Raw genomic sequence first — 72,089 nt, forward strand, 5'->3', positions numbered from 1 at the left:
TCTTGGAAACACTGAGGGCCGAGAAGCTTTACGCCAAATTCTCTAAATGCGAATTCTGGATTAGAGAAGTGAATTTTCTTGGCCATGTGGTTAGCGAGAAGGGGATACATGTGGATCCCGCAAAGATCAAAGCTATTAAAAACTGGTCAGCGCCTACAACGCCGACGGAGATTCGACAATTTTTAGGGCTCGCCGGCTACTACCGAAGATTCATACAAAACTTCTCGAAGATCGCCAAACCACTCACCACCCTGACTCAAAAAGATGTGGTGTTTAAGTGGGGAGATAAACAAGAAACCGCCTTCCAGATGTTAAAACAAGCCCTGTGCAGCGCACCAGTTTTGTCTCTTCCCGAAGGAACTGATGACTTCGTGGTATACTGCGATGCTTCAAATCAAGGCCTCGGATGTGTGCTCATGCAGAGAGGAAAAGTCATCGCCTACGCATCGAGACAGCTTAAAACACACGAAGTTAATTACACCACCCATGACCTTGAATTGGGAGCAGTAGTGTTCGCTTTGAAGATTTGGAGGCACTACCTCTACGGCACAAATTGTACCATCTTCACCGACCACAAAAGTCTTCAGCATATCCTCAATCAGAAAGAGCTCAACATGCGACAACAGAGATGGGTGGAACTGCTAAATGACTACGAGTGCGAAATTCGCTACCACCCGGGCAAGGCCAATGTAGTGGCTGATGCCCTAAGCAGGAAGGAATATTCGGGCCGCCGAGTAAAATCCTTAACCATGACCATCCATTCCCACCTGGCCACACAAATTCGGGAAGCTCAATTAGAAGCCTTGAAACCAGAGAATGTGGCAGGTGAGGTATTAAGGGGAATGGATAAGAGCTTAGAAGTCAAGGACGACGGAACCTGTTATCTTAGTAACCGGATCTGGACACCGAAGTTCGGTGGGATCCGAGATGTGGTCATGAACGAAGCACACAAGACTCGATACTCTGTTCATCCTGGGTCAGATAAGATGTATCTAGACCTCAAGAAGTTATACTGGTGGCCGAATATGAAAGCCGAGATTGCTACATATGTGGGCAAGTGCCTGACTTGCACCAAGGTCAAGGTGGAATACCAGAAACCCTCAGGACTACTACAACAGCCTGATATACCAGAATGGAAGTGGGAACAGATAACCATGGACTTCATAACCAAGCTGCCTAAGACTGCGAGCGGGTTTGACACTATATGGGTGATTGTAGACAGATTGACCAAGTCTGCGCACTTCCTACCAATAAAGGAAACCGACAAGATGGAGAAATTAACCAGAATATACCTCAAGGAGATTGTGCGACTGCATGGTGTACCAATATCTATCATCTCAGACCGAGATAGTAGGTTCACTTCGAGATTTTGGCAGTCCCTGCAGAAATCCTTGGGTACTAGGCTAGACATGAGTACGGCCTACCACCCACAAACTGACGGGCAGAGCGAGCGCACTATACAGACATTAGAAGACATGTTGAGAGCATGTGTGATAGACTTTGGTAAAGCGTGGGATACCCACTTGCCGCTGATTGAATTCTCCTACAATAACAGCTATCACACCAGCATTAAAGTCGCTCCATTCGAAGCTCTTTACGGTCGCAAGTGCAGGTCACCCCTATGTTGGGCTGAAGTGGGGGATACTCAGTTGGCTATGGGGCAAATTCCGAATAGCACCCTCACTGGTCCTGAAATCATAAGGGAGACCACAGAAAAGATTGTTCAAATTCGAGAAAGGCTGAAGGCCTCCCGAGATCGACAAAAGAGTTACGCGGATAAGCGACGCAAACCTTTGGAATTTCAGGTTGGTGATCGTGTGTTACTAAAAGTTTCCCCTTGGAAAGGAATGATACGCTTCGGCAAACGTGGGAAACTAAACCCGAGGTACATTGGACCGTTCGAAATCCTCACCAGGATTGGTCCTGTGGCGTACAAACTTCGATTACCTCAAGAACTCGATAAGGTACATCCCACCTTTCACGTATCGAACCTGAAGAAATGTCTGTCCGACGAGACACTTGTAATACCTCTCGATGAGATCGAAGTTGACGAAAATCTCCACTTCGTAGAGGAGCCAGTAGAGATTATAGATCGGGAGGTCAAAAGAACGAAACAAAGTCGTATTCCCATCGTGAAGGTTCGATGGAACGCTAAACGAGGACCTGAGTTCACCTGGGAGCGCGAAGACCAAATGAAGCAAAAGCACCCGCACCTTTTCCTAAACCCTTAAAGCCCTGGTCAAAGCGTAAATTTCGGGACGAAATTCCCTCTAACGGGGGGATGATGTGACAATAGTCAAAATCGGGTCAAGTCTAAGCCGGTCAAGGTCAACGAGTCAAACTGGTCAACTCAATTAAAACCTTGTATGATAGGGATTATATTATGTGATTACTGTATAACTCACTATTTTGATGAGAAAACACCACTTGGAAAATTCATGTGTTTAAATTTCCTTAGCATTAGTGCTAAACAATGAACAAAAACAATAATACAATGTTGCATACTCATAGGGAGTGCGTAAGATCCTAAATCATGGCACAACGGGGTCTAAAGACCTTGCATTGCGAAGCCGAACACTCTCATTCATCACACACGAAAACACTCTCAATCGTTTTCACTCTATCTCCCTGTATGTGAAATCTCTCCCAAATCTCTCTAAGTATGTGAAATCTCTCCCAAATCTCTCTAAGTATGTGAAATCTCTCTCACATATCTCTTTGTATGAGAAATCTCTCCAAGTGTGTCAAATCTCTCCCAAATCTCTCTAAGTATGTGAAATCTCTCTCACATATCTCTTTGTATGTGAAATCTCTCCAAGTATGTCAAATCTCTCCCAAATCTCTCTAAGTATGTGAAATCTCTCTCACATATCTCTTTGTATGAGAAATCTCTCCAAGTATGTCAAATCTCTCCCAAATCTCTCTAAGTATGTGAAATCTCTCTCACATATCTCTTTGTATGTGAAATCTCTCCAAGTATGTCAAATCTCTCCCAAATCTCTCTAAGTATGTGAAATCTCTCTCACATATCTCTTTGGATGAGAAATCTCTCCAAGTATGTCAAATCTCTCCCAAATCTCTCTAAGTATGTGAAATCTCTCTCACATATCTCTTTGTATGTGAAATCTCTCCAAGTATGTCAAATCTCTCCCAAATCTCTCTAAGTATGTGAAATCTCTCTCACGTACCTCTTCGTATGCGAAATCTCTCCAAGTACGTCAAATCTCTCCCAAATCTCTCTGAGAACGAGGAATCTCTCTCAAATCTCTCTCGAAATCTCTCCCAACTTTCTATAATCACTCGGGGCATCCCGACCCTCGAATTTGGCGAAAATAGCCCAAGAACGGAAGTTTACGCGAAAAACGGACTTAAGGAAACGAACCCTCTGAACCGAAAGTACTATTCATGAACCGAACCGAAAGCACTATTCATGAGGGTCCGAACCGAAAGTACTGTTCATGAGCTGAACCGAAAGTACTGTTCATCCGAACCGAACCATGCAAGGAGGAAAGGTCCGAACCGAACCATGCAAGGAAGAAGGGTCCGAACCGAAAGTACTGTTCATTACTGTTCACAACGGTACCTTCGGTTCTAGCCTGCCTCGGACCGAACCTTGCCTTCGCGTCGGGCAACTTCCCTTCGGACCGGACCACCCGCCTTCGCTTTCCACTTCGCTTCGGACTGCATCGCCTCGGACCGAGCCACCCTTCGCGCCTTTCGCCTCCCCGCCTCAGCCACCCGCGTCCGAACCGAGCCCGGCTGACCGAGCCTCGGCCGAGATCCGAAGAAATACGCTGGGAATTGCATTTTTCGCCCCGGTTTTGCATATTTTTGCGTTTTAAACCCATTTTTAATTATTTTAACATGGGATTTTCACCCAAAACTTTATTTTTAATTATAAGACCCCTAAATTAATGATTTAATCACATTTTAAGGATAAAATCTTATTTAAAAAGGAGTTGGTAAAGTACAAAAGAAGAGTGTTGACCTTACTCTAGTTATGACGCAAGCAACCCCCATGTCCACTCCATGACAACCCACACTCCTCCCACCATACCTTGTACTTTTTACCTCCCTCACAAGCCATCTTCATGCTTTGAGAGCTGGATATTCATCCTCTCTCCTCATTTTTCTCTCATTTATTCTCATTTCACAAGAAGATCAAACTCCTTTCTCTCTCACTCTCTCTCTCTAGAAATCCGAGATTCAAGGGCTGATCTTGAGAGTTTCCTCCACCTTTGGTAAGCATAATCCATTTCCTTTATGATTATCTCAATTATTTCCACTCAAATCATGGATATCTTACACAAATTCCATTATATTTGTGTTAGAGCTTCGAATCTTCAAGTGATTCTTCTAGTGTTCTTGGGTTGAGCACTTCTCTTCTTCAACACCTATCCACTGAAATCACACAAGGTGAGTTCATACCCCTACATATTCATGTTTTCTCAAGTTTTTAGGGGGGGGGGATACAAGTCAAAAAATCAAGAACATATCTAAATTCTTCTAACAGCTTTCATCAGAAAAGTTAGACTCCATTCACGGACTGTTTTGGACACCTTAAACATTTTACTTTTCAAAACTGTTTTAGATGCATGTAGTTCCACTTCGTAGCTTTAAAATGACTACTTGCACATCTCCATACGATTTTTCTACAATTTATGGTGATTTTTACAAAACTGCCTATCATTTCAAACACCAATCCGGACCAGTCTGTGAATATGGACTTTTCCACCTAAGTTGCAGGTCATTAAAAATCATGATAAAAATTATGAGTAAACTAGACACATTTTGGGAACTCCCAGAATTTACGGATTTAGTTTTCGACTTCGTATGATTTTTCTATGAATTTTCAAAAACAGTGTAGAAAGGCTGAAAAATTGTTAACAGCTCGTAATTTTTACAACACTTTGTATTATGTTGAGCAAAGTGTATAATGTCAAGTTCTAAGTATTGAATGTGATATGTTGTAAATTTTATCATCTTAAACTGAAAATAAGTCATTCATGATAGGATTATTCATTCATTTAGAGCACGTATACATATAAAAACTTTAATGAACATAGTTTAATGGATTTTATAATCCTAACGCTTTTTCATAAAAGAATTCTTATATATTACAAACGTTTTGGATAAACTATAATAGGTATAGTTTATGTATCATTACCTCTTAAACTCATTTATCAAAGGTTTTCCGTTTAGTTCCCGTAAATTTGTTAATGAATAAATTTGTGAGTCATTCCCTTCGGGTTACTTCCAAAGTAACAAAACCAAAAAGTCCTGTAAATTGTAACCAGAGTCTCTTGTAAGGAGAACATGATAGTTGTGTATAGATCTATATTGGGTTTGACAAACCCACACCAGAGCTGCTCGCTACAGCTAGACCGGCAGGTCTGTGGTGACAAGTGTCATTTAACGGCGACACCTGAAGAACGTCGCATTACGAGGCCACCCAAGTCAAGTATGGTTATAATAGCTCACATGGGGTATTAACAATCATGAGATTTACGGGTTCTAACTTTAAATTAGCGAGTCATGTTCATTTAGCCTACTGAAATTACTTTGAGTATGGAAAAATACTTATACGCCTTCATATCAAAAAAGCGTTTTATGTCGATTCTAAAAACCACCTTTTACATCAACAATTACAAACTTTATTTGTATACCTTATGTCCTAGTATTTAGGACTACATAACTTTTATAAGGAAAATATTGGATTTTCTTGGTAGCATGCAACTCATTATAAAGATCGACTTTCTAACTCTTACTGTCAAAAACTTATGAACTCACCAACCCTTGTGTTGACACTTTTTCAAACTACTTGTATTCTCAGGAAATCGCTAAACAGGTATCAAAGTACTTTTGAGGATGGGACGTTGAGGCGTCAAACTTATCATATTTTGTCAACATATTGTAATTGATTTTGAAACATGTAATCCATACATTGATGTAACTCTTTCAATTATATATATGTTGATTGTGTTTACTTTCATCACTATTGCCATTGTTGTTATGATACTACACATGAAGTCCTCCACCCCCGGACGTTTCCGCCATCCTTGGTTCGGGGGTGTGACATCTTCTAAGTCTTATCCAATCAAATATTAAGGAGTACCACTAATATGTGCATATCTACATATATATATATATATATATATATATATATATATATATATATATATATATATATATATATATATATATATATATATTTTATATCATATCGTAATAGTTTATGCTATATATATGCTTATTATAAAACACAAGGTACTTATTATGGTTAATATGTGTTATGTAGCATAAAAGACATGCTCGGAAGCAATATGGAAGCTGGTAGTAGGAAAATGCGAGTTTAGGCAAGAAGAAGACACAAGAAGCATGTTGCTGGACAGATTGACCCCTCGTCAGTATTTTGACCATATCTCATGACTCCTAACTCCGATTAAGGCGAGTCAAAATGATCTGAAAACTAGACACAATTTCGGATGACTTTTGTGTGTTGAGAAAAGTCGGATTTCCAACCACCACGACGTGGTGAATGGAATCTTTGCGATTCTTGACGCTGGCTTGGGGAATACAGGATAAACACGAGGAACACAAGGTGGTGCCTTTACCACCTCGTGGTGGTCAGATTTTAGGCAAGTATATATATCCAAACATTATCACGAATTAAGAGACTTTAAGGTGACTTTCTGGAGAAGTATTGCGACAAAAACCCTTCAAAGAACCCTTTGGGGTCGATTTTGAAGCTAGGAAGTCGATTGGTGCGAGGATTCGCATCCACACATTCGGTTTGCTTAGTTTAATGATGTCTATCTTATTTCACCTTATGCTTATGTATTTATCAGCTGTGATTATAAGCTAAGAACCCTTGCTTTCGTTTAGTTAGATGAAACCTAAAACTATGAGTTAGTTTTTTACTTTATGGATTATATGAATTTGGTTTATACATATGTTTGATTATTATTACCTAACATGTTAAAGTTTGTAACTTTGTTGCTTAATTTCAAGTGTAGTGTAGCGTAGTGACCATTAAGTTACATGAACTTAATTACCTAGTAATTTAGTGACCATTAAATTGCTAGAGCTAGGATCGACCAAATCTTAGATAAGTAATAAAAGTAACAAATTTAGCTACGTTGGAGGACATAATTGTGACCATAGTTGTGTTTGCTTAGACAAATCTTACATAGCTCAATTATAATTAATAACTAATTTTGTGTTTGCTTGTGTATGACCTTACTAAGTAGTACATGAATTGGTGAAAATATTAGTAGATTTGACCAAATTTCTAATTACATATAAATTGGTAACCAACTTTATTAATCCATAAATAAGAAATAACCATAGGAAAAAGGTGGATTCGAAACTAAATAAAAGTGTTTTTAATATATTGATTACAATCGTTTTTAGTTTAGTGCTTAAGTTTTTTTGAACTTGTAAAATCAGATAAAAAAAACCCCCCATTTTAGTTGTGTTTCTTAGTTTAGCTTTTAGTAGTTATTTTTTTAAATAAATACCGTTCCCTGTAATCGACACCCGACTTACCTAAACTATTCTATAATTCGACTAGGTACACTGCCTAGGTGCATTCTAGCTAGTTAAGTTCATTAGGTTATAAATTTAAAACTAGATTGGTATATTTTTGCACACATCAACCACCCAAATACTTTGATTTGAAAGTGAAATCATAATTCTCAGAATATCCAAGTGCCTTTATTACCCCAAAATTCTAATAAAAATCAAAGTATTTTGCGATCATGGCAAGTGGTGAATATGTGAAGGACATGACAAGCAAGTTTGACAAACTGAACAAGTTTGAAGGGCAAGATTTTCGTAGATGGCAGAAGAAGATGCACTTTCTCCTCACTACTCTGAAAGTGGTGTACATTCTAAGTACACTTATGCTAGAATTTGTTGAAGTTGAAACTGTAGAGGCAACAAGGAGAAGATTAATGTGGGACAATGACGACTACATCTGTCGTGGTCATATTCTCAATGGTATGTCTGATTCGTTGTTTGATATCTATCAAAATGTTGAAATTGCAAAAGAATTATGGGATTCTCTTGAATCCAAGTACATGACTAAAGATACTTCAAGCAAGAAGTTTCTTGTAAGTAACTATGGGTTACAAGATGACTGACTCCAGGCCTGCTATGGAACAATTCCATGAAATGTTAAGGATCTTTGGACAGTTTTCACAACATAATCTGAAAATGGATGAAGCCATTTATGTGGTTGTGATCATTGACGAACTACCCCCTTCCTGGAAAGATTTTAGACATAAATGAAACATAACAAAGAGGAATTAACTTTGACTCAACTTGGAATCCATTTACGGATTGAAGAGTCCTTAAGGACTCAAGAACTCTATAACAATCCTAAAGGCAAGGACGAAGTTGGTTCCTCTTCTGTAAACATGGTAGAAGGAGAAATTTTAAAGAATCCTAAGAAGTCTAATGGTAAAAGGAAGTTTAAAGAAAAGGATGACAATTCTTCCAACAAGAAGGCCAAATTGGTTTGTTGGAATTGTAACAAACCGGATCACTTCAAGAAAGATTGCCGTCTTCGTAAAGTGAACGACGAAGATGCTAAAGTGAACAACGATGATGCTGGTCCAAGTGGATCCAAGGATCCAGAAAAGCAACAAGATCAGATTTATGTTTTCATGCAGAATTCTACATATGTTCAGAATTATGTTTCTGTGATTTCTGAAGCATTTTATGTGATGTTGCATGGTGGATTGATTCGGGAGCAACAAGCCATATATGTAAAGGTCTTCGTTGGCTCAAGGAATGTCAACTAATTAAAGATGGATTTGTGGTGAAAATGGGAAATGTTGCAACCACTACTACAAAATCTGTTCTATGCTCCGGTTAAATCAATTAAATAACCCGGTTTTCAACTGGGTCTTATATCCGACAAGTCCTATGTGAAAAATGAAATAAAACTTGGTTCTAAAACCGGTTCCTATCACCCTCAATAGAACACGATGGTTTATAAAACCAAGACATATAAGGGGATTATAACACACAACCCGGACCATACAAGGATATTAGGTTGCGGTTCTATCACAAAAAAATCGGGTCACATAAGGAGATAAGAGCCTAGTTCCATCCCCAAATCAGGTCATATAACAACTTAATATGCATCGGTTCCATTTCAAATAACCGGATCATATAGAGAATATTGATTTTTTTGTTAAAATAACTATTGAGGCTTACATAAAAAAATACACTATGTTATAGTTAATCTACACAAGTATATAAATTGCATCTAACACATTCAATACAAAAAGTATGCTATGATGAACAAATTATGTTAATGTAGACATGATAAATAACCACTCATTATAGTCATTGATGTAAACATGTTTCAGTGTCACAAAAAGTTTTTTATTTGATCATTTCCTACTATATACAACTTATATAAAAAAATATTGTTATCACATTGCAGAAAGATTGTCCCATAATCAAGTGTAGCAGCTTCCTCACTGACAAACAAACACAACAAAATAATTAGTTTTTTGTCTAACATTTCAAAACATTTATATTAAAAAATAATCTAAAAGTAGAATGTTATATTGATTAACAACTAACATTATATGCACTTTTAGACAATATCGTTCATATAATTATTCAGAAATACTCTAGCTCACGTAGCAACAGCCATAACCAATTCCTTTTCCTCTAAAGGAGTTTTTTCATTCCAAAGAGTATCAAACTCTATGAAATATAAAATTAAAACAAATGAATAACAATTTAGATAGTTTCTTCCTACATACGAAATGAGACAACGATCTATTTGTGAGCTATTTGGTAACCCGTTGTCTGGTCATCACAAAATCAAACATCCATTTCATTGCATAGTGACCACTAGTCATATAAGTGAACTTGGTTACACTAAATTTATGATAGAAAGTAAACATAAAAAAGATAAATTAAACTACAACATCTAATTGTTGAATAAGTTATAAGATAAATTACCTCAGCGAGCATCCATGCAATTGGAGTTGATGTGTTTTTTTTCATGCGTAGTAAAATCCCTAAAAATAAACAAGCAATTGAGTTGTGTTAAAGTTTATAAAAAGAATTTTATTTTCATGCCATATTAAAAAATTTCTTACATGTCCACAAGTTTGACCAGGTAGTTGGTGTCGACACGATTTTGTACAAGCTTCATCAAAGAATCCCAAATGTACACAACAAGATTTGAAGGGTAAATCACCAAGAGGACTTAATTCATACTAATAATTTTTAGAAATGCTAGTATAAATGAACATAAACAAATAACTATTTCTATAGATAGAAACTTATGGTACTTTTGTAGGCACGGTGTGACCAGAAACGATGTTCCATGATGAAGACACATCGCATCAACGAAATAACTAACAATATCAAAAGGAGTTTCCTTGTAGGCTTTTCGAAGAATCTTAAATGGATTTAGGAAAGCACATTTTCTCATAAATGGTCGAACCATTAAGTGTAGAATGCTACAAAAAAATTGAGTAATATCATATGAGAAACCTAAAAACAAAACATTATATCAACAAATAATAGTAAATTTAAATGTACCTACATCTATCAATTTGTTATGACGGACAAATTTGATGTTTTATTTTTCAACAAATGATAATATTCTTCATATGTAACCGAAAAATCATGTGTCATAGCTTCTAAATGCCTAGCATCAGCTACAACATAAACCACAAGGTTGGTCATCAAAAGGTCACGAAGTGATTTAATTGGCTTTGCTTTATTGGTCTTCTGGTTCGACATTTTTTTTTAATAACAAACTTTGTCTTTGTTGGCAACGCACTTGTGGTTGGAATTTGGTGTTGTGTTGGTTGTTCCTATATTAATAAACCATTTTAATGTTTGGAGAACTTTGTATATTGTCACACCCCAAAACCACGAACGGCGGAAACGTTCAGGGGTGGAGGACGTCATGTACAGTATCACAACAGTGTAATATAATAAACAAGCAACAACATCATCCATTGCATTATAAGTAAATTTTTATACATGTGTGTTCTTTCATTGTAATAAGACACCAAAAATATACAATCAAAATAAAAGACGAGACTTGTCTGCTCCGTCTTCTCAAAACCTGGCCTCCGTACCTGTCTACTGATGACCTGATAACACTTTATATAAGTGTTTTAAGTCGTAAGGACTTCATCTAAGCTATTGTGGGACAGGGTATTTGTGTTTAGGGTTTCCAAAGGACCCTATATGAGAGTTTACTCTCCATAAACCATCACACATGGAGTTTACGGTTGTAAACTCTTGAGTTTACGGCCGTAAACTCCCAAACATGTGTGTTTGGTGTGTTTTGAAGTCCCAAATGCTTTCTAGAATTATTCTAACTTAGTGGCTAATTCCTTGGAAGGGTTTAAGGTCTAGAAGTACTCCAAATAGGAGTTTACGGCCTCAAGGCCATTTCCCCTTGGAGTTTACGGCTGTAAACTCCCTTAGGGTGTTTCCTTTGTTGCTTTCAAGCCTCTTGCACTTGTGGGATATGTTCTAGACTTTTATTCCTAGCATATGAAGGCATTAGGCACACCTTAGTGCCCTTTTTAGGAGTTTACGGCCCAAGAACCATGCCTTGGCCGTAAACTCACTTGGTTAAGTGATTTTGGTGTGGTTTGGTCCTTCCATTAAGTGGGTACAATTTCTTGTAAAGGTCTAGGGCTTTAGGTGAAATGAAAAACACCCTTTATGTCCATTTACATGGAGTTTACGGCCTAAGCTTCACTTGGGCCGTAAACTCACTTTTATTTGTGTCATTTGATGTGTTTAAGACCTTAAACTACTTGGGAAAATAGCCTAGATGCAAGCCTTAAAGTCCTAGTGTCCTCAAAACACCTTTTAGTGTTAGGAAATGGAGTTTACGGCCTAAGAGAGTTCTGGGCCGTAAACTCCCAATCTTGGGTGGATTTGAGTGTGTTTTCTTGTCCCTAACATGCATACATAATGGTCTAAGGCTTTATCATAGTACAAGTGTCGGTTTTGGCTTCGTTTCGGGAGTTTACCGCCCAAGAACACCTTGGGGAGTAAACTCCTACATCTAATGATTTAGCCATCTAAATCATGTTATAAGCATCTAATATGTATTCTAACACTACTAGAAAGAGTTACTCACAATCTGGGTTAAAACCCCGAAGATCCGTCAGAGAGAAAATGGCTTTTCTCTAGTTGGAATTGTGAATAATGAATTATTTTAATTCAGAAAACTATTTATAGTCCTGAAATATTTTGACAGAAAATATTTTTATTCTCGAACTTGGACTGTAACATTATGAAACTTGAAATGTTCAAATTTCACAAACCCAGGAGCATCCACTCTCCTGATATCACCTAAAGTGTAAACCCTAATGTACACAAACTTGTTCGGAAAAGTCTGAAAATCACTGAAATTAGACTGACTTCTATTGAATAGATATTGTTTGTACAAATGGAAATTTCGGGTTGTCACATCATCCCCCCGTTAGAAGGAATTTCGTCCCGAAATTAGAATGTAAGCAAATAAGAAATTACAAATAACTAAGCAAAAAGGTGAGGGTATTTCAGTTTCATCTGATCCTCACGTTCCCAGGTGAATTCCGGTCCACGCTTTGCGTTCCAGCGCACCTTCACTATCGGGATACGGCTCTGCTTTGTTTGCTTGACCTCTCGGTCCATGACCTCTACTGGTTCCTCCACGAAGTTGAGGCTCTCGTTGATCTCAATCTCGTCAAGTGAAATAACAAGAGTCTCGTCAGATAGGCACTTTTTCAAGTTTGACACGTGGAAGGTAGGATGTACGTTACTGAGTTCTTTCGGTAGATTGAGCTTGTAAGCCACAGGGTCGATTCTTGCGAGAATCTCAAAAGTCCCTATGTATCTTGGATTGAGCTTCCCACGCTTTCCAAAGCGTATCAAGCCCTTCCAGGGTGAGACCTTCAGTAGGACTCGTTCGCCCACCTGGAACTCCAATGGGTTCCTACGCTTGTCGGCGTAGCTTTTCTGTCGGTCTCTAGAGGCTTTTAATCGTTCACGAATTTGAACGATCTTCTCAATCGTTTCCCGAATGATCTCCGGACCCGTGAGAGTGCTTTCGGAAACTCGTACCTTAGCTAACTGGGTATCACCCACTTCAGCCCAGCACAGAGGGGATCTGCACTTTCGGCCATAGAGGGCCTCGAATGGAGCTGCCTTTATGCTCGTGTGATAACTGTTGTTGTAGGAAAATTCAACAAGGGGTAAATGAGTATCCCAAGCTTTTCCAAAGTCTATCACACAGGCGCGCAACATATCTTCTAAGGTTTGGATAGTTCTCTCACTTTGCCCGTCGGTCTATGGATGGTAGGCTGTACTCATGTCCAGCCTAGTTCCTAGGGAATTTTGTAATGACTGCCAGAACCTCGAAGTGAATCTACTATCTCGGTCTGAGATGATAGATAAAGGAACACCGTGCAGCCTTACAATCTCCCTAATGTAAGTTCTGGTAAGTTTCTCCATCTTGTCTGTTTCCTTGATCGGTAGGAAGTGTGCAGACTTGGTCAGTCTATCGACGATGACCCATATGGAATCAAGTCCACCTGTCGTCTTGGGCAACTTGGTTATGAAGTCCATAGTGATCCGCTCCCACTTCCATTCTGGTATCTCCGGTTGTTGTAGAAGACCGGAGGGTTTCTGGTATTCGACCTTGACCTTTGCGCAAGTAAGGTATTTACTCACGAAGGTAGCAATATCTGCTTTCATGTTAGGCCACCAGTATAACTTTTTAAGATCCAGATACATCTTATCTGAACCCGGGTGGACGGAATAACGAGTGTTGTGAGCTTCGGTCATGACCAAGTCTCTGAAGCCATCGTGTTTCGGTGTCCAGATCCGATCCATGAGGTATAAGGCTCTGCCACCCTTGACTTCCAAGTTCTTATCCATCCCTCTTAAGGATTCACCAGCCACGTTTTCAGGTTTCAAAGCGTCGAGCTGAGCCTCCTTTATTTGCGTGGACAAGTGCGAATGGATAGTTAGAGTCAAAGATTTGACTCTACGACCAGTATATTCTTTCCAACTTAGGGCGTCGGCTACTACATTGGCTTTACCCGGATGATAACGAATTTCGCATTCGTAATAACTAAGTAGCTCGACCTACCGTCGTTGTCTCATGTTGAGCTCTTTCTGGTCGAAAATGTGTTGTAGACTCTTATGGTCTGTAAAGATCGTGCTTTTTGTACCGTATAGGTAATGGCACCAGATATTCAGAGCAAACACCACTGCTCCTAGCTCGAGATCGTGGGTTGTGTAGTTTACCTCATGTGTCTTCAGCTGTCTCCAGGCATATGCTATGACTTTACCTCGCTGCATCAGAACACATCTGAGTCCTTGATTGGATGCATCGCAATAGACAATGAAGTATTCTATTCCTTCAGGAAGGGATAGTATCGGGGCGGTGCACAAGGCTCGTTTGAGCGTTTGGAATGCTCTTTCCTGTTTCTTTTCCCAGTCGAAGGCCACGCCTTTCTGGGTCAGGGTTGTAAGAGGTTTCGCTATGCTGGAGAAGTTCTGAATGAACCTGCGATAGTAGCCAGCTAGACCAAGAAATTGACGAATTTCAGTAGGTGTCTTTGGTGCTGACCAGTTCTCGATGGCCTTAATTTTGGAAGGGTCCACGTGTATACCTTCTTCGCTAACTACATCGCCCAAGAATTTGACTCGCCGAATCCAAAATTCGCACTTCGAGAACTTCGCGTAGAGCTTCTCCGCTCGCAATGTTTCTAAGATTTTACGGAGATGTTGACTATGCTCCTCCTTACTTCGAGAGTAGATGAGTATGTCATCAATGAAGACGATGACGAACTGGTCTAAGTAAGGACGACACACCCTATTCATCAGATCCATGAATACTGTGGGCGCGTTAGTTAATCCGAATGGCATCACTACAAACTCGTAGTGCCCATAACGAGTTCGGAAGGCTGTCTTGGGAACATCCTCCTCTAACACACGTAGTTGGTGGTATCCGGATCGCAGATCTATCTTCGAGAAGTAGTTGGCTCCTTGAAGTTGATCAAATAAATCGTCAATGCGGGGCAAGGGATAACGATTTTTAATGGTAAGTTTGTTGAGTTCTCTATAGTCGATGCACATGTGAAACGATCCATCTTTCTTCTTAACGAACAAGACCGGTGCTCCCCATGGTGAGAAGCTTGGTCGAATGAATCCCTTCTTGAGAAGTTCATTAAGTTGACTGGAAAGTTCCTGCATTTCAGCCGGTGCCAGACGATAAGGAGATTTGGCTACGGGGGTAGCCCCTGGCACTAAGTCGATTCTGAACTTGGCTTGGCGTTGTGGTGGTAACCCGACAAGTTCTTCTGGGAATATGTCGGGAAAGTCGCGTACTTCTGGGATTTTCTGGATGTCTTTCTGTTCTTTGCTGGTATCGACGACGTGTGCGAGAAATGCATGGCACTCCTTCCACAAGCACTTCTGTGCTTGAATGCACGAAATGATGCGAAGGCTCGTACTAGGTTTGTCGCCGTAGATAATTAAAGTTTCGTTGTTAGGAAGGTTAAGACGAACTGCTTTTTCGAAACACATAATGTCGGCATGCAGAAGACTCAACCAATCCATACCAATGATGACGTCGAAACATTTAGTGGTAACTGGCATGAGATCTATCTTGAAAGTATGACTATCTAAAGTTAAGGTACAACCTATGTATATGCAGTTTGTACTCTCTGTTTTCCCGATAGCCATTTCTACCGTGAATGAATTATCTAATGCACATGGTTTTTGTTTAAGCAGGTGTGCAAATTTTTGACTTACAAAACTTTTCTCGGCTCCACTATCGAAAAGTATGCAAGCATATGAGTTATCGAGGAGGAACGTACCAGTAACTATCGTTGGATCAGCTACTGCTTTGTGACAACCCGATATTTCAACTCTTTGTAATGACCAAAAAGGGTCAAGTATTGTAACCACTTTTGTGTAATAAAATTTACTTTCATAATAAAATGTACAAATAGTTCTATTTAATTTCCTTCTATGTTTAAATGTCTTTGAACCATGATCGTACGTGAAAAGAACGCCCAAATCCGACTTCATATAGCGAAGTTACTATTTTTCCAAGTTCGGCTTAGCCACAGACATCTAAAAACTCGAATCGGAGATCGAGCGACTTTTGGCCGGAATGACCTAAACGAGAATCTAAGGTCTCGACAATGGTATTCCAGTGGTAAAAAGTCTGGCAAAAACCGACATCAGATAAAGAAGTTATGAATTTTCAAAGAAATTCCTTAAACACGATGAGTTTAAAATATATAATAAAAAAATAAATTCGGAATTTGCCGACGGAGTCTAAACGAAAATTGTAGAGCGTAGTCTCACCTACGCGTGGATATAAAGACCATCGAAAACGGAGTTCGTATGAAGAAGATATGAAGTTTTGAAGTTTATTAAATAAATTATATATTTATTTAATTCAAAAATCGGACCTTATCCGAAGAGGGGTCAGCGTCCTCATCCGAGGTACGTGCTGCGTACCCCTGTACGCCCTGCGTACCCGAGAGACTTGGCCTCTGATCGTCCATGTCGCCCTATCCGTGGCGTCCGACCCGTCCGAAGCGTCCGACCCGTCCGACCCGCCGTCCCGCCTCCCCAGCAACCCATCCCATCCGAAGCCGAGGCAGTCGAGGCTTCGGTCATGCATGACGTACGCGTATGCGCTGCGTACGAGCGTACGCCCCGCGTACCGAGGCAGTTCAGCCTTCCTATAAATAGGATGCGAGGGCTTCCGAGAAAAGGGCTCATTTCTCTCCTCTCTCTCCCAATCTTGCCTCGTTTTCCGTGCCCGTTCAAACCCGAAGCTCTGGTCTTTTTGCTCAAGTCCCGAGGGTCGATTTTACTCCCGAGATTCCCGAGAATCCCGAGGAAAATCCGTTTCCCGAGACGAAACTCTGCCCGGTTTTCCATCTCGCTATCTTCAAACTTTCAAGTGAGTTCATACCCCTTAATTTACCTTTTAAATATTTTATAAATTCTTTTATATGCTTTCAAGGGGGGATTACAAGTAAAACATACGAGTATTATCGTGTGTTACATAAAGAAACTCTTTTATATGCTATTATATATCCAAATCACATGCGATTTATAAACCTTTAAGGAACTTTCATATATATATAACATATGTTAAAATAGCATTCTATCTTTTGAAATATAAATTTGTTGTAATGCATGTATAAACTAAACTTTTCTTAGATTATTCTTGTCTATCTTAGACTCTACACCAAAAATCTATGCTTTCATAAACAAGTGATTCCTTTTCTAGGTATTTCTAAACAAACAAGACACACTTTTAGAAAACTATAATAGGTATAGTTTTACGAACAAATTTCTAACTCTTAGGTACTAGAAACCTGAATTTCAAGAAGTTTACTTTCGTATACAAGAACAAACGTAACATTTTAACAAGTAGATCTGTTTTTATGCCACGGTTTTGTGAGACACTAACTTCACGTACGTTCGAGTACGCATTTCAAGTCCTATATTATATACCAGAATCCCTTGGAGGGGGAGCATGGTGTTTGTGTATAGATCTATACGGGCTTGACAACCCGCGCCCTGACTGTTAGCTACAGTCCACCATTTGGGGTGACAAACGTCATAACATTCCAACGCCTGAAGAACGTTGTGTATAGGCATTTCGAGTCAATAGCATGGTTATAAAACTCACAAGGGGTATTAAAAATGCATTGATTTACAAGGTTTTCAAACTCATTGGTTATTTTACACTTACATACATTTTAGAAACAAACATTGGTCTTGAGTGAAGGCTACTTTTATACTAGTAGAAAATACAGGATTTTCTAAACACAAACAAACAAGGACAAAACATTTCATTTCATTCAAACATTGTCATTTGAATACTTATGAAACTCACCAGCTTAAATGTTGATCTACTCTTTCAAAATTACTTGTATGTCCCAGGAAATAAGTAAATTTCAGGTATTCATTTTGCTTTTGATGAAGGGATGCTGCGGCGCCAGTTTAATCTCGTATTTTGACATCATATTGTAATTGGTTTTGAACATGTAACTTTTGTCAAATGTAAACTTTCAATTATATATATTATGGTTGTATTGCTTTCTTTACTATGTATTCATTTGTTACGTTACCACATGAAGTCATCCGCCCCCGAACGTTTCCGCCGTTCAGGTTTGGGGGTGTGACAGATTGGTATCAGAGCAATGTTTATAGTGAACTAAGTATATCGAACCACATAAGATATACAAACTATAAATGCTTAAGGGACTAATACTCTCTGGCGAAACAAATTTTCTTTTTACGCTCAAGCAGCTTTGCGTTCAACTTAAATTGATAGTTCATTTAAGTACAATTACATGCATACCACAAATTATTTTCATGTTATACAACTATACAAGTATATAGACAAGTTGACACTACGATTGAGACTCGATATATGTAATTAGATTTTGGACAAATATAGCGTGATCAACTATATTTGCCCGAGATTGGACCAACGTATATCGAGGAATGATCGTAGTAAGCAACAAGTCAAACCTTACCAAACCATTACTAGAATCAAACACAAGGATTTAAATACTATAGGAGTATTTGCTATCTAAACTAGTTTAACTTACATGTTTCGCACGTTTCAACTTTATTCCATTCTTATAACCCTATTTCCCGTATAGTCAAATGGCTGGATTTCACCACCCTGGCGACCCCTACTTTCCCAACCAAGGCAACGGAGGATGGATCGAAGATGATCACGAAGAGGACAAGGAACCCATAGAAGTGGGTGATGACTCCGGTACCGACTCAGAGCCGGAAGTTAGCGATCCACCACCCATTTAACCTCCCGTCTTCGTAAGGAACTTTCAAGGACCGACTCCCATCTGGGGAAGTCACCTCCACCATTGGAGCCAACAGCAAAACCTACGCCCTCCCTACGGCATGTGCCGGGACTTCTACGATGTCCGAGGCGGAGGTTCAGCTGATCGAGCACTCCCGGTAATGGTGGGTAAGTTAGCCAATCAGTCCTATCAGTCTGGAGTTCAAGCTAGTCGACTCCGGGATGTCAACGTGGAAGTGCAGGTTCACACTTCTGACATCCGTAGGCTGGACAAGATACAAGACAATGCTCAACTCCAAACCGAAGCATTTCAAGTGCAAATGATTGCAGCCCTCGCTGAACTGAGGGAACAACAAGCCGCTTTTGATAGGCGTCTAATGGAGTCGAAGCAATCAGATGCGGAGTCAAGCTCCAAGCGCAACCTACGACGCAAGTAGTGCTTGTCAAGGACTCAAATTTTGTTATAGTTAGGACCTCGGCTAAAAGTCTTTAAATTTCTCGAACTTTGTAACCGGAGACCCTTATAGGGGTCAAATTTTCATGATCGTTGTAACAACTTTTATATTAATATAAGTGACACTATTACTACTATGTTAAGTATTTCGTTCAAACCTTGAATGGTCTTTGGGAAGCCAGATACTTGTTTCATACCTTCAGTCTTACAAATAACTTTCATTCTTCTATTTTAAGACTCATACTATCATCTGTTGTTGAACTATAGCGATTTAGTTCATGAGACACATACATTTTCTATTCTATAAAATTCTTATCCTTGTCTTTTCAACCTATATTTGAAGGATGCCTCCACGTAGGAATCCAAGGTGAAACAACGGTGAGGAAGCACCTGTACCACCACCTCAATTTGATGCTGTTATGTTTCAAGCAGCCGTCACCGCAGCGGTGGCAGCTGCCATGTCACAGATCAATAACTCGAGTACTAATGGCTCGGGATCTGGCACACACCTACCCAACCATGGCGAGAGTCATGGACCACCTCGAGAATGCACCTATAAGGACTTCACTAATGCCAAGCCCCGGATGTTTTATGGAACTGGTGGTGTAATGGCCCTGACGCAGTGGATTGAAAGGACGGAGGCAGTCTTTGAAATCTGCTCCTGTCCCGAGCACAGCAAAGTCAAATTTGCAACTTTCACCCTTCTTGATAAAGCTTTAACTTGGTGGAATGGCCACGTTAAAGTACTTACCCTAATCGTGGCAAACTCCATAAGCTGGGAGAGCCTGAAAGCCATGATGATGAGAGAATACTGCCCACAGGGAGAGATTCAAAAGCTTGAACACGAGCTATGGACTCTCGGAATGGTTGGTACCGACATCGCTACTTATACCAACAGATTCTGTGAGCTGGCAATCCTTTGTCTAGATATGATTGCTCCCGAGAGCAAGAAAATAGAAAGGTACATCTGGGGACTAACGCCCCAAATGCGATCAAGCGTGTTAGCTTCTAAACCTGACACCTTTGAAAGTGCTAAGGAACTGGCACAATCTCTGATTGACTACGGAGGTCATCAGAACTCAACCACTTCTGCACCAGCACCACAGAAAGGAAACAACTACAACAACAACAACAACAACAACAATGGCAGAAAAAGAGTGTGGAATAAAGGGAAGGGTGGGTCTTCCCAAGAATCCGCAAAGAAACAACTGGTTTCAGTGAATGCTGCCACTGTACCTACTACAGCTCCTATAAATACCTACCCAACAAAGCCTTATGTAGGTAACCTCCCAAAGTGTACCAAATGCAATTACCACCACCATGGACCTTGTCGGGAAATGCAGTGCGCCAACTGCAACAGGAAGGGACACACAGCCCGTTTCTGCAAGGACCCTGCAAAACCTATCACTCAAGTTCCCGGTGCGGGTGTAGGGCAGACTTGCTACGGTTGTGGAGAGGTGGGCCACTACAAGAGGAACTGTCCTAAGGCAGCAGGCACCGGAGGTGTGGGACGAGTTTTGACAATAAGCCACGACGAAGCTGTAGCTAACCCAACTATAGTTGCTGGTACGTTCCTTCTCGATAATTCATACGCATGCATACTATTCGATAGTGGAGTGGAGAGAAGCTTCGTGAGTCAAAACTTTATTCATTTACTTAAACCTAAACCTAGCAAGTTAGAAAAATCATTCACTGTAGAGATGGCCAATGGAAAAACCGAAAACACTAATTGCATATACATGGGCTGTACGTTAACTTTAGACGGCCATTCTTTCCCAATCAATCTCATGCCGGTCCAAATTAAAAGTTTCGACGTCATAGTCGGCATGGATTGGTTGAGTCTTCTTCGCGCCGACATCATGTGCTTTGAGAAAGCAGTCCGTCTTAATCTCCCTAACAACGAAACCTTAGTTATCTACGGCGACAAATCTAGTACAAACCTTCGCATCATTTCGTGCATCCAAGCTCGAAAGTGCTTGCGTAGGGATTGTCGAGCATTCCTAGCACACATCGTTGATACAAGTCAAGAACTGAAGGACATCAAGAGCATCTCGGTAGTACGCGACTTTCCCGATATCTTTCCAGAAGAACTACCAGGATTACCACCGCAACGCCAAGTCGAGTTCAGAATCGACTTAGTTCCAGGAGCTACCCCAGTAGCGAAGTCGCCTTACCGTCTCGCACCAGCAGAGATGCAGGAACTTTCCAGTCAACTTAATGAACTCCTTCGAAAAGGATTCATAAGACCAAGTTTCTCACCTTGGGGAGCACCGGTCTTGTTTGTAAAGAAGAAAGACGGATCGTTCTGGTATGTGCATCGACTTCAGAGAGCTGAACAAACTTACTGTCAAGAACCGCTATCCTCTACCCCGCATTGACGACCTATTCGATCAACTTTAAGGAGCGAACTACTTCTCAAAAATAGACCTACGATCCGGATATCACCAATTACGAGTTCTAGAGGGGGACATTCCAAAGACAGCTTTCCGAACTCGTTATGGACACTACGAATTTGTAGTGATGCCGTTCGGATTAACCAATGCACCAACAGTATTTATGGACCTAATGAATAGGGTATGCCGCCCTTACTTGGATCAATTCGTCATCGTCATTATCGATGATATACTTATCTACTCTCGAAGTGAGGAAGAGCATAGTCAGCACCTACGAAAAGTCCTAGAAACACTGCGAACGGAGAAACTCTATGCGAAGTTCTCTAAATGCAAATTTTGGATTCGAAGAGTCGAATTTTTAGGCCACGTTGTTAGCGAGAAAGGTATACACGTGGACCCCTCCAAAATTAAGGCTATTGAGAACTGGTCGGCACCAAAGACACCTACAGAAATTCGTCAATTTTTAGGTCTAGCTGGCTACTATCGCAGATTCATAAAGAACTTTTCGAGCATTGCGAAACCTCTTACTACATTAACCCAGAAAGGTGTGGCCTTTGACTGGGAAGCGAAACAAGAGAAGGCATTCCAGACACTAAAGCAGGCCTTGTGCACCGCACCGATACTATCCCTCCCCGAAGGGATAGAAGACTTCGTAGTGTATTGCGATGCGTCAAATCAAGGACTTGGTTGTGTTCTTATGCAGAGGGGGAAGGTTATCGCTTATGCCTCCCGCCAGCTTAAGACACACGAAGTGAACTATACGACACACGATCTCGAGTTAGGAGCAGTGGTATTTGCTCTGAAGATCTGGAGGCACTACTTATACGGGACAAAGAGTACTATTTTCACCGATCACAACAGCCTTCAACACATTTTCGATCAAAAGGAACTCAACATGCGACAACGATGATGGGTTGAGTTACTGAATGACTACGAATGCGAAATTCGTTATCATCCTGGCAAGGCCAACGTAGTAGCTGACGCCCTCGGTTGAAAGGAATACACTGGTCGGAGGGTCAAATCTCTGACCATGACTATCCATTCCCACTTATCCACACAAATTAAGGAGGCACAAATGGAAGCTTTGCAACCTGAAAATGTGGCAAGTGAATCCCTGCGAGGAATGGAGAAGAATCTAGAAGTCAAGGGTGGCGGAGCCTACTATCTCATGGACCGAATCTGGACCCCGAAACATGGTGGTTTCAGAAACGTAGTCATGACCGAGGCTCACAACTCAGGATATTCCGTTCACCCGGGTTCAGATAAAATGTATCTGGATCTTAAGAAGCTGTACTGGTGGCCTAACATGAAAGCAGAAATTGCTACCTTCGTGAGTAAATGTCTTACTTGCGCTAAGGTTAAGGTCGAGTATCAGAAACCGTCAGGATTACTACAAAAACCAGAGATACCAGAATGGAAATGGGAGCGGATTACTATGGACTTCATAACCAAGTTACCTAAGACGAGAAGTGGACTCGATACCATATGGGTCATTGTCGACAGATTGACCAAATCCGCACATTTCCTACCCATCAAGGAGACCGACAAAATGGAGAAGCTTACAAGAAATTACTTAAGGGAAGTAGTGCGACTGCATGGTGTTCCGATATCCATTATCTCCGATCGAGATAGTAGATTCACTTCAAGATTCTGGCAGTCACTACAAAGTTCCCTGGGAACTAGGCTAGACATGAGTACAGCCTACCACCCACAAACAGACGGACAAAGTGAGAGAACAATACAAACTTTAGAAGATATGCTGAGAGCCTGTGTGATTGACTTTGGAAAGGCATGGGATATTCATTTACCCCTTGTCAAATATTCATACAACAATAGTTATCATTCAAGCATAAAGGCTGCTCCGTTTGAAGCCCTCTATGGTCGGAAGTGCAGATCCCCTCTGTGCTGGACTGAAGTTGGCGATACCCAGTTAGCTAGAGGAAGAGTTCCTGAAAGCACTCTCACCGGTCCGGAAATCATACGAGAAATGACAGAGAAGATCGTTCAGATTCGTGAACGATTGAAAGCCTCTAGAGACCGACAGAAAAGCTACGTTGACCAAAGGAGGAAACCTTTGGAATTCCAGGTAGGAGACCACGTCTTATTAAAGGTCTCACCGTGGAAGGGTTTAATACGATTTGGAAAGCGTGGGAAACTAAATCCAAGATACATAGGGCCTTTCGAAATCCTTGCCAGAATCGGCCCTGTGGCTTACAAGCTTAACCTACCGCGCGAACTTAGTAACATCCATCCAACCTTCCACGTCTCAAACTTGAAAAAGTGTCTGTCCGACGAGACTCTTGTTATTCCACTCGACGAGATCGAGATCAACGAGAGCCTCAACTTTGTGGAAGAACCAGTAGAAATCATGGACCGAGAGGTCAAGCAAACAAAACAAAGTCGCATACCCATCGTGAAGGTTCGCTGGAACGCCAAGCGGAGACCTGAATTCACTTGGGAACGCGAAGATCAGATGAAACAAAAGTACCCTCATCTCTTTCATGTTCACTAGTATCTTTACTACTTTAAATTTCAGGACGAAATTCTCTCTAACGAGGGGATGATGTGACAACCCGATATTTCAACTCTTTGTAATGACCAAAAAGGGTCAAGTATTGTAACCACTTTTGTGTAATAAAATTTACTTTCATAATAAAATGTACAAATAGTTCTATTTAATTTCCTTCTATGATTAAATGTCTTTGAACCATGATCGTACGTGAAAAGAACGCCCAAATCCGACTTCATATAGCGAAGTTATAATTTTTCCAAGTTCAGCTTAGCAACAGACATCTAAAAACTCGAATCGGAGATCGAGCGACTTTTGGCCGGAATGACCTAAACGAGAATCGAAGGTCTCGACAATGGTATTCCAATGGTAAAATGTCTGGCAAAAACCGACATCAGATAAAGAAGTTATGAATTTTCAAAGAAATTCCTTAAACACGATGAGTTTAAAATATATAATAAAAAAATAAATTCGGAATTTGCCGACGGAGTCTAAACGAAAATTGTAGAGCGTAGTCTCACCTACGCGTGGATATAAAGACCATCGAAAACGGAGTTCGTATGAAGAAGATATGAAGTTTTGAAGTTTATTAAATAAATTATATATTTATTTAATTCAAAAATCGGACCTTATCCGAAGAGGGGTCAGCGTCCTCATCCGAGGTACGCGCTGCATACCCCTGTACGCCCTGCGTACCCGAGAGACTTGGCCTCTGATCGTCCACGTCGCCCTATCCGTGGCGTCCGACCCGTCCGACCCGTCCGAAGCGTCCAACCCGTCCGACCCGCCGTCCCGCCTCCCCAGCAACCCGTCCCATCCGAAGCCGAGGCAGTCGAGGCTTCGGTCATGCATGACGTACGCGTATGCGCTGCGTACGAGCTTACGCCCCGCGTACCGAGGCAGTTCAGCCTTCCTATAAATAGGATGCGAGGGCTTCCGAGAAAAGGGCTCATTTCTCTCCTCTCTCTCCCAATCTTGCCTCGTTTTCTGTGCCCGTTCAAACCCGAAGCTCTGGTCTTTTTGCTCAAGTCCCGAGGGTCGATTTTACTCCCGAGATTCCAGAGAATCCCGAGGAAAATCCGTTTCCCGAGACGAAACTCTGCCCGGTTTTCCATCTCGCTATCTTCAAACTTTCAAGTGAGTTCATACCCCTTAATTTACCTTTTAAATATTTTATAAATTCTTTTATATGCTTTCAAGGGGGGATTACAAGTAAAACACACGAGTATTATCGTGTGTTACATAAAGAAACTCTTTGATATGCTGTTATATATCCAAATCACATGCGATTTATAAACCTTTAAGGAACTTTCATATATATATAACATATGTTAAAATAGCATTCTATCTTTTGAAATATAAATTTGTTGTAATGCATGTATAAACTAAACTTTTCTTAGATTATTCTTGTCTATCTTAGACTCTACACCAAAAATCTATGCTTTCATAAACAAGTGATTCCTTTTCTAGGTATTTCTAAACAAACAAGACACACTTTTAGAAAACTATAATAGGTATAGTTTTACGAACAAATTTCTAACTCTTAGGTACTAGAAACCTGAATTTCAAGAAGTTTACTTTCGTATACAAGAACAAATGTAACATTTTAACAAGTAGATCTGTTTTTATGCCACGGTTTTGTGAGACACTAACTTCACGTACGTTTGAGTACGCATTTCAAGTCCTATATTATATACCAGAATCCCTTGGAGGGGGAGCATGGTGTTTGTGTATAGATCTATACGGGCTTGACAACCCGCGCCCTGACTGTTAGCTACAATCCACCATTTGGGGTGACAAACGTCATAACATTCCAACGCCTGAAGAACGTTGTGTATAGGCATTTTGAGTCAATAGCATGGTTATAAAACTCACAAGGGGTATTAAAAATGCATTGATTTACAAGGTTTTCAAACTCATTGGTTATTTTACACTTACATACATTTTAGAAACAAACATTGGTCTTGAGTGAAGGCTACTTTTATACTAGTAGAAAATACAGGATTTTCTAAACACAAACAAACAAGGACAAAACATTTCATTTCATTCAAACATTGTCATTTAAATACTTATGAAACTCACCAGCTTAAATGCTGATCTACTCTTTCAAAATTACTTGTATGTCCCAGGAAATAAGTAAATTTCAGGTATTCATTTTGCTTTTGATGAAGGGATGCTGCGGCGCCAGTTTAATCTCGTATTTTGACATCATATTGTAATTGGTTTTGAACATGTAACTTTTGTCAAATGTAAACTTTCAATTATATATATGATGGTTGTATTGCTTTCTTTACTATGTATTCATTTGTTACGTTACCACATGAAGTCATCCGCCCCCGAACGTTTCCGCCGTTCAGGTTTGGGGGTGTGACATGCTTCCTCGTGGCCTAAAGCCATAACTCTTCCCACTCCTCCAGCCATCCCTGCTTTAGGGCAGTTCCTCTTGTAATGGCCCACCTCAGCACATCCATAGCAAGTTTGGCCCATCCCGGCGTTTGGGACCTGGGCGGCTTGAGCTGTTGGAGCCTTGCAGTAACGGGCGGTGTGCCCCTTCTTGTTGCAGTTAGTGCACTGCATCTCCCTGCAAGGTCCGTGGTGGTGGAAGTTGCACTTGGTGCACTTCGGGAGAGTTCCAGCATATGTTTTTGCTGGTAAGAGGTTCGCAGGTGCAACAGGAGTAATTGTGGAAGCATTGATCGCCACAAGTTGTTGTTTCTTGGAGGACCCTTGCGAAGCCCCCCTTTTCCTCTTATTCCACCCCTTCCTGTCATGGTCGGGGTTGGAGTTTTGTGGTACCGATGTAGGGATTGTTGCATTCTGAGGTTTCCGGTGATCGATAAGAGATTGTGCCAGTTCCTTGGCACTATCAAAAGTAATAGGCCTGGAAGCGATCATACTTGACTGAATCTGAGGCGACAGTCCCCAGATATACCTCTCGATCTTTTTGCTCTGGAGAGCAACCATATCCTGGCATAAGTTTGCCAAATCACAGAACCTATTTGTGTAGGTAGTGATGTCGGATCCAACCATTTGTAGACCCCAGAATTCTTGCTCGAGCTTTTGTATTTCACCTCGAGGACAGTATTCTTTCATCAGCATGTCTTTCAACTTTTCCCAGCCGATGGAATACGCCACCACCAAAGTTAGATAGTTAACATGGCTGTTCCACCATGTTAGTGCTCGGTTAGAGAAGGTACAAGCTGCGAACTTGACCTTGCTTCCTTCTTGGCATCCGCAGATCTCGAAGACAGATTCCATCTTCTCAATCCACTGTCTCAACACCATAACACCCCCAGTTCCATTGAAGCTGCGGGGTTTGGCGTTAGTGAAGTCTTTGTAAGTGCATTCCCGAGGGTGTCCATGGCTTTCGCCGTGGTTTGAGGGTGGTGCACCTGTTCCTGATCCACTAGGGGCAGGAGCGTTGATTGCTGACACAGCAGCTACAACTGCTGCTGTGAAAGTTGCCTGGAACATGTTGGCATCAAAAGGATTTGGTGGTTGAAGAGGTACAGGTGGTGGTGGAGGTGGTGGTATCGGTGCTTCGTTGTTTGGGTTACGTCTTGTACTTCTGCGTGGCGGCATCTTTAACTATACATTTAAAAGATGACGGCATGGATAAGAATAAATGATTTATGAATGTGTCTCATGGACTAAATCCCCATATTCCAACAACAGAAAGAATAGTATGATTAAATGCAGAAGATAGCATTTGGATAATAATTTCCAATAGATTTGATATTTGTCAATAATATTGGAATTACAGATGTAACAAGATCGGGAAAAATCGCCTAGAAGTAGGCCTTACATCAACCAAGATGGAAAATTTTGACAGAATTAAGACTAGATCAAGACCTAACAAGTCTAAAATTTATAAAGATAGGAAATTAGACCAAAGTTTTACATAAACTAGGTTAATCCAAAAGATGAGTCGACGAGATTCTATCGGCGACGAGAACTGCTAGCATGAGTACTCGATACCGACAGAAGACGTTCAATGTCCCTAATACGCCTGTCCGACCTTGCTTGCTGAGCTCAGAGTTCCCTAACCTCCACTTGGGTTTCAGCAAGTTCCCTTTGCAGATTTGCATTGCGGACCAGAGTCCTTTCATGAGCAGACTCTAGTTGGCGAATGTGGACAGTGTTAACACCAGAGTTGGCGTCAACTTCCAAAACATGATTGATAGTCGCCTGAGCTATTATCGAGTTCCGAGAAATCCTACGCACCATGATTGGTAGGACTCTATCAGCAGAACCTCCTTCAGTGAGGTTGTAGAAACTTCGGTCTCCATTGTAGGGAATGGGCTGACCCTGTTCATGACTCCATGTTATCAAGTTAGTGGCCCACAGAGGTGTGGGTCCTTGAAACACAGGGCGAGGGTTCAGGTTTGGGTTTTGAACAGCTGGGGGTAGGTTTTTGACTTCCGGCTCCGAGTCAGAGCTATCAGAAAAACCTTCGGCATGGTGATCATCCAAAGGAATTGGGTGACCATCTTCTGGTTCAGCCTCTAGCCAACCAGCATTGCCTTGGTTTGGGAAGTACGGATCGCCATGGTGAAATCCAGTCATTTTAATCTACGCGAGAAAAGGGATATAAGAAATAGCTAAAATAGACGAACTAATAAGATAATTACAGTAAGATCAAATACCCATATGGTATTCTTTTATGGTTGTGTTGGTAAGTTTTTTTTAGACTTGTTGCCATATCACAACCATTATTGGGCATATTCAAATCACTCCTCGGACCAGCATAGTTGATCAGGCTATGCCATTCCCAAGACTGACTATATATCCCCAGGCTTACTTGTGATATTCAACAATCGTAATACTTTTGTTCTTGTCGTTGTGACACTGATTTTAGTATGAATGCAGGCACGTCTACTTACTTAATTATTTTATTATTTAAAAGTATAACTCTGAGACAGAGTGTTTTAATCCCATGTATTTATAGTTAGTATATCTTTTATGGGTTGATATACTTAATTCACTATAAACAATGCTCTGATACCAATCTGTCACACCCCAAAACCACGAACGGCGGAAACGTTCAGGGGTGGAGGACGTCATGTACAGTATCACAACAGTGTAATATAATAAACAAGCAACAACATCATCCATTGCATTATAAGTAAAGTTTTATACATGTGTGTTCTTTCATTGTAATAAGACACCAAAAATATACAATCAAAATAAAAGACGAGACTTGTCTGCTCCGTCTTCTCAAAACCTGGCCTCCGTACCTGTCTACTAATGACCTGAGAATACAAGTTATTTTGAAAGCGAGTATCAGCTTTAAAGCTGGTGAATTCATAAGTATATAAGTGTCATTGCCTTGTTTGTGAAAATTTGTTATAAAAGCCATGTAAACCTTTAAATGAAAATGTTGTGTTAAGTATGAAATCCCTAGAAAAACCCTTATTTTCTATAAGTATGAAATGTAGTCTTCTACCAAGACCCGAATGTTCTGTACGTATGAAGTGTAGTCTTCTACCAAGACCCGAATGTTTTGTAAGTATGAAGTGTAGTCTTCTACCAAGACCCGAATGTTTTGTCATGACTATGTAAACTGATAATTTTTCCTTTCTATTGACTAGTACCAAAGTACTGAGTCTAACTCCTCGTTTATGTGAAAGATATCACAAAATAAAGTAAACAGGAAAAATATAATCATGTAAGTGTTAGCCGGAGGTACTGGTGCTAATAAGACAAATGTAAATGTTGACCCGAGGTACTAGGGCTAACATATTACATATAACCTAATGGACATCCGAAGATTGTCCAATTGTCCTCTGTAGCAGCAGTAGGTGGAAGGAAGGGTTAGTCCCTCTAAAGGTACTCCTAGTATAAGTAATAACCGTAGGCATCCGTAGATGTTCATTACCCACTGTTGCTAATAGATGGGTTCCGAAATGGTTAGTCCCGTACATATATCCCGAGGTACTGTGGGATAGAGGCCCATCTAGGTATCCCGAGGTAGTACGGGATAGGGTCCTGTCTTAGATATTCCGAGGTACTGTGGAATAGGCAGGAAGATTTACACAGAAGGTACTAATAAATCATCCTCGCAATTCAAGATACAAGTATTCCTATTAATGTACACAGATAAGTGTATCTACATAAAGGTACTCATGTAATGCGTTCATGTAAACGTGTTCATGTATCATGTAAGTATATGTAAACATATTCATGTATCAGGTAAACATCTATAAGTACTCATGTATCAGGTAATGTACTAGTATAGACTCATGAATGAACTGACTCTTGTGTGACTCCTTGTAATAGAAGTAATGTTTGATATCTTCAAATTATCCCTATGATAATCTACTGTAATATAACTAGTTGACCATGTAAGTTTACCCACTCGTACTACTCAAGGGTATGGGAAACTAAATGAAAGATGCAAACTATGACATCAATACATATATAAGAATATAAGTGTATATGCATAGTTTAGTTCAAGAATGAAAAATGGTTTTTGTAAGACATCTTATGGGTTTTGAACAATAATCAACAATGACTTGATGTCATTTTAATAAACATTTCAGAAGTAAAACATTTGGTAACAATGTGCTTTTAAGATGTAAAACCATTTCATGCATCACATTTTGTAGCATGTGAAATCTGTTAAATGACAAAACACAGTTATAAAATACATATCAATGATTTAATAACATGTTTCTTTCTACTTGTATTCCCCCTATAAAGCATTTAAAATCATTTAAAACATTGATTAGGGGTATGAACTCACCTGTAGTTGGTGATTGGAATGAACTGAACGGTATAGGATGACTAGGTGTCAAGCGAGGACTTGTGCACACACTACGATCCTAATGAACATATAATCACACATATATGCACTCAATTAGACTCAAAAGACTAATTGATAGTGTTTAAGACATCCTAGACATAGATAACACTTTATATAAGTGTTTTAAGTCGTAAGGACTTCATCTAAGCTATTGTGGGACAGGGTATTTGTGTTTAGGGTTTCCAAAGGACCCTATATGAGAGTTTACTCTCCATAAACCATCACACATGGAGTTTACGGTTGTAAACTCTTGAGTTTACGGCCGTAAACTCCCAAACATGTGTGTTTGGTGTGTTTTGAAGTCCCAAATGCTTTCTAGAATTATTCTAACTTAGTGGCTAATTCCTTGGAAGGGTTTAAGGTCTAGAAGTACTCCAAATAGGAGTTTACGGCCTCAAGGCCATTTCCCCTTGGAGTTTACGGCTGTAAACTCCCTTAGGGTGTTTCCTTTGTTGCTTTCAAGCCTCTTGCACTTGTGGGATATGTTCTAGACTTTTATTCCTAGCATATGAAGGCATTAGGCACACCTTAGTGCCCTTTTTAGGAGTTTACGGCCCAAGAACCATGCCTTGGCCGTAAACTCACTTGGTTAAGTGATTTTGGTGTGGTTTGGTCCTTCCATTAAGTGGGTACAATTTCTTGTAAAGGTCTAGGGCTTTAGGTGAAATGAAAAACACCCTTTATGTCCATTTACATGGAGTTTACGGCCTAAGCTTCACTTGGGCCGTAAACTCACTTTTATTTGTGTCATTTGATGTGTTTAAGACCTTAAACTACTTGGGAAAATAGCCTAGATGCAAGCCTTAAAGTCCTAGTGTCCTCAAAACACCTTTTAGTGTTAGGAAATGGAGTTTACGGCCTAAGAGAGTTCTGGGCCGTAAACTCCCAATCTTGGGTGAATTTGAGTGTGTTTTCTTGTCCCTAACATGCATACATAATGGTCTAAGGCTTTATCATAGTACAAGTGTCGGTTTTGGCTTCGTTTCGGGAGTTTACCGCCCAAGAACACCTTGGGGAGTAAACTCCTAGATCTAATGATTTAGCCATCTAAATCATGTTATAAGCATCTAATATGTATTCTAACACTACTAGAAAGAGTTACTCACAATCTGGGATAAAAACCCGAAGATCCATCAGAGAGAAAATGGTTTTTCTCTAGTTGGAATTGTGAATAATGAATTAATTTAATTTAGAAAACTATTTATAGCCCTGAAATATTTTGACAGAAAATATTTTTATTCTCAAACTTGGACTGTAACATTATGAAACTTGAAATGTTCAAATTTCACAAACCCAGGAGCATCCACTCTCCTGATATCTCCTAAAGTATAAACCCTAATGTACACAAACTTGTTCGGAAAAGTCTGAAAATCACTGAAATTGGACTGACTTCTATTGAATAGATATTGTTCGTACAAATGGAAATTTCGGGTTGTCACATATATGCCTTTCTCAAACATCAAAATATCTTATTTGTCGGCCTAAATATGATATTTTGATGTTTAATTAGGGCACATATAGATCTCTTCAATTTTAAGGTATAGTAGATAAAAAAAATTAAGGATAAGGAAGTTGTACCTGAAGAACAATTGATATTTATGGCCATTTGATTACAATGCCAACTGCATCCTACAGGATACCAACTTCATTTGTCATCACAAGATCACGAATACCTTTAAATCTTTCATATATGTAGTTTATCTTAACTTTCAGAAGATTTTCGTATAGAGGAAGTGAGTATATTAACCCATCATCATATGGAAAGACCATCCTTGTGACACATTTTTGGTTCATTTCGCCATAGGTTAACACCAAGTTACAAGGCATTATAGCCTACATCCATATATGATGTAGTGTATTTCATCTGTCAACATGTTAAAAAAAATTGACATATCAAATAATTTGACAGCAAAGATCAAAGTAATATCAAGACAATCACTAAACTTAAACCACATTAAACGTACAAATATGCTAATTTAAAACATATCTTGTAAATACAAAAGTCGGGTACTATTTTAAAAAAAATCTATTTCATATGGGCCATAACTGTACATTTGTATAACATAAGGACTAGTAACATTTATGTTGCATTTTCCAGCCAGATGGACCACATCTGTAATTATTTCTTAAAGGTACCATTTTTTGTAATTTTTTCTGCACAATGGCTTTGTAAATTCAGTGTATAATGGTATGATAGGAAAAAGTGCAAAAGGGTGCTATAATAGAGAATTACATTTATCGCATCTAAAGCATCCAATGTCGACGTTGAGCCATGAATAAGCAAGTTATAAAAAGCAATACCCATGATCTAAAATTTGTTGTTTTTTCTTTAAATATTTTTTTTCTAGAAATAAACATATGGATAGAATATCAATTCTTGTGGATACAATAGATTATATGAAAAAAAAATTCTACATTATATTCATCAGTTGAAAGAACAAAATATTAAATCATATTGGGATAAGTTGAAAACTTGAAATTGATGTATATTTTAAAAAAAATCAACATGAACATATCAAAGTAAGGAATCATACCTATTGTAGCTAAACAATACTCGCATATACAATGCTTGTAATGCAAAACACATATACGAAGAATATGAATGGAAGAGAGTTACCTAGAGAGAGCTAAAAGTTCAGCGGAGGTCATAAAATCACAAAAAAAAAATCCCAAACTTGGAGAATTTAATATCTCAAATAAACACTAAGTAGAGCTGAAACCAAAACAGTTCCACAACCTGAATTTTGTAACCTTAAATCTGAATTTTGTAACCTCAAATCTACATTATTAACATTCTACACAACCTTCTTTAGGAAGATAAAATGATCGCTAAAAATCGCAGTTCGTACACATTAATGAAGCTTCCTAATCACGCATTAAACCAGACAATAACCTCTTTAGAAAAAACTCCATCGTTCACCTAGAATCACCGACGCTGTTGAAACTACGAAATACACCACCAATTAGTTAGAAACTTAAGAAAATAGATCGAATTGTGAGATCATGGACATAAGTAGGTAGACGAAAATTAACTCTAGAGAGCAGAATGATTTGGTGACGTAGTAAGATGAGGTACCGAATAGGGAAAGTCGAGGAGAAAATAAGGGTTTACCAGTATGGTTGTCGGCACGATGAGTTGGGGTTCTTAGTGAAGGCAGACGAGAAGGGTTTGAGGCGGCGGTGTAGTAGTAAAGTCTCTGGTTGCTACACTGGAGAAGACGATGAAGGGTACGAGGTTTTGGGGTCTGATTGTACCTCAAAATTTGTGGCAGGATATAGAATTTTCAAGCAGGGTATTAAAAAATTTTACCTCAAAAAATTTCATCCAAAACCGCTTTAATTTTTACATATTTTTGGCATAAAGTAAACATATTTTCTCATAAAATTATGAAAAATGTTTAAGAAGGATCGACAGATACTTACAAATTTAGATTTAGGGCCATGCCTTTGTTTGTTTCTAATTATCTAATTATTAATATATTATTTTGATATGTATTAAACACTAGTTTTTAATATTAATATAATATGAATTTAAAATGAAACTCTATGTAACGTCTGAAAAATAAGACCCAAAAATTTTATTTTTAAAATTAATAAAACTGTAAACCAAAAAATTGTCATACAACCAAGATGGATCAAAGTGTATCACTACATCAAAAAATATCAGAGTAAATCAACAAATGTGGAATGAGGTTGTGTATACTCTGCAATCATCTTGGACTCTTCCCTTTTGAACCAGAAGTACCTGAAACATAAACTAAAAACCATAAGTACAAAGCTTAGTGAGTTCCCCAAAATACCACATATCATACATAATAAACACATATTAGGCCCCCGACCAGCATCGAGTTCCACCAGGCCGCAGGCCCCGCCTGGCATCGAGCCCTACTTGTTTTACAGATTTTTCAATCATCAGTCGCGCCAGACATCGGGCCCCGCCAGATGCATATATAAACATATAAACATGTAAACATATAATCATACTAACACATGCGATAATCACAAAGATAATAACATACCATATAGTCATTGGGCCTCGCCTACCATCGAGCCTCGCTCGGTATACATACCAACGCATGTATATACAAGAGTCACACAGACATCTAGCATCCTAACATAATAAACCATGGGCCGACATTGGTGCCTTCGACCCGCTAAGCATAGTGAGGAAACTCACATCAAGCTGTTGAGTCTCATAGATAAACATTTTGTTGCTGGTCCGAAAATCCCCTCGCTATCATCATAAAATAACTGTTGGATTAGGTGTCTAAGCCTATAACTATAATTTGTATGTACTTGACCCGATAGTAGCTTGGTCCTTTTAGGTTGCCTTCACCAGAACAATTTGATAGGATGGATATTTGAGAAAGAGGTTATTGGTGACTTATTAATATATTATAAGTATAATATATTAATTGAGAAATCATATTATTTAATTGGTATTGATCAAGTTTTAATTTGAAATTAATCTAGTGATCAAAAGAGACTGATTAAATAAACAGGGGTTGATTATGTAAATCAGTGATACATATAGTTTGGGCTAATAATCCATGGTTGATTAGTGATGGGCTAAGCTTATGTGAGAGTCCAAGAAGTGTTATTCCAAATGTGTTATTAGATTAAAAGCCTAAGTGTATGAATTAGGGTTTACAAGTGATCCTTGGAATTCTACAGTATATATGTAACCCCTAAGCTCCAAAAATCGGTACACAAGTATTGTAAGAAGAGTATTACCGATTTTGGTGCCTCCAAGCTTTCTCTCATTGTCCTCCAATTGTTGGTGGTGTTTGTGAGTTATTAGAAGCATCGTATTTGAGGTGCTAAGCTCTTGAAGGGACAAGTTCTACAAGCTACAACAAGTGGTAATCATCTAACTAGTTTTTATGTTTCGAATATCAAAGTTGTATGCTTGTTAGGCTTCATGCTTTGGAAAAATGAAAATTGCATGTATAACTAGAGAAAACTTATATCCAAAGCATCAGGGTTGTACGTGCACCATAGGGATGTTATAGTGCTCAAAACCCATCAGTGATATCAGAGCTTAGCCTGTTTTCTGTTATATTGATGCATGCTTAATTGTTCAAAGTTGAAGCAAAAATGAAATTTGCTTTCTACCAGACTGAACTCAACAAGTCCCATGAGGAACTCGATGAGTTAGACAGTCTGTTGGCAAATTTACGGGTTTTTTTGGCCTGAATTGGATTAGGATCATTACCACAAAATGTTTTGTATCATAAAATCTGATTTTTCTGATATGGTACTGATTATCTTCATCCAATTAAAAGATAATTGTCAAAATTTTAAGAAAACTTCTAGTTTATATGATAAGCTAATTATTTCTATTATTTAATGTGAAATTATCTTGCTATATGAGTTAAATTAGATCAAATTGGTAAATGATAAATTATATGATAATTGTATTAGTTTAAAATTCGATCTAAATGGTTTTGAAGAGTTTCAAAACATGCCCTCAAGTTTTGAAATTTAAAAAGTCTCCTTTATGAAACTATAAATCCATAAGTTATGGAATTAAAAAGGATTTGAAAAGTTACAAAACTTGCTCTAAAGTTTTGGAACTTGAAAAGTCTCATTTATGAAACTTTAATTCTAAACACTAGAACTTTAAAAGTTTAAAATTCAACCCTTATACTATTACAATATTAAAAGTTTAATACTTATATATATATATATATATATATATATATATATATATATATATATATATATATATATATATATATAAGACAAGTTAGTCTTACCGTTAGTAGGCCTCATTCACGAAGCCGATCTATAAGGGGGGTATAAGAAAACTGCCTATAAAATGGTGGTTGAATGGGTGTCCACTCTCACTCACCGCTTCCTTGATTGGTGGAGGGTGTTTAGCCGAATGGGTAGGATAGGACATTAATCCTCATTAATAAGTATAATGATATTATAAAGTAACTAAATTGTTATAAATTCCCAATCTTAGTTACTTTAGGAAAAATTTGAAAATGATGTTATTCCATGAAATTACACTTTGCACCTTGCCAAGTCGTTAGTGGAGCGTGTGTGACTAACCGGCACACTAACTTGGACTAACAAGAGTGGTAAAGGGTAGCTCGATGTTTATCATAGATCAACATAGCGTGTGTGGTTTACCGGCACATTGATTAGGTGATAAATGACATCGAGAGTACCAAGAATATTTGCATGGTTATTCACACCTTGTTTGTGATCCTCGGTAACCAATCACAAACTTGAAGGGCATAATCGAGATTTAAACATGCCATCGAAAAGTTCAATGAATCTCAAAAGAATCTTGGAATTTCAATTCATTTAAAACTTAATCTTCAATATCGTTTTTCATAGTGGAAATTACTAAATCGTTATTTACCTACCTTCAAACATTTTGCAATTGGCTTACAACATCCCTCTTCCAAATTGTGAAATATTGTGTTGGGTCCTAGCCTTAATATTTGATATGGATGTTATGTTATGGATTATTATCTAATATAAACTTTGTCTTTCGTTTTAGATGTCTTCCAACACCACTTCTAGATCAAACCCTTCTGGCTCTTTCTCCCTCATGAACTTGTATGGGAGGGTGATTTTCAATGGGTCGAATTTTAATGATTAGATTCGAAACATTTGGATGGTCACTCGTTACAAGGACAAGGTATATGTCCTGGATGAAGAGCTTAAGGATGTTGATGAAGCAACTGCTACTCATGAAGAAATTGCTGAATATAGGGCTCATGAGAAGGACGTGAAAAAGGTGTCGCGTATCATGCTAGCCACTATGAAAACTGAACTTGAAAAGTCCTATAAGGACTACTACCCTTCCGAGATGCACCAAGACTTAATGGAAAGGTACCATCAAAGTTCTTGACAGGAATGGTATGAAATCATTGCCTCCATGATAACAAAAAAAAATGAAGGATGATGAGTCCATCACGACCCACTTGCAAAAGATGCAAAGGTTTGTGGACCGCTTGCTGAAGTTGAATGTCAAATTTGATGAAGAGTTGGCCATTGACATTAACCTACACTCTTTGCCTCCTTGGTATGATCAGTTTTGTATGACTAATCGTATGAACAAGGAGGGGGTCACTCTTAGCAAGCTTCAAGGCCTACTGAGAACTATTGAAAGTAGTTTGAAAGGCAAATCTGTTATACGCACTCCTACTGTTGTTTCCCCTGTCCCGACAATTGGAAATGGGAAAGGGATGAAGAGGAAGGCTCCATCTAAGAGACACAAGGTAAATTCCCATGATGGATCCTCTTCTATTGGGACCAAAGGTGGTTCTACCACTCTCTCTTCCAATCGAAAAGAAGCAGAGTGCTTCTACTATCATGACAAAGTGCACTGCTTACGAAGCTGCCCCAAATACTTGCAGGACATCAAGGATGGGAAGATAAAGCACATCTATGCAGGGTCTTAAAAGAAGTAGGGATGTGGAGCACGATAAAATGAACCTGATCATGGGGAATAGTAAAGTGTCGCATGTTACCAAGATTGGAGTTCATTCTTTATCGCTTAGTAGTGGGTTAGAATTGGATTTGAATAATTGTTGCTAATCGTCCGATATGGCAAGAAACATTATTTCTTTTCATGGTTTGTATAAACAAGGTTTTAGATTTTCATTTAATATTGAAAGTGGTTCTATTACTGCTTTTTATAATGGCAAATTTTATTTTGAAGCATTGCCTTGCAATGGTATATATGAAACTGTGATGGTTGTAGACAACTTAGGAAATAATGTATTGCATATTGATTCGTCCAAAGGTTTAGACAAGGCATGCTTGTGGCATTGTCGTCTTGGACATACCAACAAGAAGTGTATGGCCCAACTCCAAAAGGATGGAGTGTTGGAGTCGTTTGACTTAAAGTCAGATGACACATACGAATCTTGTTTACTTAGAAAGATGACCAAGTCACCCTTCACTAGCACTTGTGAAAGAGGTGAGGCTTTATTGGATCTTATACACACCAATGTGTGTGGACCCATCAGATCTTCCATGAGGGATGCTAACCGATTCTATGTGAATTTTACCGATGATTGCAGCAGATATGGTTATATCTACTTAATCAAGCATAAATTAGAAACCTTTGAAAAGTTGAAAGAGTTTAAACAAGAAATGGAGAATCAGTTGGGCAGGAAGACAAAGATGCTCTGATCCGCTCGAGGCGGTGAGTATCTTAGTATTGAGTTCCACGACTATCTTAAGAAATGAGGAATTCTTTCACAATTGTCACAACCTAGGGCACCACAACTTAATGGTGTGGCTGAGAGGCGAAATCAAACCTTGTTGGACATGGTTTGTTCCATGAGGAGTTGAGCTTCGTTACCTATCTCATTCTGGGGGTATGCCTTAAAGACTACCACCCATATCCTTAATCTAGTCCCAACTAAGAAGGTTACCAAAAAATCTTACAAAATGTAGACTGGGAAGTTCCCCTCATTAGCACATATCAAAGTTTGGGATTGTGATGCTTTCGTAAGACGAGAGACTCATGACAAGCTCGAACCTCGCAGTGAGCGTTGTATTTTCATCGGCTACCCAAAAAAATCTTTTGGATATATCTTCTATAGACCGAGTGACAATGTTGTCTTCATTGCGAGGAGATGAGTTTTTCGTGAAAGAGAACTCATATGCCAAGAGAACTTTGTGTACCTTCGAGATCCTTTACTTACTTCATGATTTAAAATTTTAATGCCTATTAATACTTGTGATTTTTTATATACTTACATACACATACACCTATATTTATACACATACACATTCATATGCATACAACATTGACTTACATATACACATACAAACATATATATATATATATATATATATATATATATATATATATATATATATATATATATATATATATATATTCTTATTCATATACATACACATATAAAAGGGGATAGGACCGGGTGGTTAATTATTTGTCTAAAGTTTATAACCAAATATCAAAACTAGAAAATATATATAAGGGCATTATAATCATTTCATTTTTTATGTAGACTAAATACACAATTTTGACCTAAGCGTAAAGACAATTTTAATAATTTACCAATAATAATAATAATAATAATAATAATAATAATAATAATAATATTATTATTATTATTATTATTATTATTATTATTAAATATAATAATTTTATTAAATACACAATTTTGACCAAAGCGTAAAGACAATTTTAATAATTTACCAATAATAATAATAATAATAATAATAATAATAATAATAATATTATTATTATTATCATTAAATATAATAATTTTATTAATATTAAACATAATAAATATAATAATTTTATTAATATTCAATATATTATTATCAAAAATAATTATTAAGAATAATAATAACAAAAGCTCACTTTTTTTCTAATGCCTAGTTCTCGAGTTTAAGAAAAGAAAAGAAGAGAGAAGAAAAGAAGGTAAGGAGAGAAAAGAAGAGAAATGAAAGGAAATGAAATTTGTCTTTTCTGTTTCCGAGTTAGAGAGAAGTGGAAGGAAAGTTAATTATTTTATTATTTCTTTCCAAATCCTTCCAAATCGAAAGGAACGTTAGGAGGGAAAGTGATTCATCTATTTCCATCCACTTTCTTCCTTTAATGAAACTTGTGAACACCAATTTAATTTATTTTCTTCTCATTTTCACTTATTTCCTTTCTTTTCTCTTGTTAAGTTGAACTTGGGAAGGGAGTGTAAATGTCTATCGGAAGTCAGTAGCGACAATTTCATTAAGCCGCTTCCTTTTCCCACAAATATTTTCTAGGTTAATTTATTTCCCTCCCATACTATTCAAGCGTCCTACCCCTCCCATCTCTCACCTTTTCGTTTTCTGTGGTAAATCGATCCATCCTAACTTCGACCATAACTCCACCGAACTCCTATCCTCTTCCACATATCTGACGTCATTTATCTGCCTTCTCCTTGTTTCTAGTCTGCCATAGGCATCACTTATTCAACCCCCACCACTGGCTCACCTCGTCATCACCGCTCCACTAAACTCTGCTTGGTTCTAAACCCTCACCTTCCACCTCGCTAGAAACCCTCACCGATTAAGGGGAAAAAAGGGCATCGCTATTCCGGGTCTCCCTCAGTGACTTTTTTTTCGTTCACCCCTGTCGTTGCTGAGAAATGATTTGATATATTTAAGTACGTTTTTAAGGTTTAATTTCATTTAGGTTTCGTTTTGGTTTAGGATTCATTTCGATTGATAACTGAACATATGATTGAAGGGTTCATTTTAATTCACTTATTTGCTAATTTGAACATTTATGCTGAAAATTAAAACATCCAATTGCTTGATGATACAGAAAATTAAACATCCAACTGCTTGATGATAAAAGTTGTAGTGCAAAGAAGAAGATATGCCTGGAGTGTGCAAAATAACTTCATGAAAAAAATCCTTATTGTTGTCTAAAAGCTAGTTGGAAAAGGAAGTTTTATTAAGTCTTTCGCTTTATTTCTTTCATTTCACTATAAGTCCAGTTACCAATGCAAGAATCAACTGAAGCACTATATATCTTTTGATTTATCTATATTAATTACAAGGTGTTCCAAGAGATATAAGTTTTAAGTCGCCTTCAAGTTAGCTTTTCATAATAAATGTACTACTGTTGATAACCATAATACCTACAATTAAAATAAATCAACTCTTGGAAACCATGATTTATTATGAGCAACCAAACCAACCATTTGTATGATGTTTACTTCTTATCATAATATATCATAATACACCCTCTGTATGCTGCTCTAAAAACATGATTTATTTTATATATATATATATATATATATATATATATATATATATATATATATATATATATATATATATATATATATATATATATGTTAAGTTGCCAGTGAAAACAAGAAATGTCGATTAGGATTTTGCTATGTATATGTTTCAAGTTTTTTTTATCTTATCTTCTCGGTGCTAGTTCTTCTTGTTTTCTTATTGTTTGTCTACTACGTGTACTAGTAGAAAAGCAGCGTTTTACGACACGCAATGTGTGTCGTAAAACGCTCAGACGACACGCAAATGCGTGTAAAGGAAGGCTTGTCATAATGAAAGACGACATGCTTTTGCGCGTCGTCTATTTACGAAACACATTTACGACGTGCAATTACGACACATATTTACGACGCACATTAACGGCACGCATTGCGTGTCAAGGAAGACCCTGTCGTAAATTAAAGATGACACATATTTGCTTGTCGTAACCTTGCGACGCGTGTTTAGGACACGCATTGCGTTACAAGGAAGCCCTTGTCATAAACGAAGATGACACACATTTGCGTGTTATCAACTTTAGATACCAGTGACGATACGCACTCACGACGTGCATTTATGATACACATTTACAACATGAATACACATAATAAAAAAACAAATATATACCAAAAAATTCAATTTCATCTAAATGTCAAACAAGTTACCTAACATTACATGTCAAACATGTTACTAGAACATTGAATTTCATCTTCTAAAATAAACAACAAAAGTTCATAAAACAACAGTAATACACTCACCTACCCACCAACCATAACAACTCTTTATTTTCCTCTCATGTAAGGAAATAGTTTAACGAATTTTAAGAAAATGGTAAAAAGTTACCCAACAAAAAGATTCTAACAAGCAACCTGATCATGCTCCAAAAACTTGTTGATAGGAAGGATCATTGTTATTTGAAGAAACAACCAAAAAGCTTGCACATTCATTACAATCAAATCCATGTAATTTAAATGGACGGTTGAGAAACAATGGAATTTTAAAACTTACATGTAACCAAAAAGCCTGCACATTCATTACATACCATTACAAGTTCCAACCGCTACATTCTTAGCATACTACAAGAGAAATAACCATTCTAGTCTATACAACAATAGAAGTCAAAGGCATAAACATGTGTTAAAAAAGCTAATTTGATGTCTTCCATCAACTCATTCTAATCTTTAGGTTTCTGATTCCATTAGTTTCTTAAGGATTACCTGCACAATTCATAAGCCAAACTCTACTTTAGTTATCATGGCATCTTCTAATTCAAACAACAAATACCACATATAACTTTGTGCTTGTCATATTCATCTCATATCTTATATGTATAAAAGAACCCAATCCATAATCACAGGGCCCACAAAATGAAATTGGTAAATAACTTACTAGTAACAAGTGATTTGATTTCAATCCTTGATGAAGTTCAAAGGATGAAATTAAAAGCTTCACTGCACGAAACTCGATAGACTGATTGTGTCCTCTATCTGCAAACTTGATGAGCTATTGATCAAGAAGATGCCCAAAAGCTTGAACATTTTTTATTCCATAAATACATTTTAAAAACTAAAATTAATTATTATTATAAGAAAAAAAAGATGAAACTCACCCCTTAAGCATACACTACGTGAATGGTAATCATGTGTGTAACTGGTAGGAATCATGTACACTTTTGTACTCTGCCATGAGGATGATTTATCATGAGGACAAAATTGCAGGGTACTCACCATTAACTACAAAATTGATGTTATACAACTCCTGTCCTTTGGTTTCCAACCTCCTCATGCAAACCATTATATAAAATTCCAGACTTAAGCAATTTGCACCCAAAAAAACAACTTTCTCAAATCTATAGATGAAAAAGAAAAGAGAAGAGATATGAAATCATACATTTTAAATAATCCAACTTTGGCAAATCTAAATAAATCATGAACTGAGAATTATCATCAAATGATGTCTGCAATACAATCGCAAGGTGAACAACTCCTACTTAATTATAAGCATTAATGTTTGTCAAAATGTTAAATAGTGTGCATAAGAGCACATTAGACTTGGTTCAATGTTTCTCTTGTACTCCATCTTCTCTTGTTACCTCTTCAAACTCTCACACACGCATCCTAAATAATTTCATCAGTTCTTTTGCAGTGTGTATTTGTGCCCCTCCTCTCGTGCTCCCTCCTCCCTACCATCCCATAACAAAATTCTCACAAGTTTCATGAAAAATCTACCAGTTCTCACTCAAAGTGCCTTGGTCGTCACCTCCACCACCACCATTGACGCGGTAGATTTAGTGAGTAGGCATCAGGAGTTATCAGATCAAGCGGCTAAATAAGCCAAAGACAAATGTTCGTGAACATGACATGTTCTTACCGATCGCATGCATTAGTATGATAATAAAGAATCCCTCTACACTAGGCTCTCTCTCTCTCACCCTCTCTCATCTTCCATCTGTAGTTCTGAACACCAAAAAACTACACCATCACTGACCAGTCGACCACATCTCCGATAACGATCAACCAATGCAAACTCAATCCTCTTCTTCCTTTATCTCTTTTCTTTTTTATACAGTGCTTGAAAACTTCTCCTATTTGAAATCAACACTCTGTGTTGGAACTAGCTAGCTTTTCACAAGCTTTTCAGGGAATAAGACCCAATGTAACAGGAGGAAAACGTAGGGGAGATTGAGGAAAAATGCTTCTGTGTTTTATTTCAAAGTAAAAATGGGGATAATCACAACGTACATTTTGCCATGCTACTTAAAGAAAACTTGCAGAAAAAATCGGAGCTAACTCCACTAAGCCAAAGACTAGGACTTAGTGACTTTGAATTATTCTACTACTTCTACTAAAAAAACGTGCATAAAACAAATTAAAATACACTGAATTACTTTAACATTCTCCCCTTAATTCAGTTTTTTTGATTGGTTTTATTCCAATCAAGTCCCTCATTTCTTCGTGCTTGATCCTTGCCATTGTCTTTGTGAGAATATCAGCCTTTTGCTTTGTGCCACACACATGATTCACAACAATCTCCCCATTTTCAACACACTCTCTAATAAAGTGATACCATATGTTTATGTGTTTGCTACGCCCATGAAAAACCGGATTCTTCATCAAATCTAAGGCTGAACGATTATCAACAAAGAGAGCCACAAGTGGTATATCTTGTCCTGTTATATCAGTTAGAAGTCGGCGGAGCCAAATGCCTTGACAGGCTGCTGTGGTTGCAGCCATAAACTCTACTTCACATGACAATAGAGCTACACTTCGTTGCTTCTGTGATGCCCATGTTACCAGATTCCCATTCATATAGAATGTTGTCCCACCTATGCTTTTCCCATCATTCATATCTTTTCCAAAATCACTGTCAGAGTACCCTATAAGGGTGACTCTACCTTCACTTCTGGTGTAAGTCAAGCCATAATTTAAGGTACCCTTTATGTACCTAAGTATTCATTTTACAGCTTGGAGATGCTTGATTGTTGGTTTCTCCATAAATCTACTTACCACCCCTACTGAAAATGAGAGATCGGGACGAGTGTGAGTTAGGTACCTTAGAGCACCTACAATGCTTTTGTATTCAGTATGATCAACTAGTTCTCCTTCTTCATTCTTGCTCAACTTTATCTTGTGCTCTATTGGAGTTCTTGTGTCATTACAATCTAACATTCGAGTCTTGTTTAAGAGATTCTTTGCACAAGCCTCCTGTTTCAATGTTATTCCTGTACTGTGTTGGTTGACTTCGATTCCTAAGTAATAAGTCAATAGGCCAAGATCACTCATCTCGAACTTAGTTTTCATCTCTAGCTTGAACTCCTTTACATCTGAGTTGTAGCTTCCTGAGACCAAGAGATCATCGACATACACACCCACAATTAATGTGCTCCCTCCTTTTTTTTCTTGTATAAACTGAATAGTCTTGTAAACATCTCTTAAATCCCAGCTCCTTCAAATAACTATTAAGGCAGGCGTTCCATGCCCTTGGCGCCTGTTTCAACCTATATAGAGCTTTTGACAGTTTGTATACCTTACAGACTGACCTTTCTTCTCGAATCCCTCTGGCTGTACTACATACACTTCTTCTTCCAGCATTCCATTTAAGAATGTTGACTCCACATCGAGATGATGGACCTTCCACCCATTTGCACCGGCGAGAGCTAAAATCACTCGAACAGTTTCAATTCTAGCTACCGGTGCAAATACCTCTTCATAATCTATCCCATGCTTCTGCACATACCCTTTTGCAACAACTCTTGCCTTGTGCTTTATGATCTCCCCTGCTGGATCTGGCTTTACCTTGAATACCTACTTCAAGCCGATTGGTCGTCGATCCTTTGGAAGTTTGACTAGGCTCCATGTCTTGTTCTTTTCTATCGATTCTATCTCTGCTTCCATCGCCTTCACCCATTCTTGTTTGTTCTTTGCTTCATGGTACGATGTGGGCTCTTCTTTATCTTGGACCAACATCAATCGGTCTATTTCTTCTACGGTCATCGGCACTGTGCTTTCATATAGGTCCGTGAGAAGGCGATAACGTTTCGGGGCTCCACTACCTGTGGAACTAGACGCCGTGGTCGACTGATTTGCCGGTGAGTTTGGAGAATTTGGTGTTATCAGAGAATTTGGGGTCGATGGAGGATTTGACGTCGATTGTGAGTTTAGGGGTTCTTCAAGTGGGCCTGTATTAGGAGTGGTGGGCTCCGATTCATTCATACTACAGTCTTCATCATCTGGTGGCCCATAATTATTTGATTCATCTGGGTTTTCAGACCCATCTTCGTAATTCTCATCACTGTCATTGTTGACCTCAGCAAAGTCAAAACCAGCAACGGTGAAGGTCACACCCGACACATTTCTGATCTTTGTTGTCTTCTCGCATGTCCATGTTTGATTTTCTTCAAACACAACATTACTGCTTACAAACATTTTCCCTGTATCAGGATCCAATAACTTATACACCTTTGATCCCTTCTCAATTCCGAAATGTACCACCTTTTTACTTCTTTCATCTAATTTATTTAGATGATTCTTTGCAATCATCATATGTTCAACACACCTAAAGATTCGAAGATGCCCAACATGTGGTTTTTGACCAGTCCACATCTCATAAGGTGTTGATTCATCGAGAGCTTTGGTGTTTATCCTGTTCAAGACATACACTGCATGGTTCACTGCCTCTCCCCACAGTACTTCCGATACACTCATAGTCTTCAGATTACTCCTCATCATCTCCAAAATCGTCCCGTTTCGTCTCTCCACAACCCCATTTTGTTGTGGAGAGTATGGGGATGTGTAATGACGCTCTAATCCATTTTCATTGCAGAATCTAATGAACTCATTAGACAAGAACTCAGCACCACAATCCGTCCTTAACACCTTTATCTTCTCCCCTGTTTCAGTTTCCACTTTTGCCTTGAAATTTTTAAAAGTTTGAAAGGCTTCATCTTTGGTTCTTAGCAAATACACCCACATTACTCTACTAAAGTCATCAACAAGTAACATAAAGTACCTATTGCCAGCAGGTGTGGGATGTGTAACGGGTCCACACAAATCACCATGTATGAGCTCTAGCTTCTTCGATGCTCTGTAATTTGTATGTGATCAGTAGGGCTTCCTGGACTGTTTTCCCACCAAGCATCCTTCACACGGTTGTGTTGGAATGTTTATCTTTGCCATTCTTTCAACCAATTGCTTGTCTGACATCTCCTTTAATGCTCTAAAGTTGACATGCCCCATTCTCGCATGCCATAGCCACGTTGGATTTGTGAGTTCAGCAACTAGACACAACGAACTCACCTCCTCTAGTTCGATCTTGTACAATCGGGTATGAGATTTAGGCACCTTCATCAGCAATCTACCCCCTTGTCATGAACCCATAGAAATGGTTCCTTTATCTTGATCTCATCACCTCCTTCAGATAATTGACCAAGACTTATTATATTGCTGCACAAATCTGGTATGTAATACACCTCCTGAAGCTTTCTTTGATCTCCATTCTTGCATTGAAATACAATTGACCCCTTTCCTTCAATTCGAACTTTGGACTCGTTGCCAAATCGTACAAAACCTTGTATCATCTTGTTTAATTCTTTGAATTTACTCTTGTCACCGGTCATATGATTCCTTGCCCCTGAATCCAAATACCACACATTTGATTGACGTTGTTCATCTCCCTTCCCTTTCAGGTGTGGATTCACTTTCTCTTCATTCAAGAACACTTCTCCTATTTCTTTTATTTCAAGTGAAGCCAACAATAGAGCAGGTTCGTTCTCTACATGATCTTGAATCAAATTGTTTTCTTGTGTTCTTTCTTTTCTGGGATTTTTGCATTCAGCCGCATAATGCCCATGTTCTTGGCAATTATAGCACATGACCTTACTTTTGTCTTGATTGCTTGTTGCTCCATGTTGGCCTTCTCTCTGGTTATGGTATTTTCCTCGTCCACGACCACCTTCACCATCGAAATTACTACTTTTGCTATAACCCCTGCCTTTTCCTCGTGAGTTCCCTTGATTCCCTCTGAACTTGGAGTCATCATCTGACTTTTTCTTGTATTTTTCGGACCATTCTTGGTGTGTTAGAAGTAACTTTCGATCATCCTTCTCTTCATGCCCTTTCATTCGTTCTTCATGGGCCTTTAAACGACCTATGACTTCTTTGATTGTCATCGTCTCCAGATCTCCAAATTGTTCCAAGGTGGATGCAATTTGAAGGAATTTGGACGGGACTGCTCGTAATAGCTTCTTCACTACATACGATTCTTCAATTGTGTCACCTAATGCTCGTATAGTGCTCACAATATTGTTTACTTTCACAGTAAACTGGTCTATCTCCTCCGATTCTTTCATCTTTAACGTCTCAAACTCTATTTTCAAAGTTTGAATTCGTGCTGTCTCTACTCTGTCTGCTCCTAAAAACATCGTCTTCAAGGCATCCCACGCCTCTTTTGTCGACTTTTTCTCCGATAGGGACATCAGCAAATCCTTAGGGATACCTTGGTATATCGCTGCCAAAGCCATCATGTCCCTTTTTGGATCTACAACTGTGTTTGATGTTCGTGGATCAACTTCATCCCATACTCCTTGAGCCAGCATGAACACTCTCATCTTGATTGCCCAAGCTGCATAATTATCTCTTGACAGCATCGGATAATAGAGTGTCAATTTCCCTTCTTTCTGACGATTGCTATTTCCTGAATTTCCTGTCATCTCTTCACGAGATTGATACTTGGGCATGCACCAGGTTGTGCTCTGCTATCACACTGACGGAACTAGCTAGCTTTTCACAAGCTTTTCAGGGAATAAGACCCAATGTAACAGGACGAAAACGTAGGGGAGATTGAGGGAAAATGCTTTTGTGTTTTCTTTCAAAGTAAAAATGGGGATAATCACAACGAACATTTTGCCATGCTACTTAAAGAAAACTTGCAGAAAAAATCAGAGCTAACTCCACTAAACCAAAGACTAGGACTTAGGGGGTGTTTGGCTTAGCTTTTGAATGGCCAAAAGTCCATCTTGGTTGCCCAAGCTGCATAATTATCTCTTGACAGCATCAGATAATAGAGTGTCAATTTCCCTTCTTTCAGACCATTGCTATTTCCTGAATTTCCTGTCATCTCTTCACGAGATTGATACTTGGGCATGCACCAGGTTGTGCTCTGCTATCACACTGATGGAACTAGCTAGCTTTTCACAAGCTTTTCAGGGAATAAGACCCAATGTAACAGGAGGAAAACGTAGGGGAGATTGAGGGAAAATGCTTTTGTGTTTTCTTTCAAAGTAAAAATGGGGATAATCACAACGAACATTTTGCCATGCTACTTAAAGAAAACTTGCAGAAAAAATCAGAGCTAACTCCACTAAACCAAAGACTAGGACTTAGGGGGTGTTTGGCTTAGCTTTTGAATGGCCAAAAGTCCATCTTGGTTGCCCAAGCTGCATAATTATCTCTTGACAGCATCAGATAATAGAGTGTCAATTTCCCTTCTTTCAGACCATTGCTATTTCCTGAATTTCCTGTCATCTCTTCACGAGATTGATACTTGGGCATGCACCAGGTTGTGCTCTGCTATCACACTGATGGAACTAGCTAGCTTTTCACAAGCTTTTCAGGGAATAAGACCCAATGTAACAGGAGGAAAACGTAGGGGAGATTGAGGGAAAATGCTTTTGTGTTTTCTTTCAAAGTAAAAATGGGGATAATCACAACGAACATTTTGCCATGCTACTTAAAGAAAACTTGCAGAAAAAATTAGAGCTAACTCCACTAAACCAAAGACTAGGACTTAGGGGGTGTTTGGCTTAGCTTTTGAATGGCCAAAAGTCCATTTAGAAAAAGATCATATGCAAAAGATGTTTAGCAAAAGACTTCTAAAAGCTACTTTCGGATTTTGCAAAGAAAGAAAATCAACTTTTTCGAAAAGTCAGGAAAACCTACTTTTTGTAACTTTTCCAAAAAGTTCTTTTGCCCTCTAAAAAGTTAAGCCAAACACCCCCTTAGTGACTTTGAATTATTCTACTACTTCTGCTCAAAAAAAACGTGCATAAAACAAAGTAAAATACACTTAATGACTTTAGCACTCTGCTCTTACATTGTTATAGAAGATTGATTGTCGGTGTTGCCCAACACTCATCTCCGCTGAAAACCCTGAAGCAACCACACACGCATCACCGCTCTTTCTTTCAGGCCAACCCCCACTTCTATAAAAGACATAGATGAAGATAATATGTACATGATTTTTGTTTTAAAATAGGAAACGAATTAGGGTTTTTATTTTAAACAGAAAACGATTTAGGAAGAGGAGGGAACATCTAGAGAAATATGAGCATTATTTTGTATGCTTCCTCTCTCTCTCTCTCTCTCACACACACACATACACCAAGTTCTGATGTCACAATTTTACTTTTATTGTTTTCAGATTTCATAGGTTGATCACAAGTCTGACATTGGAGAAGGGTTTCATATGAGAATGAAGAGATTTACTATGTTTTTAACCCACTTTTAGCTAATCGTTTTCATTGTTACCCATTTTAAAGATTGCTTCATGAAATTCGTTCCATAGGCGTCCATTTTTTACTGATTTTCTTCATGGTTGGTAGTATCTAAATTTTATGTTTAGCCTACTTTAGCACCCACTCTTTCAAAGTTCTTTGGTGATCTTTTAATACTTTTGCTGTAGAATCTGCTATTTCTTTAGTGATTTATGGTTTAATGGGTGTTCCAAACTTTTCTATCAAATTCATTTACTCTTTAACATTGAAATGGTGTTTTATGGTCATACTATTGTGTGTTTTGTTTATACTTTCTGGAATTTATGTGTAGTGACTGGTTATGCGTTTTAATTTGGGGAAATGTATCTGAAACATCAACATTTGGTGGACATTTGAGGTTTTCATCCTTGAAAGGTAGAAAAAAATATTTTTTTATCTTGCAAAAACAAATGGTTGCTTAAAATAGAAAAAATGTTGAAAGTGGTTAACTTAAGGTTTTCATTCAGCACACCTGATATAACAACAATCCTAGATAGATGGGTAAAATAGTCATTTACTGTCTTTTAGATTGTTCATTTAGCACACAAAAAGAAACAACAATTTTCATCTAACAAATCAATTGTCTTGTGTTTGTAAATTTTTGTCTTTTTCGCAGCAGAGTATGAAACCCCATAGAATTCTCTAAATCAGGTAAATTTGTTTTTTCTCCAACCATAATATCTTCATTAAGTTATGATTATATTAAAAAATCTTTACGATTATCACTTTAAGGGTTTTAAATGGTTTTCTAAAATCGAACTACATAATAACTAAAGGACAAAAACGTAATTTACAATTGCAAACTCCTTGTTTCTTTTTGTTTTTCCCACCAATATATGGATAAATGAGGGCAAATTTGTAAATTGTTATGAGTTATGTCTTGTCTCCGTTACAAAGAGAATGAAAATATACTTTATTTGTAACATTTTGTAATTACAAGAGATTTCATCTTGTTGCGTTTGTAAATTTATTGAATCTTTGAAAAAGAACCAAGGTCTTATTTGCTTTTGACTTGAGTGGGACATGAATTGGGTGGTGTTTGTTTTTTTGAGAAAGATTTTATTCATCACTTATGTTTTTCTTGTTTGCATGCGGGCAAAAATGTGAAAAAAATTGTTTGTTTTGTAAATTTTTTACGGAAAATGAATGTTTTCTTAAATTACAAAGAAGTTGGAAATTTTGGAAAAGCAATAATTATTATTTTCCATATTTTCTAATTCCATAGTTACTAATAACATAATTTAAAATGTGAATATATGACAAAATGGTCATTTGTAAACTTAGCTAAAGTTCATGATGAATATTATGAGATTTGTTCTTTTGAATATAAGGGTAAAATGGTCATTTGGTCTCATTTAGACAGTTTTTCATCAAATTATTTTTGTATGTTTTTTATTGTGATACGGGAGTCTCTTCTATTGTTTTTCTCAATGCTACTATGCGTTATTCTAATGAGAAATTCTTTTGTAGGTTGGAACATGCCAAGAGATGAACTTAAATAAATGGGCAACTTGAAAGAATCAAGGTTTGTTTTTGAATTTTTTTTTATATATAAATATTTAACATGGTTTAATGAGGACAATAAAGCCTTCTTTATGTTTTTTCCACTCCATTAAATTTTGTCAGTAGAAATGATGTGTGAAAAATATTTTGAGGAAACAAAAAGAAAATCTATGTTAATGTTGAGAGCTTTGTTCCCACTTTCTCAATTAAGCCGTTCTTTCTGTGTTAAGTAAAAAAGAAACATATACATCAATAGATAAGGTGTATATATGAGTAGTTCTTTTTTCAATTAATATAGATAATAACAACTTTATAAAGAGATTTAGGGAATTGAGTCTTTCCCCATTAAGACCTAAATTTTTACAATTTTTTCGACATTAATAGTTAATAGTCAATACAGAAGCAACTATTTCACTTATCTTTAACTTGTTTTTTCAGTTAAAAAAAAGGGTCCATCTGTTCATGAAGATTCTCAAAGCACTATAATTTGATGGCCGTGAAGACACTTGAGAATGTTTATTTTTATTTTGATGTCTTTTAATTTTAAAATATTTTTTTTGTAAAAATTCAATATCTATTTGTAAGAAATAGTGACATACTTTCGATGGTATGTTATTTATAGCATTCTACTTCTATCATTAGCTATGAAAATTCTATCCAATTATATCTATGAAAAATGTATAGCAACTCAGTTATAGCGTATTGTCTTTCTCGTAGTTTCTTAAGCAGTGACCACTTTTTTTGGTCTCTAACAATATTTATTTATGTTGGATTAGTGTCTAAGTCCATAACTATTTTGGTATGTACTTGACCCGATGGTGCATGGTCCTTTTGGGTTGCCTTCACCAAAGCAACTTGATTGGAGAAATGAATAAAGAGAGAGAGAATAATATGATTTATTAATATGTTATAAGAATAATATATTAAAGGAGAAATCATATTTGTTTAATTAAGATTGGTCAATAATTAATTAAGAATTAGTTTTGTGATCAAATGTAATTAATTAAACTAGAGGGGCTGATTTGTAATTATGTGATAGTTACAAAAAATAAGGTAAGAATTATCTTATAAGTATGGTGGACGAATTTAAGGTTGGAAAGCCTTAGAATTCGAGTATGATAAGGATTCAAGGATTATCTTATTGGTTGCTTGGTGGATAAGCAACTAGATAAGGATAATGACTGAAACCCTATCTCTACACCTATATAAACAACCCCAAGGTCATGAATTCGGGTAACCCTTCCCAAGAAGTCCTAGGGACGAATTCTAACCTCTCTCCTCTCTCTTTATACCTTCTCCACTTGCTTATGGTGTTTGTAAGCCATTAGAGGAGTGACACTTGTGACTCTCAGCTTTCTAAGGTCAATTCAAGGAGGAATTGGATTGTTATTGCTATATAACAATCAAGGTATGTTCTTAAACCTAATTACATGTGAATTCTGATTTCCATATGCTAGAATTAGGGTTCATAGTCTTAGATTCAAAGTATGTACAATAGAGAAACCTAGATCCAAGCTTTAGGGTTTGTATGAGCACATAGGATGTCTTATGACCAAAACCCATCAGTGGTATCAGAGCCATGATTGGTTTCTATTGTATTGATGCTTGATGTAACTGAAAATCGTGTTTTGGCCTCACTGTTCGACCTGACTCGGCGAGTCACTCTTGGACTCGGCGAGTCAGCCCTACTCGGCGAGTTCCAGAGGGTGACTCGGCGAGTCGGTGCGTCAGATAGTGTTTATCTCGGGATTTCTTGCTGTTTTTGCATTGGGATAATTACCTAATCTAGTTAGATTAATATTAATCCGATTATATGATATATTTGACTATATTTTTAATCTAATTGAAGATATTTATCAATTAATAAGATAATTGTTTCCTTATAAGATAATTGATTAATTATTTTAAGTAAATTGATAAATTATTTTGCAAGAAATCATCAAATATGGATAATTATGTGATTAAATGTTAATTTGAATTATTTGTTATTTGATCCTTGTTGTTATGAAAAGTTTCATATTTTGCCCTTTAGGTTTTATAGTTTAAATTTGAACCCCAAAAGTTTTGTTGTTTTGAAATTTAAATAGTTGAAACCCTAATGTTTTGAAAAAGGTTTCAAAATTTTCCCTCAAGTTTTGGAATTTAAATTTTGATTAAATAGTTTAATTTTGATGCATATTTAAATTCTAAACCCTAATGTGTTGAAATGTTTTAAAACTTGCCCTCAAGTTTTGGAATTTAAAAGTTGATTAAAAGTTTAATTAGGAATGTTAAATTCTAAAACTCTAGTATAGTTTTGAAAAAGTTCAAATCACACCCTTATGGTTTTATTTATTAATTAAGGTGTATAATTAAAAGAGGTTTAATAAATCCATAAAAGTTTTGGTTTAAAATTTAATTGAATTAAAAGTATAATTGTTAAATTTAACCACCTAATATTTTAAAAGTATAAAATACACCCTATACTATATATATATAACATTAAAAGTCTAACATTGTATATATGTATGAGTAAAAGTCAGTCTTACCGTTAGTAGGCCTCATTCATGAAGCTAGTCTATAAGGTGTTTAAGGAAATTGCCTATAAAATGGCGATTGAATGGGTATCCACTCTTACCCACTGCACTCTTGACTAGTGGAGGGTCGTTAGCCGAACGGGTAGGATAGGACGAACCTTCCATTATAAGTATAATGAATTACTAAAGTAACTAAATGTTTTCATAAAATTCCCAATCTTAGTTACTTAGGGAAAAGTGAATTGACGCAACTCCATGAAATTACACTTTGTGCCCTTGCAAAGACGTTAGTGGAGCGTGTGTGGTTAACCGGCACACTAAATGGGTCTAAGCAAAGGTAGCAAAGGGTGACTCAATGTTTGTCATAGTTCGGTGGAGCGTGTGTGGTTTACCGGCACATCGAATATGTGACTGTAACATGTGAGGGCACCATGTAGTTTGCATGGTTATTCATACCCGCTTTGTGATCCTCGGCATCCCAGTCACAAACAAGAGGGGCATATCGAGATATAAACATGCCATTGAAAGTTCAATGTATCTCAAAGGATCTAGGAGTTTTCATAGATTTAAGACTTAAATTTCTTTTTCGTTTTTTCATGGTGGAAATTAGTGAATCGTCATTCACTTACCTTCAAATATTCGGCAACTAGATTACGGCATCCCTTTTCTAGGTTGTAGCGTATTGTGTTGGGTCCTAGCCTTGGAATTTCATTTGGGTGATCTACCAAGGACTCAATCTATCAACTAACTTGAATTCAATTTTCTCCCGTTTTGTAGATGTCAAAGTTCGACAACTATGGTCTTCTCAAATCCCGTGGAACAAGCATTCCACATGAAGATGATATTCCACGATTCGATCGAGGAACAAGAAATCATGCTTCACTTCCTCTTCCTCCTCCAATTATTCTCCCTAACCCACAAGTTCAAAGGCTTGAAAAGTTCAAGATCACTCAAGCCCTTTTGGCAAGTAAACATAAAGAAGGAAAGTCCGTGTATGCACACGTCCTAGGGATGAAGTCATACATTGATAGGTTAAGAATGTTGGGATCCGTTGTCTGTGAGGAAATGGTAGTTAATTGGGTTCTTCAGTCACTTCCCAACTCATATAGTGAGTTCGTAAGAGAGTACTATATGATGAACTACGACGTGACCCTTATAGATCTCACCTATATGCTTATTGCTGCTGAATCAGAAATGATTTGGCGCAATAGAAAAACAATGTTGATTGGTGAATCCGCCTTCGAGACCTCTATGGATATAGACAATGGCGACAAAAGACATGCTATGATCGAAAAGTTTGATCATAAGAAAGGCAATGTCTAAAGTGGTTCCATGTCCTGTTCCAAAAGAGTCAATTTTCTTTTATTGCCAAGAGAAGGGGCATTGGAGACGAAGCTGCCCAATTTACCTAAGAGATCTAAGAGATGGGAGAGTCGAAACGTATGGCTCTAATTTAGGAAAAATCCATTGACTAACTCTTTTAAGCTCCTATTCTAGATTCTCAATACATAATGTGATAAGATTACAATTGATGTTTTGTAGGATCGAAGAAAAGAAAGGAAGCTTAAGGGAAGAAGTGAGCAGAATCTAACCGTGAAGGAATGGATTTCGATTGCGTTTCTCGAAGATTAGATTCTTGAACTACTACTTAGAGTTAGAATTAGATTGCTAAGAAAGATGTATTAGCATAAGTTTTTCAATGAGTTGCATTGTAAGGACAAATTTTTCCGCTATAAAATAAAATTTGATTTTAAATTTTATTTATTTATCCTTATAATGGCGTGTATGAAAAATTAATGTTAAAATGTTTCTATTATTAGCAATAATGGATTTGGTTCTTATTATGTTATTTATGGAAAGTCGAGAATTTACCAAATAGGGAGAGTTTCTCATCGCCCAAGTTTCAATTGGACAGAAATTTGGAATCGTGCAACTTGGTTGCACGATGAATGAGAAATTTCATATTTGGAAATTAAACTAATTCGTTGACAAGGTGTCAAGTGAAGGACTAAGAGATCGAGCACACAATGTTGCGTGTTGATCAAGTCCACCATAAGAGTAACAATGATATTCGTCATTTACTAAAGGTTTAGTAAATATGATTATACTTACAAGATTAAGTGTAATTTTGAATTGATTAAAGAGTTTAGATCAATAGTAGAACGAATAAGAAGAATCAAGTAGGCAGAAAGATAAAAGTTTCTCCATTCTAAGAAGATGGGAGAGTACCTTTTATGCTTTATGATAGGTCTTAATGATTAAGAACCATATCTCAATTGATCCTCTAAGTGAGTCTTAGTACAATTGTATGTCTAAGAAGAGGAATCAAGAACTGAAGAAATTGTTAAATCAATAAGTCAATCATACTTCGTTCCAATAACAAGTCTTAAAGTTAAGATTGTGACATTGAGTGAAAAAGTATTAAGAAGGTTTATAACATTCAATAAATGTGGTAAGTTGTGATGTCTTGAATAAGACAAAGACCGACTAGGACCAATTTATGAAGAGTTTTGATAAAAACTACACTAACTCTTGAATATTTGTTTGTCAAGAAATGGTTTTTGACAAGAGAATCTTATATGTCAAGGAGTCAGTGGGAGTCTTAATGGTCTTGAAAGGTTTCAAGAACAAATCAAATAAACCTTATCGATCATCACTAGCACACGAGTTGAGGTTTACAACCTATCGTGTTGACATTATTTTGATTTTGTGCCAATCCAATCGAGTTAATTATGCATGTGAGTTCTATGAGTTCTCATTTTGAACGCATAAAAGGCAAAGCACCTTAATCAATGAAAGGTACATTGATAGGAAAGGGTGAGCTTCTTAACTACTTGGAAGACATGGTGGGCAGCTGTGCTACCATAAAGGCAAGAAATCGAGATCAAGAAAGTTCGATCCATAAGAGTTTGAATTTGTCGTAAACTTTGGTTTCGACAAATTCACATGGATAGGAACACATACACCGCTCAAATCTAAGTGTCATAAGATTTCCTCCTTCATGAAAATGATTGTGAAGAAATGCTTTCACTAAGAGAGATTTTAAGAAGATAGTGATTGTAAAATTGCATTCTCAAATTCAATCATGGTTACGGCATCCCTTTCCATAATTTGAATTGTGAGGTTTGGAAATTAGTCTTAATTGTTTAGACACACATATGAACTATCGAAGGCAAAGGTGTATAAGTTCAAGAAGCATTGATAAAGGATTATCAAAGCACTAAGTATTAGAAACATGAACTTAAGAAATTCAATAAGTATTGTTTTCTAAAAGTTAAGATGTTTATGAATACATGTCGAAGCTAGTAGGAGCATAAGTGTTATGTTTTATAATAATCATCATGATAGTGGGAGCATAAATGTTATGATTATTAAGGAAAGTATTGCAAAGTTAGCAATATTAATTATAGAAAACAAGAGTCATACTTTGCAAAGTTGTAAGAGTTAAAAGGTTGTTTTGCTATAATTAAGGGAGAGAATATTATGCTTCATTTCAAATCTAAAGGATTAGGTTGAGAAATGTTAATAAATTTAGTCAAAGGTACATTGTGTGTTCGTAAAAAATTTCGATTATGATTACGGCATCCCTCTTCACAATTCGAATTTTGAGAACATAGCAAATAAAACATTATGCGTCGTGACCCATACGCTTCGGGTATAGGATCGATTGCAAATGCTTTAATGTTTGACCATTCTAAAATTTTCCAAATGTCGAGCGCATTTAGAGGGAAAAGGACTAGAATTGGTTTTGACTAAAACAATTAAACAACTATCAAAGGACAACCCAAAGTTTGACGAGGATTGGTCGCTTGTGAGTAGTTGGAAGTATAGTATTGGAAAATATGGAAATGTTTCCATATTGGATGGACCGTATCGACATCATTACGGATAGATAAGATTCTATTAAGAATGAGTTGTCATATGGAACATATGGAAGTGTGTCCATATTGGGAATTGAATATTGAGAAATCTATGACTAGATTAGAAACTTCTATGCAAAAGGATGTTCAAAGAATGTACTTTGAGTGAGAGACATCACGTCTATGGAATTGTCTTGTAACAATCTCCGATAGAGGAATTTGTAATATCATTGGCAATAGTCTTTGTGACTTTGGTGCAGTGACATTACGAAAGGATAGTTGCATAGAATGTTAGAATCTAGCATATTCTATAAGTAGCAAGAATTTGATATTCTTTGACTTATGAAAAACGGATTTGGAGTTGTGAAATGAGAAGGATTGGAAATGTGTTCAATGTGATCTATTTCACAAAGTAAGAACCATAGGTAAACATTGTGTGCATGCTAGGAGCATGGGACAAGTGTTGGAATTCAAGTAAGAAGTTGATTAACCGAAATGACAAATAATGAGTAATCGATATGGTGATAAATAAAAGGTGTTTAATTTATACTCAAAGGTTTGAGGCCATATAAGATTAGTATTATTCTTGTGTTTCACTTTGCATGTTTTGACTTCCAGAATAATTGAGTTTATTAAGAATAATCGAATTATTCGAACGGGTCACAGTCATTCATATGTTGGAAGTAGATATGAATGAAAACTGCCGTGAATTGGTGTGTGGATTGTCTAAAGAGCATTAGACATAAGCAAATGTTTGTTGCAACGTTCATGAGTGCTTATGAATATGATTTGAGCATTGGATTAAACCCACGCTCACTTAGATCACTCCATGAATTGTATCGCGAATGATTGGTGAGACGATAACATCTTATATTCTTGAAACCGAGATGTGTGAGTTGTATCTTGCAAATCGGTTGCACATTGATAATATGTAAACGCACCAGTAACTTGGTGTTATAAAACATATTGTTGTGTGTAATTCGGTGGGTGAGTGCAAGCAAGCATTGTATCAAAGTTTATCCGTTCCTTTTATTCAAAGTAGAATAAAAGCGATATCTTTGGGCCCCTCGATGGTTTAATGATGACAAATGTAAATGCTCGGCCGGGCTAGGGCTAGTTTGATTTGTTCAATTAGTCAGTCGTCATCGAGATATAGTACAAAGAGAATGATTTGAAATCATATCTCATATGATATCTAGAATGGAGGAATATATGATCCCTTATCTAAGGACACGCGTATTTGATATGATCAGAGTTGACAGCGGCTTTGGAAAGCTACGATTGCAGATCGGGATCCGAAGTCATACGCTAAATAGTTATTAGACTTATCCAAGTGGGAGACTGTTGGATTAGTGTCTAAGTCCATAACTATTTTGGTATGTACTTGACCCGATGGTGCATGGTCCTTTTGGGTTGCCTTCACCAAAGCAACTTGATTGGAGAAATGAATAAAGAGAGAGAGAATAATATGATTTATTAATATGTTATAAGAATAATATATTAAAGGAGAAATCATATTTGTTTAATTAATATTGGTCAATAATTAATTAAGAATTAGTTTTGTGATCAAATGTAATTAATTAAACTAGAGGGGCTAATTTGTAATTATGTGATAGTTACAAAAAATAAGGTAAGAATTATCTTATAAGTATGGTGGACGAATTTAAGGTTGGAAAGCCTTAGAATTCGAGTATGATAAGGATTCAAGGATTATCTTATTGGTTGCTTGGTGGATAAGCAACTAGATAAGGATAATGACTGAAACCCTATCTCTACACCTATATAAACAACCCCAAGGTCATGAATTCGGGTAACCCTTCCCAAGAAGTCCTAGGGACGAATTCTAACCTCTCTCCTCTCTCTTTATACCTTCTCCACTTGCTTATGGTGTTTGTAAGCCATTAGAGGAGTGACACTTGTGACTCTCAGCTTTCCAAGGTCAATTCAAGGAGGAATTGGATTGTTATTGCTATATAACAATCAAGGTATGTTCTTAAACCTAATTACATGTGAATTCTGATTTCCATATGCTAGAATTAGGGTTCATAGTCTTAGATTCAAAGTATGTACAATAGAGAAACCTAGATCCAAGCTTTAGGGTTTGTATGAGCACATAGGATGTCTTATGACCAAAACCCATCAATTTAGTGACCACTTTTTGTGGTCACTAATTATATAAATTAGTGACGACTTTCACTGATTAGTGACAAGATTTAGTGACGAAACCGGTTGTCACAGATTTAGTGACCATTATATTTTAGTCACTATTCAGTGATCATATATATATTTGGTCACTAAATCACTTTTTTGACGGACCTATAGTGACGAAAAGTGACAACTAGATATTTGGTCACTAAATCACTTAGTGACGACTCTTTCTCTTGTTAGTGACCATTTCACTACCGTCACTAATTGGCATTTTTTTTGTAGTGATTTGAAGTAGAAAACAGCTTCACTATCAATGCCAAAATCCGAACATGCGCCCCTGAAAGGAAATATTTAAAATATGAGAGATAAAAATTATATAAACTTACATGTATAATTAAAATACTAATAATAGTATTACAAATTTACAATACCAGTGATGAACATCTTGCTACTAAATTTGTAATATCTGTATTAACCAAAATATACACCTTCTGTATATTTCCGATCCTATATTTGCTATGTAATTAATGTAGATTACTACTTCCGTATTTAGCCTAGATTTTCCACAATTTCCTCCTGTAATCACTCTGTACATTAGGTATTTAATCCCCTCCTGTGTTAATGAAAGGCATTGATTCATTCACAATTATATGGTATCAGAGCCAAGTGCTCCTTACCTCAAAATCTCTCCCTGCCGTCTCAGCTACTGCTGGACATCTTTACTTCGTTTCTGATCACCCTCTCTATTCACGATGTCAGACAAACAAGACCCAACTTTTGTCAAAGCTCTTCATCCCGTCTACACGGTCACGAACATACAGAACAAGATCCGCACCCTTGATGGTACCAAGGTATCATACTCTTCATGCGTTCGCTTGTTCAGACTTCATGCTAAAGGTTACAGAGTCCTTGCCCATATCGACGGTTCCGACCCTCCATCCAAGACTGACCCGACTTATGAAAACTGGTCTGAGATTGATGCCATCGTCCTCCAATGGATTTATGGAAAGATTTCAGACGATCTCCTTGCGCAAGTGCTTGAACCGGACTCTACAGCATATGAAGCCTGGTTCAAAATTCAGAATATCTTTCTCAACAACAAAGGATCTAGTGCTGATGCTCTTGAACACGAGTTCACGAACCTTACCCTTCGAGCAATGTCATCCCTTGCGCCTTGTTCCCGAGTTCTACTTAAGGAGAGAAATGGGAGGATACGGAGGGAAAGTGAGGGGTGACGAAGGAAAACTATGTTCCCGAGTTTCATTAATGGAAGGAAAGTGAGGGGAGGGGAAGGATTTTGGAGCCATATTTTCCTTCCAAATTTTCCTCCCAAATTGGACGGATTTGGGAAGAAAGTGAGGGGAAGGAAAATTTCAAGTTTTATTTTCTTTTTCCTCCTAACTCGGGAACACAAAACATAAAATTTTCCTTTCATTTCCTTTCATTTCCTCCGAACTCGGGAACACGGAATAATTAATATTTTCCTTCACCTCCCTTTCTTTCTGTCAAAATTTTCCATCCTTTTCCTTTAATGAATTTAAGAAAAAACTCGGGAACAAGGCGTTGAAGCTTATTGCCAACGTCTGAAAGATCTGGCAAGTCAACTGAATGACGTTGATTGCCTTGTCAACGAGAAACGTCTGGTTCTTCAACTTATCCGCAGGTTACCATCCGAATTTGACACAGTCGGCGCCTACATAAATCAAACCCTACCACCATGGGATACCGCATGCTCCATGCTTCAACTTGAAACTCAGTGACAACGTGCTCGGGATTCACACTCCTCCACAGAGATCGTAGCTGCTGTTGAACACAACCCACCAACAAACTCCAATTTCCGACGTACCGAATCTGGAAACAGCCGCCCTAACCAGCAGCGCAACACAAATCGTCGAGCGCTTGTATCTGCTTCTTCTTCTCGACCTAGTTATACGTCTTCTGGTTGGGGATGCAAACGAGGGCGGAAATTAGCTAGGATTGCAAAACCCATCCCCGTACTTGACTTCCATTGCCCATACCATCCCCGCCCCCGCCCGCCAAATGCCCGACGGATTCGGATAAAAATATCCCCGTCGGATACGGGGAACCCGATGGATACCCGTTTAGTATATAAAGCACAATTACTTTTGTAATTCTAAAAATATAGATAAGCATAAACAATGATCGTGACAACGAAAATGTTCAAAAGTTCATACTTCATTTTCATAAATGATACAATACAAAAAATCACGGCATTTTCATGTTTGTTAAGAAACTAAAAAATAAAACAACAATTATAAATTCCATTCTTGCGTTCTTGTTCAAAAAAAAATTTATCTTCATTTCCATCGAATCTTTATAAACTAATTATCAAAATCTAGCATGCTTGTATCCACAATGCTTGTATTATGCTTGTATCCACAATGCTTGTATTGATAATGCAAATATGTTCTTTTTCCCACTTAATTGTTTCCTGCAATAATAAAGAAGATGCTATTCGGTTGTAAAAGAACGAATAGTAAATATCAATGTGCACGTATTTTTCTTATATTAAACAACCCTCGAGAGTCCAGAGGATATGGATTAAAAAGTTAATGGAATACATATTCAAAATATTATATAACAGCAAATAGCAAACGAAAAAATTCATATTTTTGCACAACACTAAATATATACCAGTTATCAGTGGCTCTTAGAAAACAATGCCTTCAATATTTCTATTACTCCTAACTGGATCGATTCAATAAAAATAAAAATAATGTCCAAGTATTTTCTTATTTTATACATCTAGGAGCAAGCCATTAATTCTACTGATTCCGTTAAACCACAAAAATGGATCGATTATTGCAAAGAACGTGTTGAGTTAAGTAAAGGAAATCGATATTGCAAAACCAAGTACATAAAATCGAGTAAAGAAAACATATTTCAAAAAACGATTACTTAAAACCGGTTCAACCAAATTGAAAAAACGATTATAGAAAATCAAGTACAAGAAACCTATTAAAGAAAAGAAAAACGAGTTCGGTAAGGAAAAGAAACATACTTATCCGATAGAGGAGAATCCTTCACAGCCATACTTGAAGGAGAAAAGAAAAAAAAATGAGTTTGGTAAGGAAAACAAGGGGAAGTTGAGAAGTAGAGTATGGAAGCGGATTTCTTATGTTTTGAATCAAAGAATTTTACTAGAGAAGTAGAACTGGAGAATCGAGATGCAGGAAAAGTCTTCGACATTAATAAATGCAGGAGAAGTGTCGAGTTTGAAATCGAAATGCAGTGGATGCAATTGGATTTCTCACAGGTCACATGCTCACAGATTACTAAGAGACACATGACGGTTCAATAGTCTATGTGTTGTGAATTGAAAACAATTAATAGCCATTAATGAAAATTAAAAACTGATTTTGATATATATATATATATATATATATATATATATATATATATATATATATATATATATCGGGTCTAAAATGGAGCGGATAGTATTATATCCGTCCCCGCCCCGACCCCGTTTCGGGTAAGATATATAATCCCCATCCCCGATCCGTTACCCGTTAAAAGCGGGGAATCCCCGATCCGTTTGGGTCGGGTCCCCGCGGGTCACGGGGAATCCCCGACCCGTTTGCATCCCTACTTCTGGTCGGCCAACACAAACCCAGTCAAATAATCGCAGAAGCCCTATGTCCAATCAAACACGCCCTACATGGGCCGGATACCCACCACCATTCTGGGCCCACCCATATTGGGCTTCACCACCACCTTGTCCATATCCTACTCAAGCTGGATGGGCTTCTCCCTGGCCTACCTCTTCTGCCCAACAGCAACCACGCCAACCACCAGATGAAGCCAATCTTACAACAGTAAACCCACTTAAACCTTCGGAACACGGGGCTGCCTTTTCAGCTATGAATCTGGAACAAGAACATGATGCTTGGTACATGGACACTGGATCCACATCTCACCTCACAGCCAATGAAGGTAAAATCTCAGTCCATAGTTTGTCTTCTATTAAATCTGTGTTTGATGCAAATGGCAATCAAGTACCGGTTCTTGGATCAGGTCATACAACATTACCCCATCCATCCAAACCTATTCATCTAAAAGATATACTCCACACACCTCATACCGTTAAATATCTTATATATGTTCGTAAATTTTGTTGTGATAATTCATTTTCTGTTGAATTTGACTCCTTTGGTTTTCTATAAAGGATTACAAGACCAAGAGGCACCTCTCTAGACACGACAGTTTCGTCGATCTCTACCCCTTCACCAAACAAGCCAACGCTCCAGCTTCATCTTTTTATGTTTCTTCTAGTTCGCCTCTTTGGCATTTTAGACTCAGTCATCCGGGTCATCATGTAATAAATTTTCTTAGTCAAAATAAAAATATTTCTTGCAATAAAAATGATCGTTTACCCGTTTGTCATTCTTGCCAACTTGCTAAACACAAACGTCTACCATTCAAAAACTCCACATCCTTCACTCTCAAACCATTTGATCTAGTTCACGCCGACCTTTGGACCTCATCCATCCACAACAAAACTAGTTTTAAATATTACATCATCCTTATTGACGATTTCAGTCATTTTACATGGGTGTTTCCCTTAAAATACAAATCCGAAACTTTTCCCAAAATCAAAGCCTTCTACAAATATATCCACACTCAATTCAATATTACCCTCAAAACATTCCAATGTGACAAGGGCGGTGAATTCGACAACCATAACTTCCATAATTTTGCTTCCACCACCGGTCTTCACATTCGCTTCTCGTGCCCGCACACCTTTCAACAAAATGGCACAGCAGAACGAATGATCCGTCGCATAAACGAAATCATGTTGTCCTTACTTACCCATGCTTCTTTACCACCTTCCTTTTGGGTCGAGGCCCTTCATACCGCTACCTACTTACACAACATCCTTCCTACTCCATTACTTGACAACCGAACCCCTACCTCTGTTCTCTACCTCAAACATCCAACTTATGACCACCTACGAATCTTTGGTGTGCCTGCTTTCCCAACCTACCAGCCACCCGCCAACACAAACTAGCACCTCGGTCCACACCTTGTCTTTTTCTAGGTTACCCAGCCCAATAGCGAGGATATAGATGCTTCGACATGTCCACGGGTAAAATCATTCTCTCCCGACATGTAACCTTTGATGAAACTTCTTTTCCTTACGCATCTCACACACCAAACCCACCACACAATTACTCTTTCCTTGAAACAAAACCCTCTCCTCTCCTCTTCCACCTTCCAACCACCTTTAAATCACAACCCTCCTTCCCCCACTCATTTCGCTCCCACCGAAACCACCTTTTCACCTCCCCATTCCAACCAAACCCCATACACTTCGTCCTAACCTACCCTTCCCCCACCCTCATACTACTCATTTACTTACTCCCGGCGAACCCAACCACCCCCTCCACCTCCGCCACCCCCTACATCCTGTCATCCCATGACCACCCGCTCTAAAGCTGGAATCACCAAACCAAGCCCACCACTCAACCTTCACACCAAATCCAACACCTCACCATTTCACCCCTTCCTAAATCCCACAAACATGCCCTATCTGATCCAAATTGGTACTCAGCCATGACCGATAAGCATAGAGCTCTAATAGATAAAAACACATGGGAACTTGTACCTCGTCCCCCAGAGGCTCATGTCATATGTTGTATGTGGATATACCGGCACAAATTTCTTTCAAACGGGACTCTTACACAATATAAAGCATGCTTAGTGATTAATGGAAGATGCCAACAAGTCGGAGTAGACTGTGATGAAACATTCAGTCCCGTAGTGAAACCCACCACAATACGAACTGTTCTTAGTCTTGCAGTTTCCCGATGGTGGCCTATACACCAACTAGATGTAAAGAATGCATTCTTACATGGGAATCTCAACGAGACCGTGTATACGTTCCAACCCTCTGGTTTCACGGACCCGCAACATCCAACACATGTTTGTTGGTTACGAAAATCTTTGTATGGGCTGAAACAAGCCCCGCGAGCTTGGTTTCATCGCTTTGCAACATTGATTCACACATGTGGTTTTAAAAGCACCAAAAGTGATACCTCTATTTTCGTCTTCCAACAAGGCACACAAATGGCATATCTTATTCTCTATGTGGATGACATCGTCTTGACCGCTTCTGACGACACAACTCTTCGACACTTCATCACTCTATTATCCAAAGAGTTTGCTATGTCGGACCTTGGGCCACTTCATCAATTTCTCGGCGTCCAAGTGAAACATCAAAATGGAGGATTATTTCTTACCCAAGAACAATATGTGGATGATATTCTTCATCGGGCAAACATGCAACAATGTAAACCTTGTGCCACTCCTGTCGACACTAACTCTAAACTCAACGCAACCGTCGGCGACCTAATGCAAGACTCGACTCTGTATCGCAGCCTCGCTGGAGCCTTACAATACTTGACATTCACTCGCCTCGACATTGCGTATGCTGTCCAACAAGTATGCCTTTTCATGCATGCCCCTCGCGATCCACATTTTAACTTTCTGAAACGTATTCTACGATACCTCCAAGGCACCCGTCATCATGGACTTCATATTTCTCCCTCCAAATCTACAAAACTCCCTGCCTACTTCGACGCAGATTGGGGGGGGGGGGGGGGGGGGGGTGTCCCGACTCTCAACGGTCCACATCTGGCTATTGTGTATTTCTCGGTGATAATCTCGTTTCATGGTCATCCAAACGACAACCAACTATCTCCCGGTCCAGTGCCAAAGCCGAGTACAAAGGCGTCGCCAACGCCGCAGCTGAAACTACATGGCTACGCAACTTACTCCTCGAGCTATATCTTCCACTTCGCCAGGCAACGATTATATATTGTGACAACATTTCAGCCGTATATCTTACTCAAAACCCGGTTCAGCACCAACACACGAAGCATATTGAGATCAACATCCATTTCGTTCGCGAAAAAGTTCGCATGGGTTCCCTTCGTGTTCTTCATGTTCCTGCTGATTACCAATACGCAGATATATTTACCAAGGGATTACCTCGTCAGCTATTCACCCGCTTCCGTTCCAGTCTCTCTATTCGGCCAGCCAACCATTCGACTGCGGGGGAGTATTAACCAAAATATACACCTTCTGTATATTTCCGATCTTATATTTGCTATGTAATTAATGTAGATTACTACTTCCTTATTTAGCCTAGATTTTCCTCAATTTCCTCCTGTAATCACTCTGTACATTGGGTATTTAATCCCCTCCTGTGTTAATGAAAGACATCGATTCATTCACAATTATAATCTGTAGCTTCATTGGGTCTAGCTGGGATTATGATTTCCTAAAAAATATCATAAAACTTTAATAATAGTAAAAGAATATGAGATAAGAATTATATTATAAGTTTATAATCAATAAATCAGAAGGATCAAACTCACAATCCCTTGTTGAGAGCATGCTAGATCCATGATTGTATCTGTTACAGCGACAACTACCTGTTCATTACTAAAGCAAAAAAGTAGATAAATAAGGATATTCGAACAAAGCATTAAAAAATTGAAAATTTCCAAGTCTTACCCATCAACAAGACAATCAAGTGAAAGTGGACACACACCATTTTCTTTGATTAATGAAGTGGCTAAACCAGAAGTATCTTCAAGATTCCAAAAAATGAATCTCTTAAAACTTCAGTTATAATTAACTGCCTCAAAAAGGGATATGACCCTGATCATTGTCAAGAGATCTTATCCATAATGCATTCCTTCAAAGCAAGTAAGCTTTTATTAATCTCAGCACCTTCCATTCTGCAACCATATAATTCAAATCCCACATTACAAGAAATAATTATTTATCATTTCAAATCTTTTTTTAAAAAAAAAAAAAAAAACATCTGTGATCCAACCAGAGAGCAGATCAGATTGGCTTTTAGTTTTTTACCACTTTCCTTTCTTCCATCTCTGGTTCTGCAGCCCAGCTTCTTAAATAAATTAACTTAATAGCAATTTTTATTACCACGTTCACTTCCAGCAAGATCTAGGAAAGAGAGTTTGCCAACAACTCATGGAGGTTTAGATTCACTTCGATCAACAGATCTCTTGATAACAAGTTGAATAATGGCATGTGATCTCTTGATAAAAAGTGCAGCCTGTTTTCATCTTCCTACTAACAGCCTGATGACCATTTTACCCTTTCAATACTAACATGAGAGGAGCTGAGAGGAAAAAAGTAGCAAAACAAATAGGTAAGGAGTTGATATCAGAATAGATTAAACTAGCGGTCTAGATTAAGCTCAGCGAGTCAAAAATTATGGTATTATATTTTAGTGTTAAGGGTATCTACAAAAACAATATATTAAAATTATGGTATCCCAATTTAGTTGCCTCTTTTACTTCATTTTCATGATACTACCTTTAGTTCAAATATTCAGTTTCTGTAAGAAATGTTTTCTTTTTATCTTTTCTATCATTGTTTTTTTTTTAATAGAATCTTTCTTTTTGTAATCAATCATGTTTTTGTTTTAACTGTGTTTCATGTCAGGCATTTACAACGGATCATGATAAAGCTTTAGAAGAGATGTATAGTAAAAGTGCTGAAAAATCCCGCCAAGTTAATATCACCATGACTACGTACAATGGCCATTCGCATTGCTACTGTTTTTACTTCATTGAAGGTAATATATTGTTGTTTGCTTTAATCTGTTATGTAATGCTATATAGATTAAGTCAAAAAGGAACATCCATGTATAGCATGTTGTCTAGATTAGGTTTGGTGAGTCAAAAAGAAAAGAAAAGAAAAAAAAGGTGAGGGGAGGGGAGGTGAAACAAACCTGTACATTGGTATTACATATGAGTAGCATCCTACCCAATTTGAATGGCCTGATATAAAATTAGTGGGCCAGGTAGGATGGAGGAATTAGCGTAGCTATGTAGACGGCTGGTATCTGATGAAGATTGTTGTTTATTGTTAACTGCCGGTGGTCTGGAATGTTCTGCTTCTACATTGATTGTTGTTTCAATTTCATATGTTTCAACCTATATCGACTACTGCTTCAGAGTAATAAGAATAATTTTTTTATAATTCTTAATTTCAGATGAAAAAACAAGAATAGCCTGAGAATACCAGTGGTTGTATCTCCAATATGGGCGTCACCCATATCAAATTAAAAACAAGAAAATAAAAATAAAATTCGGTAAGGATTCAAAAAATGATGATTTAATACTAAATTAGATAAAGAATCATCATTATTTTTACATATCAAAAGAGGAAGAAAAGAGATTACCTTAATATTCAGCAGGTGAAATGTAAAATATTGAACCTGATGAACCATAAGAAGCTTAAAGGAAGAGAGATTTCGTGCCCCAACTAATAAAACAACAAAACAAAAAATTAATTAATTACCAACTACAGGAATTACCAAAACATGCAACAATTGATGGGTGTAAACTGACAGAAGAATCGGATGAGACTCGACGATGTTGTTTTACCCAAGAATTCTGTGGTTCTAAGCATGGTGATGTACATTGAGTCGATTTCATGAGGGCTTCGGTATAGGATGAGGGTTGTCGGTGTTGGTATCCCTCCCTAACCTAAACCTACACCTAAATGTGGTGGTGTACCACTACCATCCAACTCTCCTCTGTTGTTCCCATGGATTCTAACTGCCAACAACATTCAACAGAAAAGGGAGAATAGAGAAGAAAGAAGAAATCGAGAAAAATAGAGAGCGAGAATAAAGATAGTAAAAAATGAGTAGATGAGATGGTCCGAAAACTTACCTGATGGAACAAGAGACAGAGGGAGGAACAATGAAGACATCTTGGGACAGTGATGAAGCGAGGAGCATGGTTATCCAGAAATGAAGCGGAGAAGCGAATCTATTGAAACTTCCAAAATTAGGGCTCACATAATTGGAACGGTTATAGTGGATGAAGTGTGTAACATCCGGGATTTTTTAGGTATATTAATTAATCTTTTTATTTTGAGTTTTGAGAAGGGACTCAGCGAGTTGGTGCGTAGACTCGCCGAGTTGAGACGCGGGTTCTCATCCGGATTGATGCTCGGACTCGGCGAGTCGCCTTAGTGGACTCGGCGAGTCTCCTTAGTGGATTCGGCGAGTCTGCGTCGTTTAATGAAACCCTAATTTCTCAGGTTTGTGGCCTATTTAAAGGGCCTTATGGCCGTCATTTGCGCTCATTAGTCCCCAGAGTGAAACCCTAGAACATTTGAGTGATTCAAGTGAGGGAAGGAGCCATTGTTGATTTTTGGAGTTGTTGTCTAGCAAGGGAAGAGAAGATCTAGCCAAGAGGAAGCAAGAGAGGGGTGGATTCTTGAAGAACTAAGGTCCAGGACATCACATCTGAGGTACCATTCGAATCCTTCTTTGTTATTGTGATGTTCATATAGATTTAGGGTTTTTGAACCCATTTGTGGCTAGATCTAGCATCATCATGGTCCCTTGGCGAGTTATGGCTCTGAATCTAGACCCATAGAGGTCCAGAGCACCTCCTTGCCCAAGCTTTATGTGCATCCATGGAGGCTTTAGATTGGGATCTATGTATTTGAGGCTAAACCTCCATTAATGAGCTATTTGATGCTTAATGAGCACCAAGACTCGGACTTTACGTGGTCAATAAGCTTAAGGGGACTAGATCTATGAGTTACTAGAGTGGATCTGACCTTAGAAGGTCGTTTGAGGTTGTGCATGGAGTGCACTCGCTGAGTCCAATCCCAGACTCGGCGAGTTGGTGCGGGTTGTTCAGAGACTTCGGACCAGGGACTGAGTAACCGAGTCGGGTGAGTGACTCGGTGAATTGGAAGAGATTCAGAGGGAATCGGGGTCCTGTAGGGACTCGGCGAGTCCACGCCAGACTCGGCGAGTCGGGTTGACCGTTGATTGGTTTGACTTCGTGGTATTAGTCAGCCAGAGTCAAGTAGTATTAAGTAAAAATACACTTGTGTTGTAGGAGGACGATAGCTCGGGAGATCGAGCACTAGTGGTTGAGAGCTTTACAAGTTACCGAGACACGCAAGGTGAGTCTTCTCACTATATGTTACCTTGAGTGGTATTATGAGTTGACCAGAGGGTCTTATGTGCTATGTATGAGATTATGTGCTATATATAAGATTGTATGCTATGTGTTATTTGTATGCTGTATGACTATATAGACTGGACCGGAGGGTCCAACGATTCAGATCGGGCCAGAGGGCCTAATGAGCTATGACTGGACCAGAGGGTCCAACGAGCTGCGGGACTGGAAGGTCCTGCTGAGACAT

General features: G+C 38.0%; 1 protein-coding gene and 2 long non-coding RNA genes across 16 annotated transcripts; 1 reads left to right on the forward strand and 2 right to left on the reverse strand.

Moving 5' to 3' along the window:
• Positions 1-9,356: 9,356 nt before the first annotated feature.
• Positions 9,357-34,358, reverse strand: LOC111919458 (uncharacterized). 8 transcript variants are annotated; one of them, XR_008231983.1, is made up of 5 exons: positions 33,873-34,358; positions 32,602-32,887; positions 10,128-10,177; positions 9,988-10,046; positions 9,357-9,494 (listed from the first exon to the last, which is right to left on the reverse strand). XR_008231983.1 is itself a non-coding variant. In XM_052770663.1 (4 exons), exon 4 carries the CDS (start codon positions 27,798-27,800, stop codon positions 26,532-26,534), a length of 1,269 nt encoding a protein of 422 aa, XP_052626623.1. In that variant the 5' UTR covers positions 27,801-29,470; positions 32,602-32,887; positions 33,917-33,967; positions 34,136-34,358; the 3' UTR covers positions 23,966-26,531. The 8 variants fall into 8 exon arrangements, 7 of the variants coding, with proteins under 7 accessions (XP_052626623.1, XP_052626618.1, XP_052626624.1 ...); XM_052770663.1 differs by lacking the exons at positions 9,357-9,494; positions 9,988-10,046; positions 10,128-10,177 and adding an exon at positions 23,966-29,470 and having other exon boundaries at positions 33,917-33,967; positions 34,136-34,358; XM_052770658.1 differs by lacking the exons at positions 9,357-9,494; positions 9,988-10,046; positions 10,128-10,177 and adding an exon at positions 23,966-29,470 and having other exon boundaries at positions 33,873-33,967; positions 34,136-34,358.
• A 16,833-nt stretch (positions 34,359-51,191) lies between these two features.
• LOC111919460 (uncharacterized) lies at positions 51,192-53,027 on the forward strand. The gene is made up of 3 exons (XR_002859498.3): positions 51,192-51,475; positions 52,295-52,349; positions 52,766-53,027. It is a non-coding gene; the product is annotated as an uncharacterized LOC111919460 (long non-coding RNA).
• Positions 53,028-63,029: 10,002 nt separating this feature from the next.
• LOC111919461 (uncharacterized) lies at positions 63,030-70,741 on the reverse strand. Of its 7 annotated transcripts, XR_006191049.1 has the most exons (7): positions 70,592-70,741; positions 70,265-70,474; positions 69,643-70,178; positions 68,754-69,027; positions 68,394-68,620; positions 68,255-68,321; positions 63,030-63,303 (listed from the first exon to the last, which is right to left on the reverse strand). It is a non-coding gene; the product is annotated as an uncharacterized LOC111919461 (long non-coding RNA). The 7 variants fall into 7 exon arrangements; XR_006191051.2 differs by having other exon boundaries at positions 68,829-69,027; positions 70,265-70,723; XR_006191052.2 differs by having other exon boundaries at positions 63,030-63,323; positions 70,265-70,723.
• Between the last annotated feature and the right edge of the window lie 1,348 nt (positions 70,742-72,089).

This window comes from Lactuca sativa, chromosome 4 (genome assembly GCF_002870075.4).
Source record: "Lactuca sativa cultivar Salinas chromosome 4, Lsat_Salinas_v11, whole genome shotgun sequence".
NCBI lineage: Eukaryota > Viridiplantae > Streptophyta > Magnoliopsida > Asterales > Asteraceae > Lactuca > Lactuca sativa.

Excerpts from the sequence above, each read along its gene's own strand:
- LOC111919458 (XM_052770662.1), bottom strand. The coding sequence starts at position 27,800 with ATGCCGCCACGCAGAAGTACAAGACGTAACCCAAACAACGAAGCACCG.